We start from the raw sequence: 68,797 nt of genomic DNA, 5'->3' as shown, positions 1-68,797 counted from the left end.
TGGAAAAATCAAGCAGAGTAAAGGAGTTGGGGATGGCTAACAATGGGGATGTAGGTGGGTATTGCTTTATATGGGGTGGTTAGGGAAGGCCTCCCTGGTGAGGTACAATTTGAACAGAGACCTGGAGAAAGTAAAGGATTGAGCTATATGGATATCAGGGGAAAGAGTGCCCCAGTCCAGAGGAATAACAAGTACAAAGATCCTGAGAAAAGTGGGTCTGGTATATTCAAGGAACGGCCACAAAGGAGCGTAGAATAAAGAAAGAAAGAGGGACTGTGGCAGGCGACGGGATTGAAAGAATAGCGAGGGGCCAGGTCATGTAGGGCTCTACGGGCCAATTTAAAGCCTTGGCTTTGGCAGGAGCCTGCAGAACCCAGTCATCTGCCATGCTGCTCTTCTGCCCCGGCTGCTGCGGGAATGGGCTTATCATGGAGAAAGGACAGTGCTACCACCCTTTCACCTGCAACACTGCCTTTACCTGGGCAACATCACCCTCAGGTTGACGAATCCGGAGTATCCAAAGCCAAAAGAAGTGGACGATGTGCTTAGAGCAGCTGCCTGGAAAAACGTTGCCTCTACTGCAGAGCCACGTCCCAAACGTGAACCTCCTCAGGCCTATTTCACGCAGCGTCAGACCCACTGCGCCAATGACCACCTTCCACAAGCGCTGCAGTGCTCAATGTAAGCGCCACGAGAGGGACTAGAGCCAGGCTGGCCCAGCTGAGTTCTTCCTCAGCGTGGATTCCCTGCTGGGAGCAAGCCCTACATGTCCCAAGGGGCTTTTTAGTTGGGGCGGAAAGCTAGCCTTTTTAATTAAGGTTGTGGGCCAGTGTGTTGGGAAATGCACACAGAGCCCACCTGCCAATCAGTGGATGCACTCATTGATGTCCAGGGAGATTTTGTGTGTGGGATTATTCACAACTCTGATGCGAGCAAAGAGACCAATCGGGAGGCTGTTACCATGCAGGCGAGTGATGGGAGTGGCTTGGACGAGGGTGGTAGCAGTGGAGTTGGAGAGAGTTCATCAAGCTCTGAGTATATTTTGAAGGTAGAGCCAGTAGGATTGGTGATGTGGGGTTTGCAAGAAAAATATCAAGGAGAAGTGCAAGATTTTTAGCCTGGTCTGCTGGAAGAAGGGAGTTGCCATAACCTGAAATCAGGAAGGCTATAGGACTAATAGTTCATTTGTTTTTGTATCATTCTGTTTCTGTGATGGTGGGTAGGGGTAAAATGGAAATTTTAAGTTTGATCGGAGACAAATGGAGATGTTGAGTAGGCAGTTGGAAATGCAGAATTCAAGGACAGTCCAAGGTGGAGATTTGAATTGGAGAGTTGTCAGCACACAGTATTTAAAGAGCTGAGAGGGTCAAGGGAGTGGGTGTAGATCCAGAGGAAAAGATTTCTGAGTACGAAGGCTTAGGGCTCCCCAACATGAAGAGCCTAGAGAGGAGAGAAGGACCCAGTTTAAGAGACTAGAAGGAGCAATCAGTGAATAAGGTGAGAAGAAAAGCAAGACAGGGAAGTTCTAGGAGCAGAGAGTTTCAAGAAAGAGATTGAATAAATCAGGGGAGAGAGTGGAAAGATGTATGATGTAGGAGCGAGGCAGAATGGCTGGAGCGATACCTTTGAGTAGGTAAGTGTGCTCAAGAGGATGGCCAGCCTCAACAGGAATACAGCACCAGGGCCAGGCAGAGTATGTGGGCCCAGACGCTCCATCTCCCCTCCCAGCTCCCTCTTCTCAGGAGTGGCTTTCCCATTCAGCCTCCACCATCTGTCTCCTTTCCTAGTTTCCAACTTGGAGACTGGCATTGAGGAGCATCATTGTAGACCTAGGATGGAGTGAGGATGGAAGCCCTCTTCCGTTGCATTTCCATTTATCACCAGGAGGGGGCAAAGGGTAGCAAGTGCCGTTGTCAAACCGGGCAGGGAAAACTTGAAAAGGAGTAGGGGACAAATGTCCGTTCAGGTCTTCTGCCCATTTTTTAATTGAATTATTTGCGGGTTTTTTTAGATTAAGTTGCATGAGTTTCTGATATATTTTGAATATTAACCCCTTATTGGATGTATCACTGGGGAATATCTTCTCCCATTCAGTAGGTTGTTAATGGTTTTCTTAGCTGTGTAGAACCTTTTTGAGCTTGATGTATTCCCATTTGTTTACTTTTTTCTTTTGTTTCCCTTGCCTGAGAGAGACACATCCAAAAAGATATTGCTAAGAGCAATGTCATAGAGTTTACTGCCTATGTTTCCTTCAAGGAGTTTTATGGTTTCAGGTCTTACATTTAAGTCTTTAAACTATTTTGAGTTTACTGTTGTATATGGTATAAGAAATTGGCCCAGTTTCATTCTTTCGCATGTATCTGTCCAGTTTTCCCAACACCATTTGTTGAAGAGACTGTCTTTAGCCCACGGTGTATTCTTGCCTCCTTTGTCATAGATTAACTGAGCATGGTTACTCAGCCATAAAAAAAGAATGAAATCTTACCATTTGCGACTTACATGGATGGACCTAGAGAGGATTATGCTAAGCGAAGTAAGTCAGACAGAGACAAATACCAATGATGTAGCTTACATGCAGAATCTAGAGAACAAAACAAATGAGCAAACAACACAGACACAATCTCATAGACACAGAGAACACGTTGCTGGTTGCCAGATGGGAGGAGTGTTGGGGAGATGGTTGAAAAAAGTGAAGGGATTAAGAAGTACAAATTGCCAGTTATAAAAATGGTTACAGGGCCCTGACTGGTATAGCTCAATAGACTGAGCGTGGGCTGTGAACCAAAAGGTCGCCGGTTCGATTCTCAGTCAGGGCACATGCCTGGATTGTGGGCCAGGTCCGCAGTCGGAGCCAAGTGAGAGGCAACCACACATGGATGTTTCTCTCCCTCTCTTTCTCCCTCCCTTTCCCTCTCTAAAAATAAATAAATAAAATCTTTTAAATATTTTAAAAACTGGTTACAGGATGGAAAGTAGCACACAGGGAATATAGTCAATAACATCATAACTATGCACAGTGTCAGATGTGTGCTAGGCTTATTGGGATGGTTACTTTGTAAGTAAGATAAGTGTCTAATCACTATGCTGTGCACTAGAAATTAATATATTATTGTCTGTCAACCATAATTTTTAAATAATTTTAATTAAAAAAAAAAGAACAGGAAATTTGGAAGCCACCTGTTAGTCCCTTCCTGGCTTTGCGGCTTTCCTGTCCATGATGTAGCCTACTTCGTTAGGCCTACCTGCACAGCGGGGGAGGGGGAAATCCTCAGAGCGTTCTCAGTGAGAAAGAGCTGTTGGCTCAGCAGGTTACAGAGGAGATTGAGGACGATGCTTGGAGGAAGAGGAGGCGGAGGCGCAGAACAGCTGACCTACTTATCCTAGCCACATGGCCACTACTTGGCAGGCTGGGACGTCCTGGTTTCTAGCCTACTGTACTGTCTGTATCCCACTTCCACCAGCCAGGGTTAAGGCATTCACTCCAGAGTTCAAGTGTTCCAGTTCAAGTTTTCTCAACACAGGGGGTGGGGTAGGGGGCGGGGGTGGGTGGGGGAGTGAGCATGGGTAGCCTGGAGGACAATGAGCCAGGTTTCCCCCCTGAAGGGCTCTCAAGGTACCTGGGGAGACATGCTGTGAGACAAGCGGAGCATGCTGGGCAGCACATGTCGGAACAGACAGGACTGAAACTGGCACCTGTGTCAGAAGACTTGGGGAAGCAAGTGGACTTGTCCCGTCTCCGAGGAGCACGTCTGATAGATTCCTTTTCCCTGAAGCGAGAGGAACCGGACTGTGTGAATATTTACAGAGAGGCAGAGGGTGGTGGAGAGGGATCACATTTGGACGGCAGTGTTATCCCTGACAGGATGAAGGGCTGATTGGGGAATTTCTAGGGTGAGGGGAGAAACTCGGTGGCTGGGGTCATTCCTCAGAGGTGGACACATACTTCCCTGAGTGGATGAAGCCACTGCTGCTGCTGAAGTGTCCGTCTGGAAACCCAAGGGTTTCCTTGCAGAGTCAGGCTGTACGGATTCCTTTAGAAGTTATGTTTGTGATGATCTCATCATGGGAAATGAGGAAAGAAGAGGTGCCAAATATGTCACTGTGCTGAAAGACCAGCTTTAAGAAAACAAATGCAAGATTGTATTCATTAGCAACTGCTAGCCCTCAAAGTGGAAAAAGCCAATAAGAAATAACAGCCCACAGCTCAGTAGCAACATTGGGTGAAGTGGGTCGGTACGTAGAGAGCCCCACTTCTGGTGGCAGAAACAGGGCAGAGGGACATGGATAGAGAGCTGAGCCTTGTTCACTGCCTGAGGATGCCACAGCTCCTATGGCCCGCTGATCCCCGCCCGGGCTTTTCTCCAGGAGCGCGGACCCGAGTGGAGACCTAGCAGCAGCCAAGACCTGGTCCAAGAGGAGCTACTTCCACTGCATACCATATTTGTCCAGAAGAGAGGGACAGTGGGCTGAGAGAAGCCAGGGAAGGAAAGGGGGCTAGCGATGGCCATTGGTGGTCCTGCCTCAGAAATGAGGGATTGACACGAAGAACAGCAGGCTGAGAACTCCCCACTGGGAACAACAATAAACTGTTCTCACCATTGGGCAGCTAAGCCTTCCCTGTGTCCCATAGTCCCTATATTCAGATGGGACTATGTTCAGATGTCCTGAAGGTAGCCGGGCACATTGTCTCAAGCCCAACTAAAATCACATGATGATAATAGACCCTGCGACTGGAAACAGCAATATTAGTACTAAAGGTTTAGCACCTAGATGGAGATGAGGATTTCTGGGTTTAAGTGGTTTATCCACCTTCTTCCTTACCAGGCTCTCCACTGCCAACTTCTGATGCTGGACCCCTTGTTCTCCCAGCCCAGGGCACTCAACCTCACTCTTCAAGCTGGAGCTGTTACGTCTATTCTGTACTCTCTTCTCTGAGCCTGTCTTAGGCCAAACCTAAGAGCAGGGCCAGGGTGAGGGTGACGGTGACATAAAGGAAGCACCCATGGCACAACATCCAAGGAGGCCTCACTCTCAGTTATTAGCAAGTTATTTGCATGTGATTAGAAGTCACTAGACAAAAAACTCCCCACGGGGTGGAAGATTTCCCTGGGCCCTGTGGTGCTGTTTTTATTTTGTTTTGTTTTTAACTCTGTCCCAACCCGTCTCTTTGGAGGACCGCCCTGGCACTCTAGCAGCAGGACACAGACTCGGAGATGGACTCCTGGTGTCTGGAGCCCCGTGAGCCTGGTCTACGGCCAAGGAAGAGGAAAGGGAGGTGGGGCTGAATGGTTCCATCAGGGACATGGGAGGAGCAGGGCAGACAGTGAAAAGGGTGGGTCAGCTGAAGGCAGCCAGTCATACAAGCCCTGCTGGGAGATATGTGTTGGGGATGGGGTGAGGTGCTCCCCAGTGAGCCTCCTTGGAGGCACCTCCCCTTTTTTAGGCTGCTCCTGTTATGTTGCTGGCCAGGACATTCCAGGTGGGTATACTTGGAGCTAGACACCTGAAGTCTACTCCAACACTTAAGCGCTGGGAATAAGGAACTAGAAAGCAGGAACCTGCAGTGTCGCTACGTACCATATGCAACCCTACACTGGCTTTGGTCATTTGGAGGAAACATGGTTGCCTTAGACAGTATGGGTGGAATGGATGGCTCCAGATGGCAGCCTGGTGAGCCTGAAATGAGCGAGCAGGGTGGGGGTGGCCTTTGCTGAAGTAGCAAGGAATTGAGGCCTGAAAATGCAAACACCTCACCAAGTAATATGCAGCCACCAGCCTGAGCAGAGTGAGGCCAATGCCGAAATATTGGTGTCACAGAAATCCTTGAAAAGATGCCCAAATGGGGCCTTAAACCCCAGCACTGACAAAAGTCCATTTTTTTTTCTTATGGAAATGAATAGATTTTGAGTATCATTCTGCTTTCTAAGAGATGGGCTCCTTAGCTGCTCCAGACAGCTGCTCTGGGCTCTGGAGCTCTTCAAGTGTGTTCAGTCGATGAGGGGGCTCCTTGTCCTTCGATATGTCGGAGGAGGCAAAAGGAAGCTGAATCTCACCATGAACTATTTCTTTCCTGGGGAGAGTAATAAGAGGTTCAGACCCCCACCCCAAATACACGCCCTGTTCCTTTGCCAGAATAATGGTCTGATATTCCTTATAGATAGCCCGGGAAAGGACAAGACTATCAAAGGTAAGCATCTTTTCCTCATTAGTCCTGAGTGAGCAACGGTACCCTGGGGGCCAGGCCAAGGGCTGGCAGCAATCCAGAGCTGGGGTGGCAGCTCCACAATGCCTCGAGGTACCAGGCTCCTTCTGACTTTCTCCTGGCCACCCTTAGTTTCTGTCCCTTAATTACATGATGGCTGCTTTACGTTTGTTTTGCGTCTGCACTCTGGGCACCGAGAAAAAGGAGAGAGAAAAGCAAAAGGCAAAGACACATGCCACTAAACCCATTCCTTTAAAAAAAAAATTGTGTTGAAATATACATAAAAATTTACCATCTTAACCATTTTTTCCAAGTTTTTATTTATTTATTTTTAGAGAGAGGGGAAGGGAAGGAGTGAGAGAGGGAGAAGCATTGATGTGAGAGAGAAACATCAAACGCTTGCCCCTCATTCACACCACGACCGCGACACTACCAGAGACCAAACCTGCAACCCAGGGATGTGCCCTCACCGGGAATTGAGCTGGCAACCTTTCATTTTGTGGGATGAAGCCCAACCAACTGAGCCACACCAGGCAGGTCCCACCTTCACCATTTTTAAGTGCATAGTTCAGTAGTATTAAGTGCATTCACATTGTTTTGCAACCAATTTCCAGAAGTCTTTTCATCTTGCAAAACCAACCCGCTATACCCATTTAAATGACGACTCTGCGTTCCCTCCTCCCCACAAACCCCTGGCAGCCGCCACTCCACCTCCCGTCTCAACAAAGCGACTACTCTGGATGGCTCACTATCTAGAGTCACAAAGTGTTTTGTTTTTTTGTGACTGGCTTAGTTCACTGCGCATACTGTCCTCAGGGCTCGTCCAGGTTGTGGCACGTGTCAGAAAGCCCGTCCTTTTTAAGGGTGAGTCATGTTCTGTTGCACGAATACACCGCATTTTGTCTATCCACTCATCCACTGGACACTCGGGTCGCTTCCTCCTTCCGGCAGGTGTGAATGACGCTGATGCGGACATGAGTGTACAATATTTCTGTGAGACCCTGCTTTCAATTCTTTTGAGTCCATACCCAGAAGTGGGAATTTTGGGTCGTATGGGAATTTTATTTTTAATTTTTTGAAGAAGTACCCTGCTGTTTTCCATAGTGTAAATCTTCTTCTTTAGCAAGCTTTCCCCAAAACTCCAACCAGTGAGCTTCGCTCCTGTCTCATGGGCCACAGTGGGCCACATGACCTCCTCTGCGGCAAGGCAGTCTGAGAAAGGCTGCATTTTCAACCAGGCATATTACGAACATTATCCAAATTGAAGAGATTCCCCCGTGCTGAGACGGTCACTCTAGCTGTTTGTGTTGGGGCCAGGTATCTGAGTCTCAGCAGAGCCTGTCCGGCGGACATGCTGTGTATCCCCTGCCCCAGCTGTTCACACTTTCTGCGGGATCAGTGCCCTCTCCAGCCTCTGCTTCCAGGAATGAGAGCCAATACTCATTTCCTTCCCTCCTGACCTGTCCTCTTGAAAAATTGTATCATACTGTCTTTTGACTTTTATCACAAGGCTCCACCCCAGCCCCCACCATCACTGCCCTGTGCTGTTCCCTCACTGTTGTCCATCACCGCTGAGTCATGCCTTCCCTGCTGGCCTATAGTCCTCTGGGACGCGACCCTGGGTCACCGCAGCAGGGCGCAGAGCACAGGACTGACTTGTGGACAAAGGAAGGAAAGTAAATTCCTCTAGATTTGTTCAAGGGTTCCACTGCAGGACCCCTGGCTGTCAGCCCAGGGACACCTTTCTCCCTGGACACTTTGCCCCGGGTTTGTGCGGGGCCCGGTGGGACTACTCATCCTGAGACCTGTGAGGCCAGGCCCAGGCAGCACAGGGCCTGACAAGGCAGGGGGAGCAGTGTGGACTGGTGGGGAAGCTGATGACTTCCAGGGACCCTGGACGAGATGGCCTGGCCTTGATGCCCCACACCCTGCTCCCATCCCGAGGAGCAGCCAGCCAGCCACAGCCACCGTCAAACTTGTATTCAGGGCTGCCTGTGCACAGAGACTCAAACATGGAGTTTCTCACGTGTTCACAAAGACACACACACACACACAGGTAAGTATGAATTCAGCACTAAGTTCAATGGGGAAAACCCTGGTTCTTCCACTTCATAGTTGGTTATTGCGAAGCAAGTTACTTAGTCTTTGTGTCTTGATTTCCTTGCTTGTAAAGATGAGGGTAGTCATAGCATCTGCCTCACCCACTTGTGAAGGTGAAATGAGGCACAACGGTGAAGAGCTTTAAGTGGCTGACAGGCAGACGCTGGTGCTCCTGCATGTTCCTCCAGCCCTCCCCCATGGTCACGGCCACTTGGCTGCAGGATTGGCAAAAGCAAAACAGGGACAATATTATCTGCTTGATGGGCTGTTGTGAGGATGCGCAGAGGCCCAGCGTGGCAGGAGCCTGTCCCACAGAAGCCGGTGTCCCTGGAGCTCCTGCTGTCTGTAGCTGAAGCACAGGCCGCACAACTGGCGCAGGGAAGGATGGGACAAGGCCGAGTCTGGCCCCCAAGTCCTCCCAGGCTGGAGGTGGGTCTTACAAGGACAGAGCCTGCACCAAGGTGGCCAGAGTTGCAACCTCCTTGGGAGCCAAGCTGATCTGGCCAGCGCCCGGCGTGTGGCTAGGGTTGGGGCTGGCCGCCGGAGGTGGGGGGGTAGGGGGGTGGAGGTGGGGTTGCCGTGGGCGGAAGGAAAAGAGGAAAACCAGCTGGGTGGAAATTACCCTGCGGTTGGCTCAGGCGCCCATTACGCCGTATTTATAGAGCAGCTCTTAATTCCTCGCAGTGGAATTAACCCTTTCCAGCCTGCGGCACCAGCCTGGCGTCCAGGGAAGGGGGCCTGAGGTCGGAGGGCTCAATGGGAGCACCGCGCTGCCGCCAGCAGCCTGTTGAGGAGCAGGTGGGAAGTCAGTGACCGGCCCACTGTCCCCCTCGCGAAAAACAAACTTTGGATCCTGGGAGCGTGGGGACGAGGGGGAGGAGGGGCAGCGAGTAGGCCAGCACCTCCTTCCCCGGCCCCCGATTCTCCCTGCGCGGCCAGGACTGGGTTCAGGGGCGGGGTCCAGGCCCCGCGTCCTGCCCAGCGGGCGGGCTCAGGCCTCGGCCCCAAAACGCCGCCGCCGGGCCAATCCGGTCTCTGGGCGCTCCCGCCGCCTTTCCTGGCCCACGGCTTCCTCCAGCCCGCCCCGCCCCTCTGACTCCCCGGCGCCCCCCCGACCCTCACTGGGGTCCGGCCTCACGGCGGCGGCGACTCCGCGGGTCCGCCGAGTCCCGGCTCCCGGGAGTGGGCGCGGCGCGGTGAGTGCTTGCGTGGCGCGGGCTCGGGCAGCCTTTGTCTGGGCCAGTCCCTGCTGCAAGGCCGCTGGAGCGGGCAGTGCAGCGTCCCCTCCCTCGTAGGGCGCAGCCACCCGGCCTTCTCCCGGTCCGGAGCTGGCCCTTGCGGCGGGAGCAGGGAGAACCCGGGCGGCATCGCTGGCTCCCGGGCCCAGAGGCAGCAGGGGGCGGCTGGAATCCAACCCCGCCTCCAACCTGGCCACCCCCTCCCTCCAGCCCAGGGGGCTGGGGCACGCGGCGACCGGCCCTCCCCGCACGCTGCTTGAGGAGGCGGGGTGGGTGGTCGTGATTGCTGAGGCCCCGGGGCTGGGGGGGGTGCAGGGGGCCTGTGGGCAGATCTGTCACCATGTTGGTGATTCTAAAAAGCTTAACCAGCTGGCTGGAGCCGGGAGGGAAGCAGTCTCCCGCGCCGTGCGGAGGAAAACAGCTTGACCACGAGTTCTGAGGAGGGGGAGCTGCCGGGGAGGGGGAGGCGAGTGCTCAGGGTCCACTCTGCTTGGGCGTAAAGGATGAAGGAGTGGATGACCGGAGGAATTCTGCAGGCGGCGGTGGGCGTGAGGGGGGCATATTCTGAGACCAGGTAGGGACAGCTGGCCCGGGTGAAAGGGTGAATAGGTGTTGGGGGAGGGGAGGAGACAGTAGGACGCCGAAGAACGGGAAAGCACAGGGGTGAGGTGGTTTGGGCTTGGGAAGTCCCGGGGAGACAGCGGGTGAGGTGGGATGGAGACAGAAGGGAACCGGTGGAGGGAAGGTAGGGACCAGAGTCGGGGAGCACGAGAGGGGAGGAGCCTGAATCCCAGGTCTCAAGGGCCTCACTTACTGCTCAGCCATCATTGACAGCTTCGGGGGCCTAAGGCAGTGAACTGCCAGAAAAGGGGATTTATTTCCAAAGGGCGACCTGCCCTAATGAGAAATGTGTGATGAATGACTCAGATATGGGATATGTCATTGAGAGAAAATGCCAGCAAGTAGTTTTTTTTTTTTTTTTAAGAGGGGTGGGGAGGGTTTGTTTGACTTGAGAAAAAGTAGCTTCAAATGGGATGTGGGTAATTGTAAATGAGTCTGATTTCATCATTCAATTAGGGCTCCGGGTCCTTTTCTTACCTGCATCTTTAGCAGCCAGCTTCTGTTTTAGCAAGAAACGGAGCGGTCCGTCTTTAAGAGAGTTCTTTATTTAGTTCCGCCTCCTGGCTAATTCCCTCTGGCCTCCCAGAAATTCCTAGGAAATCCGATGCTGTGCAGCCCTCCTTGTAGTTTGGGGGCCTGCACCATAGGTGGGGCCCTTTTGGAGGCTGAGGGAAATTGAAGTCTAAACTAGAAACTGAAGTTTAAACTTGTGGGATGGGCAGGCGGGTCTCAGTGGCTGGGAAGGGCTGCGGGGTTGCGGGGCTCCGGGGTCTGGGTGTTGGCTCACCTTCCGCTCATTTGGGAATGGGCTGTTGTGGGTGAGCACATTTCCCTGACATCTGAAGTTTCCCAGCTTAAGCACCAGCACTTCTGTTAGCTGTTGAGCACGGAAGTCTCTCTCCTGTATTATGTGCAGCACCGTCTGACATCAGGACACTCATTTTTCTTCATGACGTCAGGTCAGCCTTGTGAGCATCAGGTTTTGCACCGAGGGGCCATATGGCAAGGGGATTGTTGGCATGAGCTTTGCACGTAGTGGCTTCAGCGATGCTTTTATTGGTCCCATGACTGGTCTTCGGAGTTCTTTTCTCTCTTCAAAGGTAGTTTCTGCGGCCCGCCTGCTCTGAGCTTCCCAGCCAGACCATGCAGCTTGTGAGCGGTGAGCAGCCCGTGCTGGTGGGCACCTGAGGATGAGAAGGGTGCCCGACCTGAAGACCGCTTTCCTTCCGGACCCTGGTCCTCTCCGGCTCTGCCAGGCACCTGACGGGAGCAGGCTGGCTGGATGTCCCGCATCGGGGTGCTTGAATGTTTGTGGAAAGGACAGCAAGAGAAGTGTTGTCCCTTCTGAGGAGGCTGTGTCCTTATTCTGGTGAGGTTGACATCCGAGTCTTCCTTGTGGCAATTCCCCCATCCTAAACTGCAGCCTTCTCCAGAGTCATGTACCTTCATTCTTTGGAGCAGAATTGGGGGTTCACACTGACATGGACAATACCGTTTGGGGTCAGAGACCCAGAGGGGTTATAGAGCCATCTGAGTTGGGACTCCACGGCACCCAGAGAGACTCCTAGAAAGTGATGTAGGACAGGCATCTGGCCTTTTGCTGCTTCTCAGGGTTTGGTCTGGGAGAAGAAAATGACCCAAATCCAAGCAGCCTCTGAGATTAGGACTCCATAGGGCATGAGCCTCTGGCCCTGAGTCATGGGGTCAGGAGAGGGAGAAGAATGGCAGGCAGGATGATGTCACTGTCCATGACCTTGTCCTCTGAGTGGGTGGCAACTTCTCATTGCCATCCCTTTCCCACACCCCCCCAGGACAGGAATGACACGTTCGTCCTCTAGCAAAAGAGAGGGAGCGTAACCCGGACCTAGGGGAGAGGGAAGAGGGTGGACATTAGTGACCCTTGAGTAATTTCCTTTAGTCTCATTGGCTCAGGATGGAGCAAACATCTGGAAGAGGGCCACGTGTGCAGTTACGCAACCCTCCCTCCCTTGCCATCCCTAGTTATGCCTCGCCTGCAGTATGAGTTTCCAGATAAGAGTGTTGCGTTTTCAAGATTGGGGGCTAGAGTTGCCCTGGATGCTCAATAAGATATCATCTAATTTCATCATCATGGCAGTCCAGTGAGGTAGGGTATCGCTAGCTCTGTTGTGTAGGTGGGGATACTGAGGCTCAGAAACAGGAAGTCCCGCCAAAAGACAAAGCTGGCCGATGCTGGAGCTGGGATGTCTGTCTCCAGGACTGGCTCTTCCTGGCCCTCTGGAGGCAGGCACAGGCTTCTTGTTGAATAGCCTGGCAGGATGTGCTGAGGGTCCCCACAGTGAGGCAGCAAGGACTCATCTGGGGGGTGGATGGGGAAAGGGCAGGCCTGATTTGGGTGTCTCCAAGCCCAACCAGTCACCTTGGCCTCCCAGCCAGGGCCATTGCTGAGTGCTTGCTCTTCTGGAAGCTGGTCCTCAGCATACCTGAGCCTCCAGGGGCCACTCCCACGCCCTCTGGTTCTGACGGTGCTCCACCTCCTCCACAACCCTCATATCTTCAGACATTTGGCCTTCTTGAGGCCTGGGGAAAGAATGTTGCAGGGAAACCTGCTGGCAGTGCAGGTGAGAAGCGGTTTTTGTTGGGAGCCTTGGAGCCTTGGAGCAGGGACGGTACCACCTCTGGAACGCAGGGCTCCCAGGTCACCTTAAAGTCAGCATAGGCTCTGAGGAACTGGGACTTCACAGGGGAGACACTGAACTGTGTCCTTGGGGGAGAGGCCCCGTATTGGGGGATGTGGCAGCAGCAGGAGTGGTACGGGCTGGTGCCCATGATGTGTAGAGCCGTGACCTGGCTTCTGGAAGGAGGAAGGGGGAGAGGACTAATAGGGGTGAGCCGGACACAGACTGTATCAACTAGAAAATGGAAGGAGGCTTCTACCCCCATTCCCACACCCCAGGGTTGTGTTCCTTATCGGGTTTCCAGACCCTTCTCCCATGTACAAACATCCATCCGTCCATCTCTCTATCCACCCAAACGTGTGTGTGCTCGTCCATTCATTCATGCATTCACTGAACACGTGCTGAGCACTTTGCTAGAACTAAGGATACGAGAGTAAACAAAGCCAACACGTTTCCTGCCTGGGGAAGTTCCAGTGCGACAGAGAGAAAGCAAAGCGGGCAATGCGTAACAGGGGCTGCCCTAGAGTGGTGGACCTCCGACCCAGCTTTTCTGCCAAGGGGACCCTCAGGAAAGAGTGGTGTTACCCAGCCATCCAAGAAGAAGGAACTGTGTTTGCAAGGGAGCTAGAAGGCCCACTGTTGGGGGTGGCAAGTCCAGGGAGGTGGGTGGGGCCAGACCAGGTAGGGCCATGGAGAAGCTAGGGTCTTATCCCAAGAGGCCAATCCCGAGATAAAATATTGAAATAGTAAAAGTGATGACATGATGCAATTAGTGTTTTCATGGCGGCCATTCCAGCTGCTGTGTAGAGTGTAGGTTGTAGGCTGGCGTGTAGAACTGGTTGGAGAGAGGGTTGGGAGACTGGTGGACAGGCTTGTGTGGTTACCAAGCAAGAGATCGTGGTGACGTGGAAGACCAGAGAGAGAGGCAGAGGTGGAGAGAGAGAGAGTAAAGATATTTCAGGGGTCAGCAAACTTTTTCTGCAAAGGGCCAGAAAGTGAATCTTTGAGGCATCGCCTCCACTTGCTCTGCTGTCATGGCGCATAAGCAGCCCCAGACAACACCCAAAGGAGTGAAGTGTGGCTGTGCGCCAATGCAACTTCATTTGTGGACACTGACGTTTGCATGTCATGTAATTTCATTGTGTCACAAATAATCTTCTTTTGATTTTCCCCAACCATTAAAAAGGTAAAGAACGCCTTTCTTAACTAGTGAGCTGAACAAACACAGGTGGCAGGGTGGGTGGATGTGGTCCTCAGGCTGCTGTAGTTTGCAGACCCCTGAGATACATTTTCGGGGTGGCTGTTCTTGGGGATGGGCTGTAGAGATGAGAGACGCTCAGGTTCCTGGCTGGAGCAGAGGGTGAAGAGGGGTGCCTTTACCATGCAGAAAGCACTGGGAGGAACAGGCTTGGGGGAGAAGTCAGGAGTGAAGAGGAAGATGCCTGGGAGCTACTGGAGAGACTTAGGAAATGGTTGGGTTTAAGGTTGGAGCTCAGATGAAAGGTGCAGACTGGAGAAATAAATTCAGGAGTTGCCAGAATATAAGTGATATTTAAAGCCATGGGAGTGGATAAAATCATCTAGGGAAAAAAAAGTAACAGAGATGGAGAGCCTGGAGGACCAAGGAAGTGCTGGGGAAGGAAGGGCTTGCGGGAAATACAGGTGATAGGCAGACGGAGAGAGACATGGGGGACTCATCTCAGGCCATAGTGCATTTTGTTACCACAGAAATGAGGTCGTACAAATATATCGTTCACCCAACATGTGAACGTGTCGCACACTTGTCTCCATATTAGTGTGCCTTCTTTTGAAAAGCTGTATGCTACCCTCTGTCTAGATTGGCCATAGGTAATGTACCAGTTCCCCATCGTTGCCCGCTTTTGCTGCCACCTGGGAATCTTTGAGCAGTGATGCTAGTGTTTCCCTATTTGCTGCTTGTTTTTAAAAAGCCCACAAGCTAAGAATGGTCTTTACATTTCTAATGGTTGGAAAAAATCACGGGATTCATGAAAATGATACGCAGTTCAAATCTGAGTGTTGGAGCAGAGCTCTCTCTCTGCCACACGCTCTCTGCAAGTGCTCTCCCGCCACGTCGGGTCACTGTGGCAGATGCTGGATGGCCCACAGAGCCTGCAGTATTTTCTCCCTTGACCTTTGCTGACTCCGGCTTGACTCAGTCCTACATCCGTGACCAGCAGTAGGTCCACACGCAGGGGGAATGAGTTGTTTGGAGCAGCTCCAGGAGGGTACGGTCTCGAAAAATTCTCTAATGCCTCAAATTTCCACCATCAGCTCTTTCTTATTTTGAGTACACCATTGCTCTTCTACGTATCTTCCTTTAAAATTTAAACCTCCTCAGCTAAGTTAACGTTATATTATTGACCAGTCAATCAATCAAGGTTCGGCCTACCTATAACAATAGGTACTCCTCATTCTTCCTCATCACCTTCCAACAAAGTCCACACAGAACTCCCTGCTCTAGTCCCTGCCTCCCTTTCAGCACCTTCCCCTCTGGTGACCAGCACCTTGCAATTGTCTCAGCCACACTGAATTGCTTGCAATTCCTCCCGCTTGCCACGCTGCTTCTTAGCTCTGTGCCCTCTGCCTGGAATGGCCTTTCCCAGCCTGACCGTCTGGTAGCTTTGGGTCAGTTTTCAGGGTTTAGCTTTGGGATTACCAAGTGGTCCTCGCTGCATCTTAAATAGCACAGTGTGCGGGGCTGCAGTGATGTGTGTGCAGGCTGCTCGAGGACAGACCCGGAGTTTAGGCATTTCTCTGTTCCCCACGTCTGCCTACCGGGTACTCGGGGAATGAATACTTCAATTACCGAATGCGTGAATGAATGTATATTCAAGGACTCCTCCAGTGGCAGTTCCGTCTCAAACCGGCTTAAGAAAACAAAAAGATCGGCTCAAGGACCTGGGCAGTCAGCAGGAGCAGCCTGCCTGAGGCATGGGAGCTTAAATGATGTTTTCAGGGCACTGTCTCTGTATTCCTCCAGCTTTCATCTTTGCCCGTTTACTTGTTTGGGTCAGTTCTTTACATCATTGGTAGCTGATAGATTCTTGGCTAGTGGCTCCAGAGCACATCCTCCTCCTTAGTAACCTCGGCAAGAGTCTTTTCTAATAAGTCCCACAGGGACACTCTGGGATGTCTCTGACTGGGGGTGTGGCTTGGCTCCCAGTCACCACGTGGGGGTGGGACAGGTGTTCTCCTTGACCAGGTGTGGTCACAGGCTGAATCCTGAGGCTTTGGAAGTCCAGTGGACTGGGTTCCCTGCAGGAAAGTGGCTTTGTTATCAGAAGGAGCCAGTCTAGAGAGAGAGAGAGGCGCTCCAGAATAAAGGGTGTACAGCAGAATGAGAGCATCAAGACTAGAGACTGAAGATAGATTTGTTCCTCATGTTTTGCTTCTTCCTCAAGGAGCGAAGGAGCGAGCAGAAGCTGTGAGGAAGGAACTCCCAGGTGGGGAGGTGATAATCTCGTTTAAATGGGTTTCTCTTCTGGCCACAGGGACAGTCTGTCGAGGTGCTGAGTGACCTTGAAAATAAGTTCTCTGAGAAGCTGTCAGGGATATTTCAGGACAGCCTGGGGTAGACAGCGGAGGGAGAGAAGTGTAGCTGGAGGTTTTAGCCTTTCACAGGTTCCTGCAGTTTGCAGGATCAACTCAGGGTCCTTAACCCATCCCTAACTACCTCCCTGGCCTCGTCTCCCAGGAGTGTCTGTCTTGCTGTGGTTTCTCCCTCCTCCACTGCCTCGCTGGTGCGGCCTCCTCTGCTGGGTAGCTGGGGTGTCTCCTCCTCTATGAGGCCCTCCCTGAGCCTCCCCGCTCCTCCTGCAAATCAACCCTCTACCCCCACAATCCCTGATATCCACCTGCCTCAAAGAGCTCGTCATGTTCTATTTTAATCATATATTTTCTCCCAAACCCTTATCCTGTTTTTATTATAAAAGTGACATTTCCGCCCTGGAAGGTAGCATGTTGGTTAGAGTGTCATCCCAACATGCCAGTGTTGGAGGTTCAATCCCCGGTCAGGGCACGTACAAGAATCAGTCAATGACTGCATCAATAAGTGGAACAGCAAATCAATGTCTGTCTGTCTGTCTGTCTCTCCTTTCCTCTCTAAAGTCAATAAGTAAAATATAAAAATAAGTAAAAGCGATATTTCCGATATGCCGCTTAGTAGCTTGGTAACGTCGGGCAAGTTAATGACTCTGCCTGAATTTCCTCATCTGTGAAGTGGGATAAAAACAGTGGCTCGACTTGCTGGGCAGCTGAGAAGAGTTAACGTGTGCAAAGGCACTTGGAACAGAACCTGGTGGGCAGCAGGCATTTGACACTGTTGGCTTTTATTATTATTATTTGCTGCAAACAAATAATGTAGTGCGATGGGCACTTAGGAAACTTAATGGTGAACCCAGTCCAACTGCAGAGCAAGAACACTGACGTCTGTCTGTAGCGCCCGGCACCGTGCCCCCAGGATGTGGGTGTTGCCTGAGTGGACACATGAAGCCCGGGAGACTGGAGGTGGGCAAATAACCAGTTTTACAGGGAAGAAGGTCGCTTGTGGGAACAACAGGTTGGTGAACTTGTCCTTAATCCCTGACAAAGCCCTGGAGCCAATTTTCAGGCCATTTTCCTCACATGGACCTTTTCTCTGGTTCTTCTCCACGTGATGGGCTCTTTACTGGAAGTCGTGATGCATCCCGTGACAGCCTAGGGGTGGAGAGGAGCGGGTGGGTAGCTGGGTGGCAGCTTAAGGAGGAAGACGCACAACAAGCCCTAAACACTGGAGGGACACTGATCCCAGGGCTGTGGGGTTGTCCCATTCCTGCCTTCTCCCCGAGGACCTGGGCGACGCAAGAGAGAGCAGGGAGAGGAGAACATCCGTTTTGGAAGGCATTCATCCACTCTTTGTTCTTCGTCCACTGAAAAAGTATCGAGCACATTCTGTGCACCAGGAACTCTCCAAACAGCACTTCAGAAGATTGTGGTTACACCACACTTACATGGTTAAAATGGTAAGCTGCATGGTAGGCATGTTTTGGTACAATTTAAAAAAAAAAGATCACGGTAGTTGGAGTGATGAACTCAGCTTAACCAGATGAAATGCAACAGTAAAACTGAAATCTCCTGTTAAGCTCCAGCTCTTCCCCCAAATCCTTCAGAAGAGGGTGGAAGAGGCGTGTTCTGACATAAGAAACGTCCACGCCTGAGGAGAATTTTTAGGAGTTTATTTGAACCAAACTGATGACAATTGCCAGGAAGCAAAATCTCAATGGATTGAGAAACTGCTCCAGAGAAACTGTGTTCCAGCCGTTTTGCAGCTTATTTTCATACCTTAGGATTAAAGAGGAGATGTAAGGAGGGTTACGTGGAATCCACTGGAGATAGATTGGGGAGGCTAAAGGAAGCAAGGCAGGGAGATTGATTAGAGAGTAAAGCAAAGACACGTTCTTTTGCATCAGCCGGTACAGGATAGTCACCGTTTACAGCACACAGAGACTGTATGTGGGCAACAAAATAGCAACGCAGGGTTCTGGGGTCTGGTGCTCTTGTTTGGCCAGGTTGTGCCCGGAGGGGCCCAGAAAGCAGAGTATTGTGATGTTTCAAAGGTCTGTTATCTTAGATGCAAGAAGACAGTGGACAGGCTCACTTACTGTAAACATTGACTTCAGTCAAGGAAGCTACAGGCCTAGGATGAGATTACCGTGTGACTCACTTGTAGTTAGGCATTGTTACCTTCAGACCGTCCTACGGGGTTACTTTGGTCTCTGAGTTTGTAGGGCCCGCCGTGCAGGCCCCCTCTGAGCTTGTCAGGTTTAGTGTGCGGCCCCTTTCCGTCCACACTTGGATCAGCAGCAATACATGAAAACAACGGATGGTCGTTGGCCATACCTTCGACCGTCCATCATGTTGGGTCATTTGGTGGACGGTATGACAGGGGTACCCATGGGTGACCTCAAGAGAGAGGAAGATTGAATATTGCAAGGAGGGGCACACTTGTTCTGCACGGTCCAAGGGGTCGAATGAGGACTGACGGGGGCTGTATGAGAGAGAGATTTTTGGCTCGATATAAGGTAGAGCTTTCCACCAATGGGAGCTGCCCAAAAGCCAGGACACTGACTTGGGAGGCAGTGGGTGTCTCTCAGGGGGAGGGGCAAACAGAGGGTGTGCCGATGGCCAGAGACAGGTTCCCTGTTCTGATGCCTGCCTATTAATTTCCATAGTTTCTCCAGAATTTGTGGGGGGCCTCTTCTCACTTCATAGTTGCCCTCAGCGATCTCGACTTTGGCTTTCGCTACCACCGGTGCGCAGATGGCTCCCTTGTCCCTCTCTGTTCCAAGTCCGGCTCTGTGTGTCCAAGGGGTCCACCACCAGGCATTTTGGGGGGGATGATCCATAGCTCAAGCCCAGGAGGACCCATACATCCCCCTAAACGTGCATCATTTCCGGGGTCCCCTTCTCACTGTGTGTGCCCACTTGCACCCGTTCTCTCAGCCCCTCCCCCCCACGCAGTCCCCAAGCCCGGCACGTCTACCTTTGAAATAAATCTAGGCCAGGCCTAGAAATCTAGTCGCTGAGTGACTCTGATGAGAGAGTGTCCAGTTTTTCTTCCGAAATACTCATTTTAGGTGTGGGGTGTTTTTTTCTCCTCTGAGCAGTGGCAATTTTCCTGGGGCGAGCAGAGTGGGGGGAGAAGGCAGGAAAGTAAGGGAGGGGGGGCTCCCTGAGTTAGTCACACTAGGGGCTGTAAGAAAGACGGCTAGAATAGATGCGCATTTCTTACCCACCTGACCTTCCGGGTAGGTTCAGGGCTGATACTGCAACTCCTCAGGGCCTTCTGTCTTGCTGCTCTGCAGTCCTCAGGGTGTGGCCTTTGGCAGCATGGCCGCATCCGTGTTCCAGCCGGTGCCAACAGGGAAGAGAAAAGGGAGGGTACATGCCCTCTCTTTAAAGGCATGACCCAGAAGTTGGGCATATCAGTTGGTCTCATCGTGTTCGCTGCTAGAAAGTGGTCATGTGACCACACCCAGCTGCAAGGCAGGCTGGGATCTGTAGTCTTTAGCTGAGTGACCAGGTACCTAACTGAAAATGCCTCAGTAGAAGAGGAGATGTTAGGCGAAAGAGGAGAACTAGTTATTTCTGTAACAGTGGTTTTGCACACTTCAGGAAGACCTGCGTGGCAGCTAATTGGCTAGACCTGAGGGATATAGTACCTGAAGGCTTAACACACTAATGAAGTTGTAACAACTGCCAGCAAAGCTCTTTTTTTTTTATGGAAGGAAGCATTGAGCTCAGAGAGGGGAGGTCACCTATTAAGACTGCACAGCAAAGGGTCAGAGTGAGGACGAGAACCCCAAATTTGGGCTCACTTTCTACCTCTTCAATGAGATCTGCCTGAGAGGCACATAGGTAGTATCAGGAGGGCTGGGACTAGCTAGGGAGGGGCCACCTTCCCCAGTCCGTCTGCCTGGGAAGGGCTAGTCAGGGCTGTCGGGTCTCCGAGGGGCCTCCCTGTATCTTAGGCCACACACTGCACTGAACTGCAATGATTCATGTGCATGCACACCTTCCCCGTTGGAATGTAGAGTCATCTCTCTACCCCCAGTACCTGCCTAATCATGAAATGCATTTCTGAGTACCTGAATAGATGTATTTCCAAGGACTTCTTCAATGGCCAGCTATAGAAACTCAGCTCAAACTGGCTTCAGGCGGGAGTCGGGGGGCAGGGAAAAGACTGGCTGAAGTGCCTGGGCAGTCTAGATGTGCATCTTGCCTCAGGCGTAGCTGTATCCAGGGGCTTAACCACTGTTTCTAGAAGTGGTGCTTCTGTGCTGTGCAGGTTAGCATGGATTGACACTGTTTATATGCCTAGACACTTGCCTTCTTTGTGGGAAGCGTTGCCCAAGCAGCCCCTGCAGGGATTGGGAGAAGGCAGGAGAATATGGGCTGCTGCTGGTAGCCATGGTGAGGGCACGGAGTCCCTTTAGGACACCCCCAATTCCCGGGCACCTTGGTATAGAGCCCAGTCTTAGCCCTTGGGGTCACATCTTGCATTGTTTCTCAGGAGCTCCCCTGTGGCTCCACCTCTGTTGGAGTTGCACTGTGCCTGCTGCGCTCTCAGGCTAACGGTGGCCTGGGCCCCTCACTCCTGCTTCTTTTGGAGATCCCTCCTTGCAGAGCTCCTTGGAGTTCCCACATTCAGCCAGGACTGGGATAGGAGATGGGGGAGGAAAAGGAGGAGAAGGAACGGCTGGCTGGTGACTCACTGGGAGGGGGAGGCATGGGCTGCCTGCAGGGCTGGTCCGCCTAGGGGGTAGAATTCCCCTTTGCACAGAGAGACGGGAAGGGCGGTGCCAGCGCTTGTAGTCCCGGGTCCAGGTGCGGTGCACTGGGCGGGGAGCTCATCGGTCGCCAGGGGCAGTGATTGGTTTTCTGTTCCCAGGCAGGCTGCTTCTACTCACTGGGCAGCACCTCATGTCCCAGGTGTGTTTTTCCTTTCTGCCCTCTGCTCTTGGGTGCCCAGCTGTTGTGCTGGAGCCACTGGGTGCTGTGGAATTCTCAGGTCTCCTCAGTGCTGGGCTGTCAGAGGAAGCCACAAAGGAGGGACCTTTCCTGGGTCCAGCGTCTAGGAAGGGAGAAAAGGGAGCAAGCCCAACACCCACCCCTGGGGCCTCCCTCATTCTTTCACTAGAGGGAAGGCGAGCTTAGCCCTTGGGGAGCCCGGATAGGTCTGATCAGGAGAGAGTGCTCCCTGACCCCCCACATTCACAGAGGTGGCAGGCATTCCCAAGAGACCTCAGTCAGTAAAACTCCAGAGGCAGAAATTACCTTGATGTTTGGAGGCGACAGCCATTAAGGAAGGTCTTGAGTCCTGGTCAGGGGGCTGTGTACTTGAGCAGTAAATGGGGAGCCGTGGGAGACTCTTGAGCAGGGGCTAGGATGTGAGCAGGTTCATGCCTTAGGTCCTAAGAGGAAGCACCGCAGAGATGGGGTCATCTGTGGGGACAGAGTGGTGGGTGTCAGGAGAGTCGGGATGGGAGATGGAAGACGAAGACATGAGAAGCCAGGAGAATATACAGGCCCAGGAACAACAGACAGGCCTTGGCTTTTCTGGGGATGAAAGTGAGAAAGGGAGGCTTGGAATCTGGGAGCTTCTTAATCCTTAGTCCTGGGTGCTTCCCTGGGGGACAGGCAGGCATGGCAGGACACTAGCTTTTCCTGTGGGCCACGGTGGCCCTATGGCAGGATGTGGTGCTTGCCAAGGATGCTTTATGAATGGAGCGGGAGGCTGCTGACTCAGCAGCTGGTGAGGCACTAGGTCACCAGGTTTGGACCGGAAGCATCTGGGAAGGAAGTGGCTGCTCAGGGCTTCCCCACTTCAGACAGCTAGGACGGGGCTGGCAGGATGCACTGGGTGAGGTTGAGGGACTCCCTCAGCCCAGCTTCTGGGTGTGTGGGGGCTGGCATATGCTTAGTTGGGATTAGAAGGGCTGAGACCCTCTGCCTGTGACTGGAACTGATGTTAATGGCTGTAGAGTTTTGCCCCGTGGAAGGGCAGAAGGATGTGGCTGGGAACTCAAGTACTTCTCAGCTGTGCTAACTGGCAAATCACAGCACATTAGGTTGCCACTTCGCTTATATGGGCTTTAAGTTGGTTTTTTTCACTTACAAAATGGGAGTGAGTAGTTCAGCCTGTCTTCCCCGGGGTTATGAGAATGTGAAATTATTTCTAGGCTTGTTGATCGGCGTGGTCTGTGTGGCTGGGCGCTCACAGTCAGGCGGCAGCTGTGGGACCCAGGCAAAGGCTGCAGCAGCCCGCCCAAGTCAGACACCACGGGAACCAGGCCTTAGACGGTGGCGGCAGAACGAAGCTCGGTTAAAAAACCTTGATAATTGAGTTCTGACTAAGAAAGAATTCAGAGACAAGACTGAAACTATAAAAGTTTGTTTAGAAAGTCACAGAGGTAGAAGAAGTGAGCTGTAGAAGGAATGGGCTCAGGAAGCAAATTACACAAGCAACAAGAGAAGGACCCTGGGAACTTAGGAGAGAGAAACATTATGGTAACACACCTGGCGGGGAGAAGAGGGGCAAGGGAAAGGCACAGGTGTGCCTGCACTGGGTCCTCTGTCCTAAGGGATTTTAAGGATGGAGATTTTAGGGAAGGTCCCAGGGGAGGATCTCAACAGAATACTCATCAGCTTCCCAGATGTGTCCTTTCAGGGTCCTGGTCTCCACTGATTGGTTGGCGCCAGGGCAGAGGGGGGTCATTAGTCATCACAGCTGGTCCTGAGGCAGCCATGGCATCACTTGTCTTGTTTTGCTGCTTTTCTGGGCCTGGAGCTAAAACATTGGAGGCCAAGCTGTCATCTCTAGGGGTCAATGCTTAAGGAAGTGGTCGTGCAAGGGCACAAGTGGGAGTTGCATGAGACTACCATTCGGTCCCTTGTGTCCTCCTCCAAGGCGGTCGGTCTACTGCGCGACTAGTGACAAGCCAGGGGAGGGAAGGTCAGGGGAGGGTCTGAGCCACATGGCTGGTGATATGCCAGGGAGGAAAGGTCACCCAGGGGGCTAGGTCCTTGGTTCCCCAGTTTTGCCAGTTGCTAGACACCTGGGGCTTTCTGCTGCGGTGACCTGCACCTGGCCCTTCTCCTTGCTCTGCTCCCGTCAGTCTGGCCCCTTTTCAGAGATCCAGGGAGGTCGGGGCCTCCTGCTGAGGTCTGACCTGAGGCCACAGACCTCTCTCAGTCAGTCCTCACTGCAGCCTTGGGGGTCATCCCCAGCCCTGGCCCCTTCCATTTCTGATCCATCTTGTTAACTCAATCTAGTGTATTAAGCCAGCAAATGTTCCCCCTCTTTGGGCCCCACACTCGTGCACCCGGCTGCCTCCTAGAACTCGCCCCTGGAAGTCACAGCACAAACTGCGCTGACTTCCCATGCCCTGTGCGGAACCCTTCTGTGTTCTCCGTCTCAGTGAGCGCCCCACCTGGTCACTGGGCACAAAACTGTGGGCTCCTGACCGCTCCCTTTCTGTCCCCATATTCTCCAGTCCTGGCCCTTTCACCCAGACCTGCTTCCTCCCTTCTGCCCAGCTTGTCTCACTTCCCCTGCAGGTGTTTGCAGAGTACAGCTCAGACCATATCCTTCCCCCAATTCCAGAGTCTTTGGCAGCCCCCAGCTGCCTTCAGGGTAAAGACCAGACCTGTTGGTTTATGTTTAAGTCTGGCTCCAGCCTCAGTTCCTCCTCTCCCTGAACCTAAATGAGCACATCGTTGCCCTGAGCTGGCCCATCTCGCCTCTACTTGCCTCCTTCTCCTTATGTTTGCATCCTGGTTCTGAAAGGGTGGGTCGCAGCTACCTGCCCCGGTTTAGCCTCCCCAGCGATTCAGTTCCCTCCCAAAATCTCTCAAAACTTGCGTCAGTAGGGAGGAGCCTTGTGAGTGTGTGGGAGGAAGGACATGCCAGCTGCCAGTTGCAACCTGGCCCCGGGCTGGTCCCTGGGAGGTGAGTGGGCTGTGCTTGGAGAGGACCTTTTGAGACAAAGGCTCCCTTCCTCTTCCTCACAGGCAGGGGCAGCCTTCCGCCACCGAGAGCCCAGCTGTCAGCTGCCTCAGAGGAAGATGGGCAGTCCTGGCACAGGTGTGCACGTGGTCACTGCCCTCGGAGTGCTGTGCTTCTGCCTCGCAGGTGAGGGGCGCGGTGCCAGGTGGGGCTGGAGGTGGGGGAGGGGGTCGCACTCCCGCCTCGGGTCCTGTGGAGCCTCTGTCTAGCGGGGATCAGGAGGGTTTGGCAGTCTCCGCCCAGTCTCTCCTGCACCCTGTCCACGCTCGTTCCCACCTCCAGAGTCCAACAGGCAACTCATTCTACATTTCTTAGCCTCCGTTTCTTCTTCTGTAAAATGGCGTTGTGAGCACTACCATGTCCAGGGTCACCTCCTCAGCCAGGCTTTCCTGGCTACCTTGTATAAAATAACACATCCCTCCCCATCCCCGACCTTTACTTCACGCTGCTTCTGGCTCTTGTGTCCACGTGTGACATATTGTGTTTCTTTTCTTGTTGCTGTCTCCGCTCAGAGAACAGGATCAGTGCCAGCCCCATAATAGGTGTCACCACGTTGCATAAATAATGGAAATCTTCCTGCACAGTGCTTGGTACAGAGTTGGCATGCGACAGTGGCAACTACACTTTCGTCACAATATTCTCACCTTCTGTTTCAAAGCCTAATCTGTACCACCTTCCTCCACGGGGAAAGAGAAAGCTGAGTGTCTGGTGCCATCTAGTGGTCAAAAGAAGGAAGCCTCTCTCTCTCTCTCTCTCTCTCCACTGCTGCTCCTATTTCTCTAGGGGTCCAACCTTCCCGCATCTGTGGGCCACACTGGAAGAAGAGTTCTCTTGGGCCGCACGTTAAATACACAAACACTAACGAAAACTGATGAGCAAAGAAAAGGTTTTAAGTAAATTTACGATTTTGTGTTGGGCCGCATTCATAGCCATTCTGGGCTGCGTGTAGCCCGTGGGCCAGGGATTGGACACCCCTGCTAGAGAAAGGGATTTGTTTGGGTGATTCCTCAGGTTTCATTCCCCAAATGCCCCTAAAAGGGGCACCTGGGGTTGCAGGGAGGGATTCAGGGCTAGTTTAAGACCTTCAGAGAGCTCAGTGCACTGCAAAGGTTAGGAAACCCCTGCCCCTTGTGCAAGTCACGATAAACGTACTACCCTAAAATGTCATTTTTCTCAATTCAAGAAATCTTTATGAGTTCTGGACTCAGTAGATTTTGTGTTAAGACTGATTTTCACACTTTTTGAGTGTGCCTGCTTTGCTGGTTATCCAAAGCACACACTTAATCTAGTACCCAAGGATGGCAATGCCAGGGGAGGGGGCACACCTCCTCAAAAGAAGGACCATTGGGGACCCCTCCCTAACTTTCTAGAGCTCTAAAAGAAAAGCTGGATTGGAGGCAGAAGTGATGGAGTGGGGGGGCTACAGGGTAAATCCACAGGATGGAGGGCGGGGGGAGTGGGGGTTTGTCTCTGGCTGCTTGCTCCCTGGCCCTGCCCCTTGGGGACACACTTGACCCAGGCTGCTGGGATCCGTGCTCCTGTGCTCCCCTCTCCTCGAATCCGTTAGCACGCCCTGTTCATTCTGCCTCCTAAATAAAGCTCCCATCTGTCTCATTCTCTCCATCGCCACTGCCGCCCTCTGGAGCTGAACCATCATCACTTCTTACAGGGACCACTGAAGTGCCTTCTAATCCGCCCTCTACAGAGGAGCCGGAGTGAGTTCTAAGCACTCAGATTACGCCTGAATAAACCCCCAAGTGACTTCCCATTACACGTAGAAAACCCTAAATTCCTCACCGGTCTCACGAAGCTCTCCCACCCAGATGATTTGGCCACACACTGCCAGCTTCCCGACCTTGTCACACAGCAAGGTGGGTCTCGCCTTGGGGCCTTTCCACCTGCTGGTGCCTCCACCAGCAACTCTTACCCTGGCTCTTTGTGTGTCCAATTACAATTGGCTGCATTTTCTCCCCACCCCCTTGCCCTACCCCAGCCGAGCCCACCTCCCTCCCTTGCTTCCACCCTCCGCCTTGGTTTTGTCTATGTGTCCTTAAAATTTTCTTTTTTTAAATATTTTTTATTTTTCAACTGCAGCTGACATATTATATTAGTTTCAGGTGTACAACATAGTGATTAGACATAAAACTTACGAAGTGACCCCCCCCAATGGTATTTCTGGTGTTAGTGCCTTTCTAGCACCATAAAATTATCACAATATTATTGGCTCTGTTCCCTACGCTGTACTTTACATCCCCATGACTGTTCTGTAACTGCCAGTTTGTACTTCTTAATCCCCTCACCTTTTACTCCCAGCCCCCCCCTCCAAAGCACCCTACCATCTGGGAACCATCAAAATGTTCTCCGTATGTGTCTGTTTGTATTTTGTTTTATTCATTTATTTTGCTTTTCAGATCCCACATATAAGTGAAATCACGCTTTCCCTTAGCATAATACCCTCTAGGTCCTCCCATGCTGTTGCGAATGGTAAAATTTCATTCTTTTTTATGGCAATCATATTCCACTGTATGTATGCACCACTTCTTTATCCACTCATCTGTTGATGGACACTTAGATTGCTTCCATATCTGGGCTTCCATAAATGGTGCTGCAGTGAACATAAGGGTGCGTATATCTTTTCAAATTAGTGTTTTGGATTTCTTTGGAGAAATACCCCAAAGTGGAATTGCTGGGTTTGTCTCTTATGACGGCCTTTGTTTTAAAGTCTATTTTGCCTGGGATAAGTATCGCTACCCCAGCTTTTTAATTTCATTTCCATTTTTGTGAAACATTGTTTCCATCCCTTTACTGTCAGGCTGTGGGTGTCTTCGATCTGAAGTGGGTCTCTTGTAGGCTGCATTTGCAAGGGTCTTGTTTTGTTGTGCATTTAGCCACCGTGCTTTTTCATCGGAGTGTTTAATCCATTTACATTTAACGTCATTGTTGATAGACATGTAGTTATTGCCATGTCATTATTCATATTTTTTATCTTCTCCTTTTTCTTAAAGAAGACCCTTTAACACTTTGTGTAATGTTGGTTTGGTGTGACGAACTCCTTTAGTTGGACCTTGTCTGGGAAGCCCTTTGTCTGCTCTTCCGTTTTGAACGATAGCTCTGCTGGGTAGAGCAATCTTGGCTGTAGGTCCCCGCTCTTCATCACGTTGATATCTTGTGCCAGCCCGTCTGGCCTGCAAAGTCTCTGTTGAAAAACCAGCTGACAGTCTTATGGGAGCGCCCTTGTAGTCACCTAAATGCTTTTTTCTTGCTGCTTTTAAGATTCTCTTTGTCTTTAACCTTTGACATTTTAATTATGATGTGTCTTGGTGTGGGCCTCTCTGGGGCTCCCTGTGCTTCCTGGGCTTGTGTGTCTATTTCCTTCACCAGGTCAGGGAAGTTTCCGTTATTATTCTTCAAATAGGCTTTCAATTCCTGTTCTCTCTCTCTTCTCCTTTCTAACCCATATGCTATAGACATCGAGACGCTTGATGTTGTTCCAGAGGCCCCTTAAAGTACCCCCCTTTATTTGGATTCTTTTTTCTTTTTGCTGTTCTCATTGGGTGTTTTCTGCTGCCTTATCTTCCAGATCGTTGACTGGACCCTCTGCTTCGTCCGTCCGCTGTCTTGTTGATTCCCTTTCATGGATTCTTCATCTCTGACTGGTTCTGTTTTATGTGTTCTGTTTCCACCTTTATCTTTTCCACCTCTTTGTTGACGTTCTCACTGAGATCTTTGAGCATCCTTAGAGCCAGTGTTTTGAACTTTGCATCTGCTTGGGTCCATTTTGTTTAGCTCTTTTTCTGGACCGTTTTTCTGTTATTTGGGCCGTTCCCTTGTCCCCTCGTTTTGGTTGCTGGCCTATGTGTGTTTCTGTGTATTAGGGCTGCTCTGACTCCTGTCTTGGTAGCGTGGCCTTATAGCAGGTGTCCTATGGGGCCCAGTGGCACACTCATCTGAGCCGACCACTCCAGGTGTGGTTGTGCGGCCCTCCTGTTGAGGTGGAGCCCTGATGGCTGTTGGCCTGTCAGTGGCAGGGTTGGCCCTCAGGCTGTGACTCTAGTGGGGGCAGGGGAGGGAGCTGTCCTGCTGGGGCCACCCTGTGGGACCGGATTGCTTTCACGGGCTCTGGCATGTCAGGCTCCTTTTCATTCCCTTTAAATATCAGCCGAATAGCTCTAAGAATGTGCCTCACAGCCGTATTAAAGGTATGGGTGTGCTTTCTTCCTGGTATGACAACTAATCGTGTTTATATAAGAAAAGAAAAAGCACCGTGATCCTTTCTCATTCACTGAAGCACACTATTAACATTTCAGTACATACTTTTTTTAAACGTCACTTTCCGATTTATAAAGATAATATATACGTAGGGGAAAAGGAAGCCAGCAGAGACAGTTGTTAAATACCTGCCAGGTGTTTGAAAACCTACCGCCTTACTTTCTAATCCACTCAGGAATGTTTTCTTCCTTTCTGTCCTGAATCACGTGCTAATAATAAGAATGTGTGTGCTTGTGTGTCCCTCTCCTCCATTAAAATGTCAGCTCCGTAGAGGTGCGACGTTGGTCCTCTTGTCTTGCATTCCTAACTCTTACACTTGGCAAATAGTAGGTGCTTACTGATGTAGTGAGGACTGAAGCCAGTAAACGTACTTTAGGTCTCAGGCCTCAAAGGGCAGGTGTATGGGGCTTGGAGTTAAACCAGGGGGAGGAGACTGGGGAGGCCCAGAGTGCCCCTGCCACTTCTGACTGCCCCACCCCATCGACTCTGCCCCCAGGCACCGCCTTGGACGTCCAGGTCCCTGAAAACCCCGTGGTGGCCCTGGTGGGCACAGACACCACCCTGCGCTGCTCCTTCTCGCCTGAGCCCGGCTTCAGCCTGGCGCAGCTCAACCTCATCTGGCAGCTGACAGACACCAAACAGCTGGTGCACAGCTTCACGCAGGGCCAGGACCAGGGCAGCGCTTATGCCAACCGCACCGCTCTCTTCCCCGACCTGCTGGCACAGGGCAACGCCTCCCTGAGGCTTCGGCGCGTGCGTGTGGCAGACGAGGGCAGCTTCACCTGCTTCGTGAGCGTCCGGGACTTCGGCAGCGCTGCGGTCAGCCTGCAGGTGGCAGGTGAGCGCCGGAAGGGGGCGCCCCAACCCCCAGCACACCCCTCTCACTCCCTGGCCCCTTGTCCACTGCCCGGTGCTGACCCCTGTGCTCACAGCGCCAGGCGCCCTGTTCCTTCACTGCGCCCCTTCCGCCCTTGCCTTACCTTGTCCTTTACCTTTTGTCCCCTCCAGCTCCCTACTCCAAGCCCAGCATGACCCTGGAGCCCAACAAGGACCTCCGGCCTGGGGACACGGTGACCATCACGTGCTCCAGCTCCCGGGGCTACCCGGAGGCGGAGGTTTTCTGGCAGGATGGGCAGGGGGTGCCGCTGGCAGGCAACGTGACCACTTCACAGATGGCCAACGAGCAGGGTTTATTTGACGTGCGCAGCATCCTGAGGGTGGTGCTGGGTGCTAACGGCACCTACAGCTGCCTGGTGCGCAACCCCGTGCTGCGGCAGGACGCTCACGGCTCTGTCGCCGTCACAGGTAGGGGACAGGTGAACAGCGGGGGAGGAGGGGGGGAGCCACCCCCTTTTTTTGAACCCTGGGCTGGAATGTAGGTAGGTTTGGGTGCTCAGAAGACTTGAAAAATCATTTTCACGTATTTGAGGTGTCTCAAACTCTCCCCCAAGGAGTCCTTAAGGGACTTGCGTCAATGAGCTGATAAGAGGCATTCGTAGTATTTGCTGTCCTAGGAGCACCTGAGCTAGCGCTTGTGCTTCCTGTACTGAGTACCTGCCTGGAGTCTGAGACTGGGCGGGAATTCTGGGGCAGCCGGGAGGCGTGGCCCCAGGACCTGGTGTCGGAGGGTTTTCCTGTGGGAACTTCTCTGGGTGATGGGAAGCCTTTGCTGCATCGTGGGCACCATCTGGTTCCGAGGCCCTGAGAGGGAGCTGGGCCTCTGCAAGTGGGCAGTCCCCGGCAGCCCATCACTCTCAGCTGCAGTGGCCGGGGCTCTCTCTGCCGCTCCCATGTGCTCAAGTACTAGACGATACCACAGTCCCTGGTTTGGGGATCCTAGGCCAGACACCGTTTCCCTTCCCGAGTGCCCGCCTCAGTGGGCTTCCCTTGCGTCTGGAGATGAGCGGGCTCAGGCCAAGGCTCGGGCCCAGGGAGGCCATCTCCTTCTGTGTTTGGATCTTATTCTGGCTCCTCAGTCCCTTCCCATGGGCTACCTGGCCTTTCCCAGGGGCCTCCCCGTGTTCCCTGGGGTCAGGACAGCAGGTTCAATCCTGTTTCCCCTTCCCATGACTTCCGTCCAACCCCCAGCCCACCCACGTCCCGGTCTGCACCTCGCCACAGGTTTCTGCACAAGCCTCAGGGTTCATTGACTTATTCCTGATTTTCTTCCCCTCCCAAGTGTACCTACACCTTCCGAGGCCTTCACTTACCTTCTAGGTGTTAAGACTCACTCCTTCTTCTCTTTTAGGTATTTCCTTCTGGCAAGGCTGTGTTCCCTCTGCCCAGCCCATTCCCAAGATTGACCCCACCCTACTCCTGGAGACCCCCCTGGGTCACTGCTCTCTGTGGGGAAGTCACTGCCCCAGCCTCTTAGGTGTTCTAAGGGGCCTCCCTGACATTTTAAAGAACAGCCTGGTGTCCAGTGTGTGTTCAGGAGAGAATGAGCTGTCAGGTAGTGAGATTGGCTTAGAGTGGTCAAGAGCATTCTGCAGGGACAGGTGGGAGTCGTTGGGACCTTGAAGGGTCCTGGTAATTTGCACACCGGGCTGAACTGGATCTTTGCCACACTGTACAGAAAGGGCTTCTCAGTATAAATGTAATTGCAGGGAGAATGTTTACCCCACCAAAGACAAAAATCTTTACTTTAACCTTTAGTAACTAACACTTAAAGTGCCTTCATTTCACAGGTGAAGAAACCGAAGCCCTGAGAGAAGAGAGGACTTGCCCCAGCCACAGACTGGCACGGTGGCTTTGGCTCTGCTGGGGGCCAGGCAGCTCTTTGAAAATTAGATAAATGATAAGTGCAGTGGTTTGCATTTCAATTTTGAGGGTGCATGGCCCCTCTAAACTCTTATCATGCGTGGGGTCTGTGGACCTGGGTTCCGGTACCCTGCAGTGAGCAGATGACCCAGGACCAGAACTGAACTCAGCCTCTCAGTCTAATTTTCCTCCTCCCCACCACCCAGCCTCCTGTTTCCGTTAGAGCAGGTCTGGCCTACTTGGGAACCCTTGGCCTGTATTTTGCTTTGGGCAGCTTGGTGCCATGCCCAACGTTCTCAGAGCCAGACCTCCAGTCCTGCAGCCTCGTCTCTCCCCACCACGCCTGCTGGAGGTTGGTGAGGTGGCTGTGCTGAGGCGGCCGTGTGGAGCAGGCACTGGGCGTGGAGCCTAAGGACACAGCTCTGCGCCCTGCTCTGGCCTTGACTGGTTGAATGAGGGCAAGTCTGACCTGTGTTCCAGACACCGGCCAGGGGCGAACCCAGAGAGAGAGTCTGTCTCCCTGTGGGTGTTCCCGGGGCTCTGCTCTGTCACTGCGCAGGAGCTGCACCCTGGGGTCTCCAGGAGTTTCTCCCACGTGCTTCACGGACTGGCCCCCCGACCCCTCGTATCAGCTGCTGTCCTCCTCTCCTCCTTATTGGGGTGATGGGCCCCTTTGCTCCCAATGTCCACAGCGGCAGCTTTGCCAGTCATGCCAGCTGAAGGTGCCAGCTGCTACAAATGCCCGTGTGGGTGCCGGGGCCTCCACTGCCGAAGGGCTCGGGGCACTGCCCTCAGCACGGTTGATGCTTTCTGCTGCTGCTGCTGCCCCGGGTGCCTGTGGTCTCCAAACAGTGCAGGGAAGCAGCGCTGTCTTTGGTTAGATTTGTTGTCCCTAAGGCCCCTTCCCAGGACCCAGCAGGGGTCCAGGAACCAGGCCAGATGGCATGCTCAGAACAGCTGTGGCCCTGACCCAGGTGTGGGCACTGAGCTCCTTCCGTCTGCCATGGCACAGTTAACAGGAGGGCCCTCAGCGTTTCACGGAAACACGCCCCTGGCGCGTCTCCCCACTCTGGCGCCCTCACTGCCCACCCTCATCGACATGCGGGGTCTGCGAACACTTTCTGTGAAGGGCGGGACAGTAAACATCTTAGGCTTTGTGGGGCACATACCGTCTCTTGCTGCTGCTGCTTTTTCATCTCCTGGTGTTCCTCCTTTTCCATTCTTTTTTATCTTCACCTGAGGATGTGCTTACTGATTTTAGAGAGGGAGAAAGAGAGGGAGAGAAACATCAGTTGGTTGCCCCCTATATGCACCCTGACCGGGGACCGAACCCGCAACCGAGGCATGTGCCCTGACCAGGAATCGAACCCACAACTGAAACACCCAACCAACTGAACCACACCTACCAGGGCCCTCCTTTTCCATTTTTTGGTAACACTTTACAAATGGAAAAACCACTGTTAGCTCACGAGCTATACAACCCAGGCTGCAGGCCAGATTTAGCTGATAGGCCTCAGTTTGCCGGCTCCTTATCCGCAGGGTAGGGACTGTCACCAGGCAGGGCCGGGGTAGTCAGGGAGGGCCTCCTGAGGAGGTGGACTTAAGCTAGGTGAAGATCTCGGGGGCACTTTTTAGGTGGAGGAAACTGACAGCAACGTGTGGAGGCTGGAGGGGCCAGTCGACTTCTCAGAGAACGGGCAGGACACCAGTTTGGCTGGAGCAGAGGCTCCTGTAGTGGGGATAAGATACAGAGGCTGGGGGAGGCGAAGCAGCAGCTAGATGACTGAGGTTCTTGAATCACCCTAAAAAGGTTGAAGCGTTATTCCCGTGTCAGCAGGGAGCCGACATGGGTGGTTCTTGAGCACCATCAACTGCAGACCCTTCAACCTAGCCAGGCTGAGGCATGTCTTCTCCAGCTAAGGCCTTGTCAGGCTTAGGAGGGTGTGTGAATGAGCAGTGAAGGGCATGTGAACTCTGCATAGGGCTGGGGCTCAGAAAGGGTGGGAGCCCCCCATTCACACAGTGGAGGCAGAAGGTGCTGTTCCCACGGCCATGGGGGCCAGAGATGAAATCGTTTCTCCCCATCCTCTCCCTTGCCTTTCCCAGGACAGCCTGTGTCATTCCCCCCTGAGGCCCTGTGGGTGACCGTGGGACTCTCCGTCTGTCTTGTTGTGCTGCTGGCGGCCCTGGCCTTCGTGTGCTGGAGAAAGATCAAACAGAGCTGCGAAGAGGAGAATGCAGGTGAGGGGCTCAGTAAGTGTGCGTGCACAGGTCCCTGGGTGTGCCAGGGCATCCGGGACATCGATCTGAGTGCTGTCCGGTAACAGAGTGAGTTTGCCGATGGGGCTAGATTGTGTGTGTTACCTCCAGGCCGAATGTCTTGTGTGTGTAAACAAGTGTGAGCCTGTCTGTGAGTGTGCAGATATGCAGGATGAGTGTATATATCAGTGACTGGAAGTGAGTGGTGGATGTATAAGGCCGAAGTGTGAGGAGGTGATGAATATGTCTGTGCAAACAAGTGTGACTGATAGTGTGAGTCCCATGGGTATGTCTGTGAGTGAGAGCGCAGGTTTCAAACCAGGAAATTTAGCAAAGTGTGAGGGCTTCGTGGGTTTGGGGTCGCTGTGTGAAGGCATGACTGCCATTTGCTGGGCTGGGGTCAGTACATTGACTTTGGTGACAGGCAGGTGGTGAGCTGCTAGTGCTAGATGGGTGACTTGACCTTGGTAGGTGAGTGAGCCAACTCTGGTGAGCGGTGGGTGAGGGAGTGGACCCTGGGCAGTGGGTGAGTTGCCCGGGGCACAGAGGTTTTCTTGGATAAACAGGAAGTCGGTGGTGAGAGCTGGGAGATGACCTGGAGTCTGTCACAGTGAGGATGTGAATGGGAGGAGTCTGTCTGGTTGGTTGACAGGTGACACTTGTGCCGTGGTGCTGGCTGGGCTGGGGGAAGGATGAATGGACTGGTAGGTGGGTGGGTATCCATGTTGGAGGGTGGTGGTTGACTGGATTGGTGAGAGAGTGGATGGGTGAGGGGATGGGATGGGCGGATGGGTGGAGGCGAGGAGCTGGTCCTTGGCTGGGTGAATGGTGGACTCCAGGCTGAGAGCCCTTTCATCCGGCCCCCAGGCTCTGCTCTGTGCTGTTTGCTCTCAAGGTCCCACTCTGTGTCCAACACTTGACCACAGGCCACGCCTGCTTCCCATTTACCTGCTTCCTGCACCCCCCAGGTGGGAAAGTGCAGTGATGAAAATGGAGCTGAGGAAGGTTTGCTTGTCTTCCAGGAGCTGAGGACCAGGATGGAGACGGCGAAGGCTCTAAGACGGGTAAGTCTAAGCTTGGAGCTGGCCTTCCTTATTGGCTGAGAGGACACAGGGACAGGGGAGAGGAGTCCAGGACCCGGGGGAGCCCCAGCTGCTTGAGGTTGAATGGAGTATGTCCGGTGGACTGAGGCCTCCCTGCCCGGGTGAGTTTGGTCTCTACCCAGCATCAGGCCTGGAGGTGGGGCTCCCCTGATTCCTCCCCGGGGGCTGCTTCACTTCTGCCCACCTTTGCCGGTCTGCCAGCCGGCTCCGCCCCTAGGGACCCTGCACTGTGGAGTCTGGTGGCTTCCTAGGGGAGCGGGGAGGGCTCAGGAGATAGGGCAGCCTGGGTTTCAGTTCCAGATCCTGCTCTTGTAAGCTGGGCGGCCTGGAGCTGGTCCCTTTGCTCCTCTGCTTCCTTATCTCTGCGTCCCAGTTTCCTTATAATTGCCTGTCTTCATTGGCTGAGTGGGTTTCGTCCGATGAGGTAATGGTTATAACGGCCTAGAGTCATACCTGGTGCCTAGTAAATACCTTGGAGTCCTGTCACCAGGCAGACAGTTTACAATAGTCCCATTCTGCATAGAGCTTGGGTACCTGTGGTCAAAGTGCTTTGCTCTTCCAGGCTTCCGTTCTCCATCCGGAAAATGTCACCCTGCCCCTGCACCAGTGGCACCGGGGGCTTGTTTTCAAGCCCTCTAGAGTGACTGGACTGGAAAGGGTGTTTGCAAAGGTCACAGGTCATGATGCTATGGGGGGCAAACCAGGAGCCCAGAGGGGGGTGGGTGCCCAGGCACTGGTGTCCTGTGGCTGCAGTGGCCTCACCGTCTTCCCTTCTGGCTTCTGGGCTGGGAAAGGTAGGTTCCTACAGAACCATTCGGGATGATGCCAGCTGACACCTGTTCCCACCCCACAGGGTCCCCTCCCACAGGTTCCCGTCCCACAGCTGCAGGAGGGAGGGCCGGGGACTGACCCCGGGGACTGCTGTGAATTAAGCCAGTGAATTCTCTGCCTTTGGTGTGCGGCGTGCAGGCAGCTGTGGGATCAGGTCTCCTGTTCTCACGCTCAGAGGCAGGTGTAGTTGACAGAAGGGAGGGAGTGGGGAGGAGCAGGTGGCTTAGAGATTTGGTCAGTGTCCGTTCCCCACGATCCCCGGCCATCTGGGGACACTGGCAGCCCCTTTAGCTTCTTACTTCCCCGTGTTTGTGGGACACCGCCACATCACTAGCTTGCTGGAGGGTAGGGTGGTGGTTCTCATGTAGATGCAGAAAACCGAGGCCCAGAGAGGGGAGCAGCAAGCCACAGCGCGGAGCTGGGCCTGGGGACAGCAGCCTAGGGCACCTTCCCTGGTGCTATGACATTGCCCGCACTCACCTGCCTCCTCCTCCTGCTCCAGTCCTTCTCGCCCTCCCTTCCTCAGCTCCTCTCTCTCTGCCCTACCACTTGCCACAGTTCCTCCTCACCATGTGCTCCTTTTTTTACAGTCCTGCGGCCTCTGAAACACTCTGAAAACAAAGAAGGTAATGACCCGTGGTAATGTTCGTGCACCTGTGTGTAGGAGGCAGGGAGGGTTGTAGGGAAGTAATTATCACCCTCCACCGGTAACCTGCCCCCCCACCACGAGCAGCCTGCACTCCCCCCTGGGGAGGTGGCCAAGGGCAGAGTAACCAAGGTCCTGGCTGCTCTGCTAGGACACGGGCGTGACAGGCTTACCCAGGACAAGAGCTCATTTCTCTCTCCTGTAGAAGTCTAAGCGCAGGTGATAAGGCCACTGATGTCCCGGTGCCAACTTCCATCCTCCCGGTTTCTGCCCCTTCAGTGTGAAGCTTCTGTCCCCGAGTCCAACATGGCTGCTCCGGGTCCTGCACCCCCCACACCTAAAGCGGGGGGTGGGGGGGAAGGAAGTAAGGGAGGTGCAGTTTTTTCTAGGGCTTGACTAGAAATAGCGCAGGGCACTTCCATTTACATCCCATTGGCCAGAACCTATCACGTGACCCCTAACTCAAGTGTGACCAGTAAATGTCTCACAAGGGCAGCCACCTGGTACTTAGGTAGTTAGTAAATGTTAACAATGATTAGTGTTCATATTATTACACCAAGCAGCTACATTGAGAAATGGTTGGAGGTTAGTCTGAGATTCTTTCGAAAGTAACCAACAGCCACCTTGTATATATGTTTGTGGGTAAATATGTGTATTTCTGTATGTATTTTGAACAAAATATTCCTTGATGCAGAATATTGCCACTAGATCGGATGGGCTTCTACTTAGAAAATCAAGGTTGGTCGCCAAAGGTTATGGAACCTTAAGTATTTTTCCAGTCGCCTCCATGTCCCTGTTAGGGATTCCTCAATGCTCTTCCCTGTGTTTGGCTTTCCTCTGGGCCCCAGGCTCTGAACCTGCTGGACAAGCACAGGGGCAGCCCCCAGGAGGGAGAGCTGCTTTCCCGACAGGCAGACAGACCCCCAAACAGTGGCAGAGGGAAGGGCGAGGCCATGCATGCCCCGGTCCTCCTTCTAAACTCTCCTTCCAGGCCAGGGAGGGGGTATGAGGCCAGGGCTATGAATCCATGGCGTATGTACCCTTACATGGACACAAAAGCCAGGGGAAGGAGGCGCCCTACAGCATGACTGTGGGGAGAATCAGTGTGGGAAAGGGAAGTTGGAGAGGGTTCCCTGCTAGAGCAGGGAAGTGGCCTGGCAGAGGGGCAGGTGGGAGGGAAGTGTTTTGGGTGAGTAGAGCCATGGGGAGTGAGCCGGGCTGGCGAGCACTGGGCAGTCTCCCACAGGTGCCCTTGTGGTCTGGCTGACTCCCGGGTCCTGTGTTTATGTCGTTTGGGTCTCAGGACTCAGTGCTGGAGACTGCTGGTCGGACTTCTGTGCCCACTCTCACACTCCGCACCCTGGGGTTCCGACGTACTCCTAAGAGTAGAGCTCCTGCACTTAATGCTTCTCCCTCCTATCTTTCTTCCCATCACGAAATGCAGGTGATGGACAAGAGATAGCCTGACTACGAGGACCAGGGAGCTGCTGCCCCGTCCCTGAGCTCCCACCTCCGGCTGCACTGGGACCTCAGTGTGAGCCCCGGGCTGGGGCTTCCCTGTGCCCAACAGGTGGCCCCCACCCTGGTGGCTGTGCTCATTCTGCGAAGGATGTGATACACAGACCACCCACAGCCTCGTTTCCCCAATGGATGTGGCTCTTGAGTCATTCTGCTGCCTTATTTCTCATGGACACGAGACACAGTGGATACGCCACATGCTCACACCATGTGGGCCACCTGGCTGCCTTTTTTCTCCAGAGGACACAGTATGCAGACTGACCCTCTGCCTTACTTCTCCAAAGACGTGCCACCCAGTCACCCTGCCTTGTTCCTCCCGGGGCCCTGATGGCACTCGTTACCACCTCCGCCTTCCCCGAGCTGCCCGTGACCCCGTGTCCTCCGAGGGGGCGCTGCAGCCTCAGCATCTCCTGAAGTCCTCCCTTCCCCTCTGAGTGCAGACAGGCACCCTCCCAGCCACGCAGAGACTCAGGGGCCTGAGAAGCTGTTCCCACGGGAAGCATGTGCTGGTCACTCTGGGTCACTGAGGGTCAGCTTCTGCCCCTCTGCTTTTTCCACCTTTTGGTTTTCTGCCCCAACAGTCTTCACTGACCGCCTGTGGGGTGTCGGCACTGTGTTCGGTGTGGGGAACCCTCTTTGAAAAGACAAGCTGTCCCTCAAGGATCTTGCCCTTCAGCCAGAAACTTGTGAGGATATAGCGGTTCTTGAGAGAGGCTCCTGCCTTGTTCCCTACTGTACCCTTCTTCTGTGCCCCTAGCTACCTGGGTACCTCACTCCCATCCCATCCCTAGTTCTTACCTGGAGAGAAGCTGATGGTCCCCAAAGAGTCTTTCCAGGGTGAGCAGGTGGGCAGGCAGCCCAACAGACTCCAAGAGCACGGCATAGGGGAAGCCTGGGACCTCTGGGGGTAGGGAGAGAGCCCCCCCTCCACCATGGTGCTGTTCTGGGACTGGGCAGACAGCTCTGGCTTCTCTGGCCGGCCCCACCTCCAGTCGAGTAAACTTCTGGAGTTCTGATGTCCTCCCACCAACTTATCTCCCTTTGCCAGCAATGGAAGATGTGGGTATTTCTAATTTAAATGTGGGACTCTGAGGAATTCTGTTAACTGGGCGGGTGGGTGGGGCGTTTGGGGAAAAATAAATGCCTTTGTAGAAAGCTTTTTCTCTGCGAGGTGTGTGGAAACAGGGCGGGTCTCAGGACTCAGCAGGAAGGATTCCCTCCTGGGCATCAAGGCCGAATCTCCTCTCTCTTACCGTCCTCACAGCACTGGGTCTTTGGGGGCTTGTGGCCCTGTCCCTGGCCTCAGTTTCCCTCTTGGTAAAGTGAAGTTGGCTGTGCAGAGAGCCAGGCCACTGTGGGGTTCCACCCACTCCTTACAACATCTTCTAATTCCATCCGGGGAGACTCCAGCCCTAGGTTTGCTTAGGGCCTGGCTCATGCTCCATTTCACAGACAGGGAAGCTGAGACCCCGTGAGAAGCTGACAGCAGGTGTGAGTCAGAGGTCCAGGACCTCGTTCTGCCCCGTGCCCCCCGAGCAGGGCCTGTAGCTTCCCGGGGCCTTGCTTACATGTAGAGTGGGCCTGAGGTTTTCACCACTGTCCACCCCCAAAGACTGAGAGGAAGGGTTGAGCAGTGCAGGCAAACAGGCGCTGGGAGAACCGGGTTCGGGGATGTGGGAGCCTGCAGAGTGCACTGTGCTTCTGCCCCTGGGAGACTGCGTCTCGGCACTAGCCAGTTGGCCCCAGAGCCCACAGGCCCTGGGGTGGCAGGAGGAGCCTAGGGCTGGGGGTCAGGGCACTTGACTTTTGTTCCCGGCTCCACGACTAACTTGCGACCAAGTCCTTCACACCTCTGAACCTTAATTTTCTGATCCATGAAGTAGGGGTGACTTTTGAGTCCTCTTCTGAGAACTATGTGACATTCTTTACCAACTGGAGCACTTGTTATAAAGTAGATGGCCCCGGGAGCGAGACGGGCACCTTGCTTGACGGGCCACCACTGGTTTTAGAATCAAAAGGTCTGTGAGAGTCTACCTTTGCTTTCCACGCCCACGGGGGTTCGCCCACCTCACTGGGCATCAACTCCGCCTGTAAGGTGGGCGATAGTTTGTTTCATGGGGTGTTGTGAGGGCTGGGCAAGCAGCGATGAGAAGACACGGTGGACTGCAGACTGCAGGGACACAGGACGGCTGCTCTTGTCCCTGCCGTTGGGGCTGCACTTGCTCCCCGGTGATTTGTAGCTGGCGCGCCCTGGCCCAGAACGAGCTGTCCAAACCAGTGTGCCCACCTGTGAAACGCGTCTGATGACCAGTGCTTTTCCTTTCTGATGGGGCCAGGGTAAGGCTTAGATGTGATACTGTGTCACCTGCTTGGGCCAGCGACCCAGCAGACGAGGGACTTGCCCAGGGGGCTGAGAGAGGAGGAAGGGGGCCACTAAGTCCCTGGTGACAAGTGCTTCAGAGAGCAGTATTTCTGGGCAAAGTTTCAACTCCTGCATTTTAGTGGAGAAATCCTCACCTTGCGGCAAGCTGTAGCCTGCAGGGGTCAGGGATTGTTTGCCCGGCTCAGGGTGCGACTGGAACTCACCTCCAGGACCATCTGTTTGTCACCGAGGCTGTGAGGACCATTAGTGTATCTGTCCACTTAGGGAGCAGCCGGGTGGGAGCACAAACAGCATGACCAGGGTCCCGAGCCACCTTGCCTTTCCCTACCTGCTTGTTTCCTCCTTCAGAGCGCCCTGCGGCACACAGGGGTGAGTGATGCCTCCCATGGGGTCTGTTCAGGGGGAGACGCCTGATCTTGCTCATCCCAGGAGGCAGTTCTAAAAAGCAGAGACCCCGGCTGATCAGAGCTGGACGAGGCCCCCGTATCCCGCTGGACAGCCCAGGTCTTACACTGCAATGTGGAGCCAAAGTTTCCCCCAAGGAGCCAAACCCCGGGCCTCCAAGGGCAGGAAACCCACAGAGAAGCTGAGGCTGACGAGAAGTGGGGAGCCAGAATGGATGGGGGTGGGGGACAGCAGATTCAAATGCTACAAATGCAAACAGCAGAGAAGTGTGTGAAGCGCTCGTCCTCACCTCCAGGCCCCTACTCAGAGGGAAGCACTACTAAGGGTCGGCTGTCCCTCCACACCTTCCCCCCACACCGTTACTCATTTACAAAAATGAAGTCATACGTATCATTCTGCAACTTCTTTTGCTTTGCCATTTTCCCAGGTCAGTTCTTCTGTTTCTTTATTTGTTTAATTGAGGTGTAACATACACCTAGTGTTTGAGAGACATCTGCCCTCGGTGCATGAATTCTCACACAAGTACCTCTGCCCAGGTAACCATTATCCAGGTCAAGGTATGAGTCACTTTCCAAACCCAGAAAGTTCCCCTGTGACCCTACGCAATCAATAGCACTGCCCTCCCCACCCTCGGATACTATCCTGGCTGCTGCCACCGTGGACTGGTTTTGCTTGTAAGTGGAATCCTATAGCATACACTATTTTGTGTCTAGCTCCGTTCAAAGACCTCCCTCATTCTACTTAAGTGGCTACATAGTCTCTCATAGTATTATACTACTGTTCTAGAACATGTTTCGCCAGCTCCTATGCGTAGTTTGCCTATAAATCATGCAGACTTGTGCCAGGGTTTCTACAGGATGGAGCCCAAGAAGTGGGGTCTTGGGATGACAGGCCTGCACGTTTTAAGTGTTGGTAGAGTGGACAATTGTTTGGGCTGCCTTCAGCCAGCCTCTGTCAGCAAGAATGCAAGCAAAGAACACTCAGGGCCATGAGCAAACCCGGCTCTAGACAGGACAGGAAGGGCCCTGGGAACTGCCACCCCAGCTGGTCAGGGACCCGGGCAGGGGGGCCTGATTCAGAGTATGGGTCTGTGGTCATCTCTCCCTCTCTCACCCACTCCGGACCACTGTTCCCTCCAGCAGCTGCCTCCGTTCCCGGGGAGCTCTCTTAACGTTTCCGTGACCCCAGTCCTGGGGGTGAGTGTGTCTGCCTCCTGCTGGATGGGGTGGCCTGAGTGTGTGCTGGGGCTGGGCTAAGCCCTGCATCCTGTACCTGGGACACCTGACGGGCATGGATGGGGGCAGTTCATCCGCACCTTGCTGGGTGCAGGTGCCTCAGGGCAAATTAAATCTTCTGCACTTGTGTCTGAGGATGTTCCTAACCTGCTATCTGGCTCCCTTAGCTCCAGGTAATTATGGCAACATTATCTCACCGTGAATAAGGTGGTGCTTGTTAGAAGCACCAGAAACCTGGGCCTCACAGGGCAAAAGAGTGCCCATAGCCTTTGTCCCCAGGCTTTCCCCAGCATCCGAGCTGCAAAAATGCCCCGGTCCCCTCAACCTGACTCAGGTGGTATGGTTTCTCCACCACTGCTGCCCTTCTCTAGACAGGTTTCATCGTTGCCTTTTTAGGTAAGGCCTTGGCACAGATTGTAATATTTCAGCTCCTAATAAATCAGCCTCTCACCTCCCTGATCCAGAGCACCATGCTCCTCGTGATACAGCTCCAGATCCCATTAATCCAGTGGTTTGTAACCCAGCTGCACATTAGAATCACTTAGGAGATTTTTAAATAGAAGTACCTGGTATCCATCCCTGGAAGTTCTGGTGCAGATGGCTGAGATAATCGCTAAATATTTCATGCGCACACCCAGGGGCTCTAGCCAGCCTAACAAATGAATGCAAAATGGGGTTCAGGGGACAACGCTGAGCAGAGATCTCTGAGACCATGCACCTGAGATGAGCCAGTTGTTAGCAACCGTCACTGAGTCAGACCAAGAGGTGTTTGTTTTCACATTAAAGGATGCGCAGAAAATACAGATGCAAGGAATATCAAGGGGCACACAATCACGGTTAAGTGTGGAAAATAGAGGGGCCCGCTCCCTGTGTTGTGGGGCCCAGCAGCCCCGAGCCCCTGCCCTTAGCCAGACCAGGCGCTCAGGCTCTGGAGGAGTGGGGAAGGATGGGGTGTCATGGACAATGGCTCTGTCCCTTTCAGTTCAGTCTAGGAAATGAGAGGCCCTCCCCCCTTTCTCCCTGTGTCTCCCTTTACACCTCCCAGGCCTCCAGGTGTGCATAGTCACGCGGTAAGTATGGCTCCCTCTCTCCAGCTCCATGTTCTTCAAGAGGCCAGGACCTTCTGTCCTGCTCTGGCAGCCCGTCACTCTGTGAGTGTGTGCCAGGCTCAGGAAAGCAGCCTGCACACGCTTCCTGCTTTCTTCCCCAGCCCCTGCCCACTCTCAAATTGGCTTCTGCCCCAGGGTATCCTGGGGCCTCTACTGTTCTGAATGAAGCCCTGCTGTATCCTGAGTGGCCAGAGCAGAGGCTCCCTACTCCACCACTGCCCCCAGCGCCCTCCCGCAGGGTCTCTGGCCTCTAGTCCTTCCTCAGGCTCAAATTGTGTGCAGCCAGGGTTTACCCACCTAGTCCCATAATTCACAAGCCTTCAGCCTCCCTTCCTGCCTTCTGTGTTTCACTATTCTCCCCTAAACCGTTTCTGCAGAATGTGACTCCCAGTCTTGGGGTGCTGGGAACAAGGACCAACCTGTGTCTCTGCCAGGCACTAAACGGACACTGACTTTTGTCTTATTTGCTAAGATAATTTTGTGTAATTTGCTGCTAATAAATGAACACACTGCTCCTTGTTCCTCTAGTTTTCATTAACGGCTTTGAAGTCTATATGTTCATCATGGTGACTAGTGGCGACTTGAGCATACATTTTATTCATTTATTTTTTAGGGAGAGGGAGAGAAACATCAGTGTGTGGTTGCTTTTTGTGCGCCCCCTACTGGGGCCCTGGACCACAACCCAGGAATGTGTCCTAACTAGGAATCGAACCAGCAACACTTTGGTTGGCAGGCCGGCACTCAATCCACTGAGCCACAGCAGCCAGGGCAGCTTGTGCATACATTATGAGCACCTGAAGCTGGCCAAGTTGCAGAGGGGGCTCAGGCTCTTGGTATGGCCACGCCAAGGGCCTTGGTGACCCGGGAAGCCTGGCCAGGGTGCTGATCACCTTGGTGTCTCTCTCCATGCTGTCCTTCTGAGTGCCCCCCCCACTGCTGCCAGAGGGGTCTGGGGCAACTCCAAAAGAGAATGTGCTGGCAGCAAGGGAATCTGCACCCTCGATGTTTGGGGAATAGGGTCTGCAGTACCGGGAGAGGGGTGCATTCTATTCTGTTGGGAGGATGGGTGATGAGGGAGTTGGTGGAGGTGACCTATGGAGGAGAGAAGTTTCACGGACCATATTCAGTCTTGGTCATAAGGCTTTGCTCAAGCTCTTCCCCTCAAGGACCTGCCCTCCGTCTCCTCTGCCCATGCAAATCCTGCACATGCCCTCCTGTGTATCACTTGGTCTCCGACGACACCTGCTGTGTCACAGCCAGACAAGGAACTGGCTCCTTCACTGTTCTCTGGGAGTTCACCTCCCCAGAGCAGGTGCCCCCTGCCGGCCCAGTGCAAGAACATACGTGCCATTCATCCAGTCTCTGAATGAAAAGGACCAGGCTGAAGTTTGCTTCTGCACTGCCCCTCAAAAACTTGATTCCCCAGCAAGTGAATAATGGAAATGAGGCTGCCAAGGTGCTTGACCTATTGTTGTGCAAAGAGTCGAGGTCCAAAAAGACTTCAGCATATTGCTTGCTTGCCAAAGAAATAACCCGGAGGACTGGCTGTGAAAGACGTGAGTTTATCTGGACTTCTGCAGGCACCGGGGGGCAGCCTGCTGGTGAGGTCTTCACAACACAGACTTTCCCAGGACAGGGTTATATAGAGTGCAGGTTGATGGGCCCGCATGCAGGCTGTGTGAGATCAAAGTGCCATCTATTTACAATCCGGGCTCGCAGGGAGAACAGTTCCTCCTGGCTCCCAGTGTCCCCCAGCACACTTACTGATGGGCTTCCTCGTGCTCCCACAGGGCGGGAGGGGGATCGGAGCTTGGAAAGGCGCCCATGTTCTCACATACCACACACTTATTTAAAGCAAGCATCTATTTTTAAAACCTCTTAGAAACCCTTATTTGCCCATAAACAATTGATATAGTAATGGTAAGTCATTCTCTATGTATACAATATGTACCAGAAAAGGTTCCCTAAACTCTGTGGAGCATATACTACCTGCTAACACTTGGGGAACTGAATGCTCTGAGACCTTACAAGCGGCAACTGCAAAATCAGGTCAAGAGTAGTGCCCGCTTTCCCGGCTGACTGAGACGGAACAAGATCACCCAGAGGACAGAGGCTCACGGTGCCGTCCACCTGCACTCACGACACTGTGTAAATAGATAGTCCTGAGCGTTTGGCATCTGGCTCAGTCCAGACAAAGTGAAGAGATTTGCCCTGAGACCGACAGAGAGGGGACAGGCAGTGAGATGGGGCGTTTGGAGTGGGACGATGGCAATAGAGGAGCCCCAGGCACGCAAGAACGCAGCCACGGCCCCTGGGTACCAGCAGAGTACATCAGTGTCGTCCCTTAGCCTGCAGATTGATTCTGTTTTCTCCAGGTCTCATTGGCTTGTTGGCTTTGGCTTGAGGAAGAGAAAGAGGCTCTTTCCCAAGGAGAGAAGCTGTGTCCAAGGCAACCATGGTGCCTCCCTCCCGGCCCCACCCTATCAGACAGAAGATGGAGTAGCAGACAGCTGCCATTCTTTCTTTTTTCTTTTTTAAATCCTCACCTGGAGATATATTTTACTTTATTTTAGAGTGAGGGGGGGGACAGAGAGAGAGAGAGAGAGAGAGAGAGAGAGAGAGAGAGAGAGACATCAACGTGAGAGAGAAACACTGACCAGCCACCTCCCTTATGCGCTCTGATCGGGGATAGGACATGCAACCTAGGTCTGTGCCCTGACTGGGAATCGAACCCACAACCTTTTGGTGTATGGGAGGATGCCCCAACAAACTGAGCCACCCAGCCAGGGCCAGATGCCATTCTTAGCCCTCCCCAGTCCCCGAGCACTGCTCTCCCTGCCGGCTGGACTGGGGGGAGGCAGGCCAGGATGCCCCTGGAAGTGTCTGCCTGGCTCTGCTGCTCCTGGTCTGACGAGGCCCTGGATGGTTGTGAGCCCAGGAGGGAGAGTGGAAGAGGGAGTGGGAGAGGAGAGCACAGGGCAGAATCCACAAATCTAGAAACGTCACCCAGGAAGGGACCCCGAGCCTCTTCTCCACTGTACCATGAGCTCAGAGAACAGCAGGAACTGCCCAACAACTGGGAGCAAAGGTCAGAGGAGGACCCAGACAGCCCCTGCCCTGGCTCAGTGCCATGTCCACAGGACTGTTATAGAGCCCCACGTGGTTCAGTCCAAGGACAGGAGCAGGTGCCTCTCTCAGCCTCTTCCTGAAAGGGGTGGTGCAGCCCCCACGACGTCAGCCCCTCTGAAGGAGTAAAGGTTTCATCGGTGGCAGTGGTGGCAGCAGCAGAGACCTTACAGGACACCTCTCCTCCCGCCTCAGCAGCCTCCTCTCCGCTCCTGTGGTTTTCCTAATAAACACCTTTAAAATATTTATGAAGGCAACTTCAATGAGGTAGCACAACATTGCTTTAAAGTGATTTTCTTCTAATAGTGAACTTTGGCGTGAGCTCTGATTCCCAAGCAGTGCAGGCCTACAGGGTGGGCACTCAGAGCTCTCCCTTTATGAGCTAAGCGTTGAGGATCCCTTCCCTCCTGGGGCGGGGGCGGGGGCAGGCCTGGTGGCTGGTGAGGAGGTGTGACAGCTGTCAGGGCTCAAAGACTGGATGCTCAAAGAGTGGGCGGGACTGGGGGAGGGGCCAGTGCTCTCGAAGCACCGACGAGGGAGGGGCCTGAAAACTCAAGCTTCTCTAGAACCATGGACAGCACTTCCAATCTATGCCCCTGGGCATCTGAGAAGCCCAGGAGCTGGGAGCTAAGACTCCTGGGTCAGTGCCCATCTTGTTGGTAGGAATGGGGAAGGGCTGTCCTCTAGGAGGGAGTGGTGGACGCCATGGGTTGGTGGGGAGGGGCTGGGGAGTGTTGACCACTGAACAGTTGGCGGCCAAGCTCAGCTCCTGCCCAGCAGCCCTCGGAGGAAAGGCAGTGAGAGCAACACTTTGCATGCACATGTTGGGGGTGGGATTTGAGGTCTGCAGCTGGGCCCCGGATTTGTCTGTCTGCTCTTTGAGACTCCACGGAGCCCTGCCGGGCCTTCTTGCACAAATCCCTGCGCTGCCCGCTCATGTCAGCCAGGACGGCACCTTGAACGACCTCCTCCTGTGCAGGGAGGAAGTGGATGCTGCTGCGTACCCCACGCCCCTTCCAAGGCTGGAAGGAGGGCCCCTGCCCTCGCTGTCTGGAGTGTCGATGGAGGGGAGGGCCTGATGGAGAAATGTGCGGAGGGAGTTCTATTCTCATCCCACTGGTCCTCAGAAAATTCCTTTCTAACAAGAACTGTTTTCATCACTGTTGCCTGAAGCCTAGAGCTGCTCTAATTATGGGTCAGGCTGGAACCTGACAGGAAGCATTTTAATTATTAATTTGAAGTGTGCTGAGTGTTGAGATGGAGGAGGGCCAGTCCCTTATGCTCACTCATGCCCACCCCTGTCTGTTGAAACCTCATCGGTGACAGCTCAGGCCTCCCAGGCCTCTCTCCCCAGCCAGAGCCCCTTCCCTGCCACGGCCTAGGGTCTGCCTCTCTCCCGCCTCTGCCCTTTCTGACCCCTAGCCTCGCACAGCTCTCTCTTGCTTTCCATCTGTCCGCGAGCTCTTTAGTACACGGCCTACTGTTCCGACTACACAGCTGCAGGAGAGGGAGGCCTGGGTGGGTGTGGGGTCTGCCCCGTGTCCCGGCAACAGCCACAGGCAGGGCAGAACCTTCAGGTTCTCCAGTTCAGGGCTCCTCCGTTCTTGCCCGAGGGCAGAGGCGGCCGTGTCCGCAGTGTTGTCTTTTCCCTGTTGTGCCCCCTCTTCACAGCCATGTTATCTGAAGCGGCTCACAAAGTTTTCTTTCATTCGTTGCAGGCATCTGACACTTTCAAGGGACAGTTTCCTCACCCCTTTCACACCCAGACATGGACATGGCCTTCTGGGTTCCGAGGCTGAGAACCTCACTTCACCAGGTGAGGTGAGTCAGGGCCTGCCGCGGGTAGGGACCCCGTTTGGCTTGTTGCCTCTTCTGCTTCCAGTCAAGAGATACTCACCCTCTGCTCGTTGGTTATTTTCTAGATTTGGCCCTCCACGCTCCCCTGTGGATGGGGGCCTGTCTGTCCCCTCGGTCACAAGTTACTGTTTCTGCATTTTGGATTCAGGGCCAGAAAGCCCCAGATTGGGCAGCAGCCCTGGAGCTGAAGAACATATTGTACGACTTTGTATTTTGCTTTTCCTCCGAGCCCGGGTGGTTTGTGCGGTTGAGATGACTTCCTATGCCACGCTTCTCTGGGTAGACAAACTCCTTCTGTTTGGTAACAAGGGTTTGAACCCAGCTTTTCTCGACTTGAGCTCTCCAGCTTCTAAACACTACACGACGCTGCGGAGAAGCAGGGTTAGTCCCGTGGGGGAAATGGCCTCGAAGAACAAAGGGCATGAGGAGCCAGGCGCTTCAGAGACTGCGAGCAGCTCTTCGGCCCAGTGGGGAGCTGGAGGGGTGGGACTGCAAAGGCAGAGAGCAGCGCAGACCAGCCTCTGTCCTGTTTTGTGACCGTGAAGGCCATGGAGAACCACCGAAGTTAGTTAGTTTGTTTTGTTTCATAGAAGGTTTTATGGCAGGAAAGCGACAAGTTGTTTTTGCATTTTGTATGTGAAGAATGGTTTAAACCAGAGATCAGGGAGCCAAGTCGGGGAGAGCAGACTGAGCTCTGAGCCAGCTCACAGGCTGAGTCCTGCCTACCCTTGGCCCCTCCCTGAGCCCTAACTCTGATGGAGACTAGGCCTCCGTGTCATCCAGCCATCCCAGGAATGCCCCGCATCGCTGGGCGACCAGTGAGAGGGCCACTTACTCAATGTCCACGGCCCAGAGCGCACATCTTAAAAAAGCAGAGAGGTGTCAGCTTCCTGGGGAAGGGTGACTGGACAATGCTAGCTTTACAGCTGATGAATTGAGGAGGAACAGTAGGAAGAGGAGGCGGGGGAGGAGGGGAGAGTAAGTTCCTAGAATATGAAGCACAGCGTTTATATCTCCTCTGCAATCTTGACCAGAAGTCTCTTTAAAATAAGACAAATCTAGGTGTGGGAGGCAAAACAGGTATGCAGGACACCAACTTGCAACCCCTGGTTGAAAAGAGAAATGCTCAGGGAATTGGCGGGTGAGTAGGGTCAGTGGGGGGCGGCATCTCTGGTCAAGAGAAGTTCCGAGTGCCCGCTGGGCTTCTCCGACTCGTCCCTCCACACCTCTACACCTGGGTCACCAGTGAACTTCTTCCCTTCCCCATCTCACCAAAGGGGATGTAGCCATCACTACATTTTTGGGGGCCCTTCCCACAAACGGTCTACTTCTTGGTCCTGGGAAAAATTCTCTGTCCTTACGGAGGTCTCCTGGGAAGGCCCTACCACTGGCCACAGGGGAACCCCACAAAAGTCAGGGCCTCCAGGCCTCCCGTAGCTTCTGCACAGGCTGTCCCCTCTAGTGACCTCCGCCCTGTACTTCCTTCTTGGGGGTGGAGCGTGGGGAAGTACAGTGGCTTGACAGGTGAGCTGGCACCTGGAGACTGGTTTTCTGTGGTGCTTTTAAGAGGGCTGTGGGGGGAGACACCCTGCTGGGCAACAATGTGTGATACACACCCAACAGGGGCAGGAGGGGGAGAGGCCTAAACAGGGAACCGAGAGCTTCAGGCAGGTGTGTGAGCTCGAGCTTTTCTGGCAGGGAGTCAGACCTGGTCAAGCACAGTGGACAGCATGGGCCTGGGGTCACCCACCTCGGTTTCCTGGGCTAGTATGGCTGGGGACAGGTACAGTGGGAGAGTTGGATGATGATGGTGGCTGGGTCTGTAGTCGGGATTCAGGGCAGGCCGGCGGTCACAGCCAGGGCTCATCGGCACCTCAGTCAGCTTACCTGGAGCAAGAGCAGGCCAGCGCGACCCCAGGCTCCTCCGCCGCTCTGGGGAAAGGGAAGTCCAGTAAGCATGCACGCAGGAGGAATGTCGGACGTACGTGGAAGGTGCAATGAGTTTCCAGGGCTTTAGCACATGTTTTACTCACCGGTGTGTGATTTTGTGCTGTCCTTATCTACTCATTACAGTGGGTCCCCATTTACTGAGTTATCTTCAATCTGTTCTCTCAGCCTCAGGAGGAAAACCGCCGTTCCTTCCCCCACAGTCAAGAGGGTGGAGTGGCTCTGGGGGGTGCTATGGGACTCTCAGCCTGTTATGCAGCACTCACACCTTTCCCGTTTAGCAAGGCCCCTCTCTAGTCCTTGTGTGGCCACACCAGCCAGTTTCGGCTCAAATGCCCTTAGTTCTCACTTCCATGCGCCCAAGTTTCTACTCCATCGCAAATAAATTCCATTTCTGTTCCCTCCTCCTCCCAGAAGCCTTTCCCAGATACCCCAGCCCCAAACCAAAGCCAGTTTAGGCCAGACCAGAAATAGGCTGAGAGCAGCCTAATCTTCCAGGTTCTGCCACAGATTGAGACGGGGCAATGACACTGGCCTTCGAGCTGTTTAGGCCGGCTGCCTAGTCAGTGCCCAGACCCACAGGGAACAGGGGGTGGGTTCTAGGAGCCTGGGCTAATGCTCCCGGGGAAGAATTAGTGCTGAGTTGAGGGGAGTGGAGCCTGACCCCTGGTGAGCACGGCTCGGAGGTGCCAATGGCAAATCTGGGCTCTGGCAACGTATCTGCTTGCAGGGATTCTAGGCCCCCTGGAGCGAGGAGTGTGGTAAGCAGCGGGGAGTCTGGATTTGGATCCTGCTTCCACACAGGTGCTGGTTATTTTGGGTAGGACACTACACCTTGCCGAGTCTCCATTTTCTCATGTGCAGAGGAGTAATCATCTCAGTTATTTGGAGAGCTGTTGTAAAATAGGTGAGATAATTTATGTAAAGTACCTAATGCATCAAATTGGAGGTGTTCCAGAAATAGCAGCTTTTGTGCAGTATAAATAATAACAGCAAACGCAAATGTCCAGCTCTCCTTATTTCTGACTGTGCAACTTTGAACAAATTCCTTGTTGGTTCATCAGCGTCCTCACCTATAAAATGAAGATTGTGGCCATCCCTTTATTTAATAATCACTGAACAACCTCTTATGTACTGGGCACAGCCAAATCTGTCATTTAGTGTTAGTTAAAGGACACGGCACAGTGCCGGGCATAATAGGTGGTCAATAAATTCCAGTTTTCTTACACAAGTTCCAGCTGGAGGATGGGAGGTAGATGGGGTGGGGGATGGGTGAGGGACAGAGAAAGGGAACTTGGGAGGGGTGGTGGTGGAGGTCTGGGCCTGCCTTAAATTCCTAGCTCTCCCCTGGTCCTTTTCCCTTCCGCTCATAGGGCCCCACTTTGTCTGTAAGTGTGGGGATAGTGCTGGCGTCTCAGAATAGTCTGTCCCCCCTTTCCGCTCCTTGGTCACATCCGACTCCTGTGGATGAGACAGCCTGCCCCTCCCCTGTGAAGTGGAGACAGTGAGGTCTCTGCATTCTCAGACTCTGCACCATGCCTGTGCCACTAAACTGGGATCAGACAGAGGACCCCTCCTCACTCCCCTGACATCCCAGAGTGGTCTCCCTGCCGAGCCGGCAGCCTGGCTCACGCTCCTGGCTTCCTTCCCGGGGACCACAGGCTGGACCCACCACCACCCGTCGCTTCTCACTGAAACCCCACACCCCTTCATTTTGACTTTGCTCCGCTCCTGAGCGCCACTAGACCGGACCTTCCCAGGGGAGTTGTGTGTGTGTGTGCGCACAAGTAACAGGAGACCTGGCATGCAGGAGGTCTACAATAAAAGCTGATTGAATGAATGCTCCCTCTGCAAATGGGGCTCATTCATTCATTCAACAAACATTTATTGAATACATAATCCATTTGGTGCTGGGCTCTGTGTCCAGGGCCATTCATAATAGTAGCCAAGCCCTCCAAAGACTGAATGGCATTCCCAGGTTTTCTGCTCCCAGGACCCACACCCCACCAGAGGCACACCTGGCTCTCAGACCCCAGCCCCTCCCTCACTCCCAGAGACCAGGGCATGGGTTCACCATGATTATGAACACAGCACATGTTTGATTACCAAGTCACTGAGTCTGGGGTCAAATCCGGGTGCCATGCCTATCCTGTGCCCTTAGGCACGTTATTAACTTCTCAGAGCCTCGGTTTCCTCATCTGGAAAACAGGTATAAATATAATTGCTTATCTCATTCGCATTTGCTGTGAGGAATAAGTGCAGTGAGACGTATACGTAGGACGTATACCCAGTGCACAGTGCACGCCCAGCGAACGTGAGTATTGTGATGACGACTCCTCTCCGACACAGCACCCCCGCCCTCCGCCACGGCACTGGCTGTCACAAGCCTGAGCTCACAGTAGGTGGTCAGGAAAATAAGACTTCCGGGAAACAGGGAGATATGACGGGACATTCTGGGTGAGGAAACCCAGAAACTGGCAGGGGTTTGGAGGTGGTGAAGAGCAGGGAGAGACTGCACCTGGGGGAGTGGGCAGGTCCGGAGGAAGCCCGGGGGCTGGCTGCGTCTGCCTCAAGGACAGGGAGCTCACTACTCTGGAGCAGTGTGTTTCACGCTTGACAGCTCTGACAGTCACGGTTTTTGCATAGGCGGCCACCCTCTGCCTTTCAGGTCATCAGAAAGCCACAGGGAACTGCGCGGGTCAGTGAGGCCCAGACTGGGTGTGGCATAAATGCAAGGGCAGCCGAGTACTTTTGGGGCCTCGGAGAACCTAAGCCCTTTGCAATACCCACTTCCCCGTCGTGCAGGGCACTCTCTCACCACTGCCCCCTGGGGCCAGTAGCCAGGTGGTGTGTGTTAGCCATGGCCACGTGCAATCTCAGAGCCGAATGGGGGTCTCCCAGGAGAGGACAATGCCCTCCCACGGGCTCCCTCAGTTTCTTCCTGGTGAAGTGGGAGCTCCCTGAAGATGTCTTCCCCTTGACTGTTATATAAAGCGGAGAGACTAAGTCTACAGACAGTCTTGCCTTTGGAGAACAAAAATGAATCCCAAAGCCAGGTGCGCCCAGACCTGGGCAGGGCCTGCCCTGGCCTGCACCTCCCCTCCTCATGGTGAGGCAGGGCAGGACCCAGCTGGCCATCCCTTGGGGGACCCCTGGGCATTCATCCTCTGAGCCAGGGTCCTATCACTAATTTACACCACTGCCCGAGTGTCCTGGGGCTGATGGAGGAGCTCAGACCTCTTACTCCCAGTCCTGGGCAGAAATAGCTAGCCGCAACCCCTACCCTGGACTTCCACCCTGGAGGCTGCACATGGCTGGCTCTTCAGGGCCAAAGGGAGACCCCAACACTGAAGAGCAGGCCTCCTAGACCTGGCCTGTCTCATCCTGACAGCACCCCCAGCATGTGCTCTGGACTGGCCAGCACAGTCTCCACCGCCCCGCCCCAGGGGCCACAGAGCCTCTCTTTTGCCAGGCTCTCCTGGGCGCCCACGTGCGGAGCAGACACCCCTCCTGGCGGTCCCTGGCAAGCTGCGCCTTCGCTGAGTGTGCAGCGGGGAGGTCCCGAGCAGTGGCATCCTTGCACTGCCACCATTGACCCCTCCCTGCTCGGAGCAAGTGGGGGGCCACCGTGCTGCGGCCTGGAAGCAGCTCCCACTTGGTGGCAGTAGCTTCTTTCCCGCCCCACTCAGGGCTCCCAGCCCTGGAAAACACTGGCATCTGCGCGGGGGTCCCATTGACCACAATACACACTCAGTCCTTGGCATTTACCAAGTGCTTTCGCCGTCTGCGTCTTGTCTAAGCCCCACAGTAGCGGTGAGGTAGGTGAGCACTATCAGACCCACGTCAGAGATGAGGTAGATAGGCTCAGAGAGGCGAATGGACTTGCCCGAGGTCACACAGCTACTGGGCCAGGTATGGCCTGGAGACTGCACGCTCACGGGAGGCAGGGTAGCACAGGCTCTGTGACCTTGGGCCAGTTACTTAACCTCTGTGAACCCGAGTCTTCTCGTGTGAAAAATGAGGACAGCTACAGTTCCTGTCTTGTCGGGTCTTTGTGACGATTAAATGAGATTATGCTATGAGACGTATTTGGCACGGCAGCAGCATAGAGATCTGCTTAATAAATGTGAGCAACAGTTTGGATTATTATCCCTAGAATATTCAGATGCTGTATCTGCACGGACCATGCCCCAGGTGGCTCCTACCTTGTCTCTGTTGGTGTCATTCACGACCTGCCAAGGTGGACTCAGGGTCCCAGTGTGTAGAGGCAAGGCCATTGGATTCCTCTGGGGTCAGCGGCCTGTCTGTGGCCCATGGTGGCTGCTGCCTCCTTTCTCACATGGATCTCAGCTGCACTCAAGGCTGAGCCAGGGGACGGCTGAGGCTCTGCTGTGAGTCTCTAATCCCAGGCGGACGAGGCTGAGCATGGAATGGAAAGGGTTGGGAGTGGTGCAGGTTCTCTAACCCCGGCCCAGACCAGCCTGATCCTGCAAGGTCTGTGCAAGCCCAGCTTCCCAGCATGCAGGCCCACCTGTGGGAGCAGCTTGCTCCCTCTCTGTGTCCTGGGCAACCCTGAGATGAGGGCTGGGGGGAGGGTTGTATGTATCCTTTGGGAAGGATAGGCAAGGTCTGCCTTGGAGTAGAAGGCAAGCGATCCTTGGCCCAGTTGGAGGGCTGCTACCCCAGGCCCTCAGTCCTACCGCCGGCTCCACAGCACTGTGCGTCTGGCCTTGGACACTGCTGCGTCAGAGCCTGCCTCCTGTGGGCGAATCCCGCCAGGATGCGGCCCAGGCCAGCAGCCAGACTCCAGAGGAGCCCCAGGTTAGACCTAGATCACCCAATTTACCTAAGTTTGGACCCCCCTTCAGGAGCCCTGCAATGAGAAGGGCGGGAAGGAAGTTCTAGACACACCTCCTGGGATCTGAGAGGCAAGTAAGCACCTCTGTGCCTGAGATGAGCTCCCAGAAAGCTTTGGGGCCTGTGGGGCTGGATCCTCAGCATTTTAAAATTTTATTATGACTGCGTTTGTTTAAATATATATATATATATTTATAACTCTATGTGCCCACCAGCCCCCTGTCCCCTCCCTGGCCCTCAGTTTTTCCCCTTGGCTTTCTGCCTGGTGGCCGTGTAGGGAAGCACTGTCTGTGTGCTCTTGTCTGACACCGTTTGGGTGCTGCTGTTCCTTGTGACCCTTCGGGTCTGCTCAGGGGCCAAGGGAGGGCCTGAGCATCGGCCGGTAAGTAGAGAGCGCCTCGGCTTGTTGAGGGCCAGGGAGGTCTTGAGAGGGCCCCCGTGGGCCTCTGTGCGGGGAGGCTCTGGGGACAGGCCCACCTCCTCCTCTGCTGCCACCTCCTCGTCGTCCCCCTCCTCATCATCACAGCACAAAGCATGGTAGAGCACTTTGTCACTGAACCGCACTCTCTCCCGTGTGCCTGGGGTCCGCTGCGGCAGCTGGCCCTTGACAGGGCCGGTGCTGAAGGCCTCCTCACTGGAAGAGTCCGGGGTCTCCACCCGCGGCCCGTTAGGGACAGGTGTGCCACCATTCATGAGTCGGTAGTCGGGGCCAGTCCCTGGCCGGGTCGGCTCGGGGCCGTCCACGGAGTCTGAGGGGGTAGAGACGTCCAGGAAGGAGCAGAACTCCCAGCTGTCCGAGAGGATGTCAGCTGTCATGAAGTCCAGGTGACCCAGGTCAAAGGGGCCGCCCACACCGGCCTTGTCGCTGCTGGAGGTGCTGCTCACAGTGGCCGTGGTCCAGTCATCCGGCTCCAGTTCAAAGTCGAAGTCTGAGGTCAGCTTGTCTATCTGGCTCACCACCTGGCCGGGGAAGGGCAGAGACATGAGAAGGGCCAGGCAGCACGTGGCATCACTTAGGTGTGAGCATGTCCCCCTGCCCACATCCCCCAGCTGACGACCCCACAGGGTAGTGACTAGACTTGAAGTCACAGGCTTGTGTGCCCGTGGAGAGCCCAGAATAGGCCAGGGCTTGTCCCTGCCATTTTCCAGTTTTCCACTCCCTAGTCTGTTGGGAGCAGGAGGACTGCCTTCCAGTCCTGCCCCCATCCATTCACACACCCTGTGCCCCCAAAGCCAGCTGCCTCTCTGGGGGCAGCCCTGGCACTCAGGGACGGATCTTCCTTTGACCAATAAGGGGCCATTTAAAGAGGGGTGAGAGATGCTGGCAAGTCCACTCGGTGGGGAGCTGACAGGTCTACCCACCCTCAGAGAGAAAAATGGTATGAGGTGAACATGAGGAAATGCCCTGGGTCAGCCTGTGCAGCTGGTCAGCAAATGTCCCCCTGAGGTCCCTACCGCCCCACCCCCATGCACTGCAGAACCTTCTCCCTCCTTCCTTTGCCTGGCCTCTGGGGACTGGAGATCAATCCCGGCTGGTCGGGGAAGGAATAAAACCATCATTATTTGGTAAGCAATGTAAAAACCCATCCGTCCTGGGCTGAGAGCTGCCTGTTAAATGCCTTCAGGGTTGGGCGTGCAGTTCAGCTGTGAGGTCACTGCAACCCACCCACCCCAGAAAGACTGAAGCTGACCCCACGCAGGCAGCCCTGCCTCAGGACATCCCCTGGCCCAGACAATATCAGCACGTGAATCAGGGATGGAGATGGTGAAGGGAAAAGGGAGACCCAATCAGAGACACAGGGAGAGGACCGTGGAGAGGAGGAGAGAGGCTTCAGGCCAAAAACAAAACAGCGAAACATCAAAAACAAAACGGAGGAACCAAGAGACCCGGGACAAAGCCATGTGAAGGGAGTTACCAAGCCCAGGGCAGCTCTCAGTGCCTCTCCAGTATTCCTACCCAGAGGCCGGCCAGTCAGTTAAGGGCCTAACGCAGTCCCTAGCCAACAAATCTTTACTGAGGACCACTGCTGTCTAGGGATGTGCTAGAGGTTTGGCGAGGGGTGCTCCAAAGTGAAGGAGGAAAGCAAAGGCAAAACTGAGGGGTCAGGGCATTGCTGGATCGGAGGGTCCCATGCAGGTGACCCAGTCAATTTCCCATTAGCTCTCAGTTTTTCAATCTGTAAATGGGAGTTGGCTGAAGTGGTTGATCTCCAAGGTTGCTGCAATCTCTAAGATTCCAGGAGTGACTGGAGAAGCTGATCTGGGGTGTCGATGCCTAGGGATGCCCGTTCCCCACAGCGCCAGGTCAAGAGCGGCCGGGAACACTTGTCTGAGGCCTGCAGGAGAGCTGGGGGAGTCAAGAACCTGGGTCCCAAGCTCAGACACTGCTTTGTGTGTCTTGGGTAAGTCACGTAACTTTGCTGGACCTCCACGTCCTTTCCGCCAAGTAGGCCTGACCACCTCACCACAGCTTCATGGGGAACAAGGATAGGGGCAGAGAAAGGGGCCCGTGGGGCACTGGTGATAAAAGAGACATCATCTCCCATCTCTGAGCACCTACTGGGTGTCATACTTTCCACCCATGAGATCATCATTTCCTGAGGTCACAGATCACGGGACCGTGGCTCCAGTCTCCGGGGAAGCGGAGATTCCTGCTTTTGCCCTGCCCCGCAAGACTGAACACTGCTGTGAGCGTTGCTGTGAGCTCTGGGTTTGGGCAGGCAATGGGCCTAGGGCCCCAGCCTCCAGTCTGGCCATCCCTCCTTATGTCTCCCACTCCGATGACTCCCCTACCACAGAGAAGACTGCATGACCCAGAAGCCCTTGCTCAACCCAAGCCCCACCTAAGGGCTGGTGGGGACCCTGGCCTAGCATAGGGTCAGATTGGAGTGTGCATCAGCCCACTCCCCAGTTTCTGACTCAGTAAGTTCTGGCTAAGGCTCAAGAAGGTACAGGTCTAACAGGCTTCCCTGCTGCTGCCATTAGTCTGGGTACCAACTGAGAACCACTGACCTGAGGGCCTGGGGTTAACGTGATGAAGAAATAGCACCTCGGGGCACTGCCACCCTCAGGAGTGGGCTTGCACCTCTGGGAAGCCACGCCCTCCAATTAGACTCCCCTAACCAAGCTAGCTGCTGAGTCTGCTGCTGCGACAAGGAGGTAACACTAGTAGGAACCTGGAGTGAGATTACTCGGCTGTGTTGGATGGCGCAGAGTTGGAAGAGGCCCGGCCAGGCCTTGAAGCTGGCCTCCCAACACCCTGTGAGGAGGATCCAAGGCACACAGGGCAAAATCCCGGACGCTGCCAGGCCTGAACTCACTTCCCTCACCACAGAGGCCCTTGCCAGCCATCTTCTTGGAGACCTTCACTTTCAGGCCATTTCCCTTCTCCCCTAGAACACCCTCTCTGGCTCTGCTCTGGAGGTGTGGAGGGAGGACAAAGAGGGAGGCCGGGATTCAGGTCCCAAGTCTGGCTTTCCCCTCACCAGTCTCGTGTTCCTCCCTTGTAAAGTGGGATGATGCTCTTCTCCTTGCCCAGGTCATGGGGACTTAATAGCTACATGAATGTGTATGAAAGTGCGGTCAGCACACACAAGCACCTGAGAACCTGGGCTCTGGAGCCACACCTGGGGCTCGACCCCAGCCCACAGCTTACGGGCTTAGGCAAGGTACTCATTGTCTCTGTGTGTAACTTTCTTCAGCAAAGGAGAATCCTAATTCTCCTTTGTTAGGCTGTGGTGAGGATCTAAGGCCTTGATGCAGGGAAAGCATGCAGAACAGTATCCACCACACCATTGGGCACCAACACGGGAGTAGGCCCAGGAGCTGACGGGAGTCAGTTCTTTACCGAAGGAATAACACGGACGGGTCGTATCCAGCGCCTGTGGCAGAATAATGGGACATGTTGGGCCTTTCAAACCCCAGCACACGGGTAGCACCTGTGTTCCCTAGAGTAGGGCTGTTTTCAGACGGAACAGACGCAGAACAGTTTCTAAAAGCTGGATGGTGGAGGCCCACGGGCCAACCCGGCCCCGTTCACTAGGCGGGACAGGTCGAACTCACGTGATAAATGACAAAGTGAGGATGGGAAAGGGAAGTGAGGTGCCGGGGGCACCCGGATTGCATGCAGAGCCTGGTCAGCCCACAACCCTGCTGCCCGTCCCTGGTGCTGCATTTCCTGTGGCCAGTGGCGGGGGGGGGGGGGGGGGGGGGGGGGAAGCTGGGAGGCCCCATGCTACCTGCCTCTCTGCTTTAGATATCTTGAAATTTGCGATTTCTCTCTGAGATTTAATAATCATTTTGCCTACATGTAACTTGAGATTGTCTTGGAGTGCAGGGAAAATAATTATATACACAGAAAAAATAAAAGAGAAAGAGGGGAAGAGGAGGAATGGGGAGAGAAACAAAACCATAAGTACCACAGAATCCTAAAACCCCAGAGCCAGAAGGGACCAGAGTCGCTGTTGAGTCCACCCCTCTTCCTGTGCTTGCTGGTAGAGAAACTGAGGCCCAGAGACTGGAAGGAGCTGAGCTGTTCTGACTCCTGGGCCTGGCCCCGAAAGAACATGAATTGCCTGCTCTAGAGGGGGCCCAGGCCCTGACCCAAGGGTACCCCTGCCTCTGTCCCAGCCACAGCCTCAGCTGCCCTCACCTGAGCAACTGCGTCCAAACTCATCTCGTCTCCCTGCGGGCAGGCGGCAGCTTCCTGTCCAGCTCCAGCTGCCCGCCATCCAGGGAACTTCCTCATCAGCCCACAGGACCTCAGCATCCTCTGCTTCCAGTACTTCCTTGCTCCCCAAACTCTTGCGCCTCCAAACACCACCCTTGACCAAATCTGGGAGGGTGGCCTTGCTCTGCACCCTCCCAGGCATGCCTCCTCGCCACCCTTAAAACCGTCGGAGCGTACTGCTGCCTCTGCACCTCGCCCAAATGTCTCGCTCCTTTCCTGCTCACTCCATCTCAGTTCCACAAGGAAGTCTTCCTTGATCCCCAGGTGACGACAGGTTTCCTGTGAAAGCCTCTCAAAGCACCCTGTAACTTTCCTTAACATATTATCCAGGATTTATCACTGCTACAACATTATGAGCGCATAAGTTTTAAAACGCTTGATGGCTTCTCCCTACAAGGAGTGGCCCAGAAAATGCCCCGCCCAGCAGTGGGTCCCCAGTTTGACACAGGGATTGGTACACTCTTTACAAATACAGCCATTGAGTGAGTGGATGAGTTCGGACAGCTTAATAAAAACTGCTGGGGGGGGGTTCTTTCCTGAGAAAATGTTCCACGGTCCTAGACAACCCAATATTGCCTGTCCCAGCCCTCCCTCCAGCCCTGGCTGAGCTGCCTCTCCAAGAAAAGCATGGCTGTGTTCCATAAAACCCTGGAGCGAGGGCAGAGGCCTGGAGAGTCCCACAGCCTCTATCTCCTCCTGTCTTCCCTCGCTCACCTCTGGCCCCCTCACTTCTCTTGACAAGTTGCTACCTCCTTTCCTCCCTCCTGGCTCTCCAGGCAGATGGTTACATAACTGAGATTCTGCATTATTTATGACCACTGATTATTTTTTAATTCTGTGATTATGTTATTTATTGTCTTCTTGGGGACTGTGGCATTGGGGAGGGGGGAGTGAGTTGACCGTGATTCATAACTCTCATCCTGTAATTTGGCCTAATTGGCCACGGAGCTTCGGGACTCTGTCCGGAGAAGGAGAACACGAAGGGAAAAGGGAGGCAAGGAAAAAAAAAATCGCACAATTCTTGCTGAGCTGCGGGTGATGGAGCTGACCCACTTTGGCACAGCTCCGTGGTCCCCAGCCTCTCCTGCTCCAGCTGCTTTCTGGCTGGGCCACATTTGCCTCATGCTGTCGGGCCTGTGGCTTTCCTGGCCACCTCATACACGGCACCTTGCCAATGGGATGGCACCACTGCCATGTGCCTAGTCCCCAAGAAAATCAGGTGGGGAGCGTCACTCTTCCCTCAGTCCACAAAAGGATTTTGTCCACCCCTCCATTCTCCTGAGGTGTTCATGCCAAGGTGGGCGATTGTGCCCTTGAGTTACATCCTACCAAACAGCCAGTGATGATGCACCACACAGGAATGTTTTGAGGCAACACTTCGGGGATGGGAGAACCAAGGAGGAGGAGGCCAAGCATCTACTCAAGGTAAACTCAACATCTGGGGGGCTGAGGACAAGAGCTTTTATCCTTGTCCTCAGGGGCTCCCAATTGGTAGGGAACAGGGAAAGCAGTGGAGAGGCAGGTTCCCACCCAGAAACCAACAAGGAGATTCCTGGAGAGCGTGTGGGATTCTAGGACAAAATCTAAATTCTGCGTCCAGTACACTCGTGTGCCCTTGCCTCCTGCTCTCTGCCTCCTGGTCCACCCTCTCTGACGGCACCAGCTTCCCTGCGGATCCCCGCCACGCTGAGCACACTTCCTCCTCAGGGCCTTTGCCCTGGCTGTTGCCACCACTTGGAGACTCATCCCCACATATCCATTTGACTGGTACCCTCACTTCCTTTGGGTCTCTGTTCGAACGCCATCTTATTGGAGCCCTGCTTCCCACCCCCGTCACTATGTCCTGTCCCAACCAGAAGAGGGTGAAACTGCCTGCTACAGGGCCCTGGCTCTGACCTCCCTGACCATGGCTAAGAAGCCAAGCAGACTCCAAAAGAACAAGGCCTGAGATGGGGCTGAGGAGCAGGCCAGTGTTAGAGTATTTCATCAATAATATCTAATACACATGGAGCCGGTTCTGTGCCCATCACTGCTGAGTACATCATATAGAATATTGCATTTAATTCTCACAACCACCCTGGGGCTGGTGGCAGAAGGAGGCATAAAATTGCATATCCTCATTTTAGGGATACAAAACAGAAGCACACAGAGGTAAAGTAACTAAGTCCACACAGCTAGGAAGGGGGTGGAGCTTGGGTTTGAACCAGAGACATCGGGCTGTGGAGCCCATGCTCTTAGACCCCAGGCCCTGTGCTGCTTCTCTTAAGACCCACAGAATTCTGGGCTTAGAGAGCCAGCTGGGACTGGCCTGGCACCCTGGAGCACTACTGATGAACCCAGGGGACTGATTAATGATTGACCATCGCATCCCTCTGCGGCACAATTTCTGCTTTCAAAACACTTCCACATTCTTCACCTCCCTGAGTCCATAAAACTATTTTCCTCACCCATGGGACAGAACTTGCCCCTCTCTCCCTGGGGAAGCGGAGGCAGAGCTGCAGCAGGGGGTTTGGAGGTCAGGGAGACACCAGAGAAGGAACTCCAAACCTTTTAGAGGTGTGAGTAGGCATTGGCCCCCACTTACTGCATGCCACACCCCCGACAAAGCCTTGTAAGGTCACTCTGAGGTGTGAATTAGTATCATCCACATTGCAGAGATGAGCAGACTGAGGCTGGGGGGCAGGGGGCAGTGCTTCAGCGCTCCTCATCTTTCTTTCAGGCTGTGTGCTCAAGAGGATGAGGAGGCTCTGCCATGTCTAGTATCTGGGGAAGGGCACAGCAGATGGCAGAGGAGGATTGCAGAGGGGATACAGCTAAGCCCTTCCTCTCTGCTGGCCCTCCTCCTTCATCAAGCACCCTGTTCTGCTCCCAGGCAGTCTTGTGTGTAAATTGTGGATTCAGATCTAAGTGCTTTGCCCTCCTGAAACCAGAATCCAGATGGTGAACTCTGAGCTGGTGCTGCCTGGAGAGTGGAGTGTGATAAGGGAACCCTCTCAACCTCGGGTCTACCCTAGCTCCCCATTGAAAAATGTCACCCAAAGCAACTGAGAAGAGCCAGGCACATCCAGCTCTGCTGGAGGACCCCTTGGAGGACCAAGAGCCAAGATCACAGATTCCAAGTGTGTGGGAGAGTAGGGGCCGCAACCTTTATCACAAACGAGGACCTGGCACTCCCTAAGTGGTAACCCCATTCCTGCCAAATCCCATCCCCCCGAAATGGCATCTCCTCTTCTGCCTGGGCCTCCTGGAACATCACCTGTCTTCCCCGACACTCCTCTCTGTCCATCACCTCTGTCCAGACCCTGCTGGGGGATGGGGGAGCTCTGAGGCCTGCCCCGCACCCCAGTTGGACGCCATTGGCAGTGGGCAGGTGGTGGCATTCGGGGTAGATTCTGGTTGTCGTAGTAACCCACCAAAGTCTTGGGTAGAGGCACAAGGCCTAGCGGGGGTGAGGGGAGGGGACTCATCTTTCTGTTCTAGATCAGGCATCTGGGCTGCACAGCCCATGAACTTGGAGCTCTGTTGTTCGGGACATGGGAGTGGGTGAGTGAGTGTGCTGAGCAGGGAGGGAGGGGACATCTCAAAGATCTGCAAATAAATCCCAGTGCTTCTGATCTTCCTGCCCCACCCCCTAAAGGGCACCCTCTCACAGCATGAGCTGAAGGTATCATCTATAGAAGGTCCCTAACAAAATGGAAAGAGGTTGCCCATTAGCTCACCTTCTGAAGCCCCAGAGTAGGTGTCAGAACCTGAGTTCTACTGAGTGCCACTGGTAGGCTCTGCGACCTTCGACAAGTCCCTATCCCTCTCTGGGCCTCAGTTTTTTCAACAGTGAGTAGACAGGGCTGGTCTGGAGGACCTGTGAGATGCCTTCAAACTCTGGATGGCTCTGCCCCGGGGCGGGAGTGGGAAGAGAGCAAATTCCTGCAAGATGCTCAGTTGGTCAGTTGGGAACAAGCTCTGCGCTATATCACAGCTGACTCTCAGGCTTTGAGTCAATCCTGGTTCTTTCTGGGTGGGCCTGCTGGAGCATAAGCCCCATGCACCTGCTCAAGACTCAGACTTCCCATGAGTTCCCATGACTCTGATGGAACCACGGAACATCTGAAATAGATGGGGGTTGGGGAGGGTTGAGGAGGGGATGTAGTCCTTTGGACCAATGAGGTTGGAGGAGGAGGGGTGGTTCAGGGGCACTGACCACCAAACTGTATTCCCCAGCGATGTTCAGCCCAGACCCTGGCTAGCCTAGTCCATTGGCATAAGCACCACTACCTCTCTCTCCCTGCAGCACCGAGTAGGGACTCCCTGGCAGGCTCCCTGACGCTGATGCTGGCTCGAGGGGCTGTCCCGCGCAACCCACGTTCCCGTCCCACCATCTCTACTCTGGAAAAAACTCCCTTCAAACAACCCCTGCTTCTTGGCTCATGGGCCAGGCTAGAGGCCACTCTGCCAGCCTGGAGTTGGTACCCATCATCACCCCCTCTCCTCAATCTTCCTAGCCCCCATCCTCCCAGCACAGCTGGCTGGGAGAGCCCAAGCTCATAACTCCAGTTCAATCACTCTCCCTGCCATCTCTGCAGGGGCCCTAGTTACCAGGAGTTGAAATTTGCCTAAAGCCCACCTGGCTGGTGCAATGGCACCCAGCGGGCAAATTCAGGCCAGTGGCTCAGAACGCTGGTCATGCATTTTGGGCTCGAACACAGCCCAGCAGGCAGGACCAAGGACATGTGTACCTCGTTACCCCAGCAATGTGGGAAGTGGTAATTAAACCCGGCTTCACTTCGAGAGACAGAGAGGGACACACGTCGTAAGGTCTCTAGGTGACTTTTCAGCCTTGGCAAAAGGCAGTCAGAACTGTGGGATGGGGATACATCCCCTTAGAGGAGATGCCTGCCCCTGCCAGTGCGCACAGAAACTGTGATAACCCCCTAGCAGCCCCCTAGACTCATTCCCACCCGAGGGCAGGGAGGGCCTAGCTTGGCTGTAATTCTTCCAGGATCATGGGTTTCGAGCATCTGTGTAATGTCGTGGGAATGCTCTGGGCTGGGCCCCAAGCAGTGGGGATGGCCTCGTTAGAGCCATCCACACTCTCCCCAGGGCCCCTTGTGACCAGGTCAGAGCCTGAGAGGCAGATACTGGGGCCAAAGATCAGCTTGGGCTCCAGAAGAGTGTATCCCACGAAGAGGTTATGGTGGGACTCGGTCCTTATTGGCCACCTGGGCAGCCCTGAGTGCTAACCACAGAACCTTGGGCGCATGATGTGCTGCCCAAGCAGTTGCTGCAACACGGAGACTCCTCCAGCCCCGGGCTATTGTGAGATTTTTAGCAGAGCAGATCTGGGGAAAGGAGAGCGAGGAGAAGGAAGTACCCAGCAGAGTGGCACATGTGCACACAGCATTGCGTGCACACACACACAGAAACATACATGTGAGAGTATGTTTTTGTGCCAGGCCCAGGAAAACTGGTCCAGGGTCCGTCTGGCCCCTCACTCACCTCCCTGAGCTCCTTGGCCACCTCCTTGAGCTCCCGCAGAATGCCCTCGAGCTGCCCGATGACCATCTTCATGCGCTGTCGGATCCGCTCCCGCTCGCCACCGGTGCTGGGGTCTTCACTGGGCTGCCCGAGGTCCAGGGTGCCCCGAATGTTCATCCTTCACCACGTGGCAGCGGGCCTGCCCATGCTTCCCCCAGCCAGGCACACACTGCGTCTGCCTCCACAGAGCCCCCCTCAGCCAGGCAGAGCTCCACATCTTAACGGCCCCCCAGCCCACCCTGGCCCTGGGTGGTTCTCACCCAGCCCCTGACCCCTGCCACCCCACCTCCCCTGACTGTGGATGGGGAATGGGACACCCAGAGAGAGACAGATCTGACACAGCGGGTCAAGGTGAGGACATAGGAGGGCAGGGGGAGGGGCTTTGGATCTCAGGTGTGGCCTCCAGGGCTAGATGTGCCTATAGGTGTGCTGGGCTGCTGTCCGCGGCTGAGCCTGGACAGAGGCAGGGGTGACTCTGCAGGGACTGAGATGCCCTTGGGATAGGGGAAGGTAGAGGCAATCCCCTCACAACTCTTGGGCAGTTGCAAAGGCAGAGATCTCTGGATGCAATTGACACCTGCAGAAGGATGGTGGCTGGGGTCTTCCAGATGTGGAGGGGGTTCCAGATGTGGGCAGCTCAGGGAAGGGAGCTGGACTGGAGGAGGGCAGCCCCCTGCGGAGAGAGCAAGCCTGGCATCAGCCCTCCCAGGCCGCAGCGCCAGCCGGCAATGCTGCTGCCTCCCTCCTCTCCCCAGCCTGCACCCTTCCTCGCTGGGGATGTATTCATTTTTTCTTTGTAGGGAGCGGTGGTGGAGGCAGATGGTCTACAGCACAGCTCCTCTTTGAGAAGGAAAAGAGGGAGCCCCTGCTTTAGACGCACAAGTCCTCGGCCTGCGATGGGGCACTGTGCCCCAGGTCCCCCTGAACAGCCCCCCGAGCCAGGCCAGGCCCCGTAGGTTCACCAGAGGGTCTCTCCAGTCTTCAGTCCCCACCCCTCGGGCCCCTGAGGTGTCCTCTTACCAGCAGACCTTCCCTTTCCCAGCCCCGCCTTCCCTCCGAACCCCGCTCCGCTCCGGACTCACCGAGGGTGGGGGTACCGGCCTGCCTTCCGATCAGCGTCGGGGGCCAAGCCCCAAGATGAGGTTGGGGGGCCCCCCAGGCTCCCTAGGGTGGGCTTCTCTCTCTGGACCCTTCGGCCCCTGGCCTCGGGGAGGTCCTCAGAGCCACCCCGGGAGACATCGGGGCGGTGGGAGGGGGCGGGGCCTCCGCGCCCCCGGGAAGGGGGCAGGAAGAATCTCCCCCGACCCCCGCCGGACTGCGGGCCGGGGGCTCTCAGGCCACAAGCGACCCGGTCGCAGGGCGTCGGAGGCGACGCCGAGGCGGTCCCGGTGCGCGAGCCGAAGTCGGAGGGATCCGCTCAGCCTGCGCCCGGCATCCCCGGGCCCGGCGCCGTCCGGGCTTCGCTCAGTCCAGTCCAGAACAGCCGGGGCCCGCGGGGCGCGCCTGGCCGGGACGGAGTCGGCACCGCCGCGTGCTCGGGGCGCCCGCAGCCCGGACGCAGGAGGTCCTCGCTCCCTCACCGAGGCGGCCCGAGCGGCCGCGAGGGCGTGCGCAGCCGGCCCGGGGCTCAGCGGGCCGCGAGGGCGCTGCCGCCTCGGTGCGCGGTCGGAACGGTCCCGAAGCCGCCGGGCCCCGCGGGAGGGGAGGCGTTGGCCGAGGGGCTGGTGCCCGCCCGGCCCGGCCGAGCGCGGGGCGGAAAGGGAGGGCGCGCGGTGGCCCGGCCCAGCGGCCGCCTCCTCCCGCCCGCTCCGCGCGGCTCGCCGCCTCCCCAGCCGGCCGGGCGCACGGGCGGCAGCTCGGGCTGGGCCTCCCTCCGCGGCCTCGCCCTGACCTGCCCGGCCGGGCTCCGCAGGCCTGGGCCCGCTCCGCGAGTGTCACGCCGCCCGCGCCCAGGCGCCCCGGGCCTCCTCGCGGTCCCCGCCGGACTGGCCGCCCGGGCGGGCGCTGCTCTCTCCGAGGCCGCCCGGCTCCGCGGCTCCGTGCGCCCGGCGCCGGCAGCGAAGGGCCGGCCCCGCGCGCCGGGAGGGAGCGTTTAAAGCGACACACACGCCTCCCAGCGCCGAGCGCGCCCGCCGAGCGGGGTTCTCGCCACCGCGGCGGCGGGGAGACGTCCTGCGCCGGTGGGGCCGGAGGGGCCGGAGGCGGTCTAGCACCGCCGGACTCCGCTGACCCCGGGGCACGGAGGGACAGCAGGCTACGTACGGACTTAGTTCCTTCCAACCTCTAAGACACCCCACCACCCCTTCCCCTGCTGTGGTGCACCCCACGCTTCCCTTTCAGCTCAGTTTCCCGCATCCAGACCCTTTCCTTTTCCCTACCACACCTCAGACTACCCCCAGACAGTGCCTTAAATAAGGTTAATTCAGAAAACAAAACATGCGCAACCTTGACGGAGCATCTCCAGCGTGCCAGGCTCTCGCTGGGAGCAGCTGCGAACCGGAGGCTCCGTAGATGGCAGGTAGTCACTTCGGTCGGTTATGCAGCCACTTAACATTTTTTCTCACCTCTGTGTCCCCGACCCCACGCATGCTAGACTCTGCGGTACAGGAAGGGAAAAAACGGCGTTTCAGGAAGCTCACAGCTCTTTGGGGGGGGGGGGGGGGACACTCCTGAGTAAACTGGAGGATGGTAAATACAGGACAAAGGCAAGTTCTAGAAGCAATGGTGAGAGACAGGGTGGGCCGAGCAGGGTGAGAGGGAGGGTGGGGAACAACCCTGACCCGGGCTGGCAGCCTCGCCAGATAGGCAACCCGGGGCTGGCTGAATGGCAGAGGGGAGTAGAAGTTACCCAGGGGACCGTCAGTGTGAGGGAGGTGAGGCTGAGCACTCAGGCAGTGAGGAGGGGAGATGCAGAATTGAGGGGAGGGTGAGTTTAAGCCAACTGTGGCCTTTTCGAGATACCATTTTGACAGTTCTGTTGTGTGTGGAAAGTGGATTACAGGAAGACCACCAGACCCTGAAGAGACTGGAAGGCCTTGGTTAGGAGCTTGGGTTTTGTTCTGGAGCAGAGGGGAGCCTGGTCCTGCCTGCCGTCCCAGAAGATCCTTCTGGGCCATGATGGCTGGTGGACCTGAGGACACAGGGAGACCATTAGGAGGCTGTTACCTGAATGGAGATGAGAGAGAAGGAGGCGCTGGGGTGGCAGCAAGGATGGAGTGGAGGGGATGCTTTGAGAAATGATTTGGGAGAAGATGGCAGGACTTGGTTGAAGTTTAAGGGAGTGGGAGAATCCAGGAGACCCCTGAATGACAGTGTGGGAGCCTGAGTAGATGGCTGCACCACCAGCTGAGTTAGAGGACAGAGGGGAAGAACGGGTCTCGGGGGAGGGAGAGGAGTCCAATTTGGAATAGAGATATCCTGAAGACAGGTGAGTATGTAGGTCTATGCCTGGGCCTGAGTATTTTTTAAATCCTCATCAGAGGGGATGACATTGAGCAAAAAGACTGTGTAGACTAGTAACAAAATAGCAGGTCCAGGTCAGAGCCTTAGGAAAGAGTCCCTGAGTGAGATGGACAGGAACGCTCAGGGAGAGAGGAGAAGAACCAGAAAAGTCCAGGCCCAGGGAGAGACAGTTTGTTGGAAGCACGCGGTCAACGGCGTCAGAGGCTGCGGTGAGCAGCTGTGAGGGAAGGAATGGAAAGTGTCCATGGGAAGCCACTGTGGTAGGGACAGGTTTTGGGGGAGGAGGGGAAGGCAGATGGCAGGAGCTAAGTCGTTGGACACTGAGGGCTGAGTGGTTGGTGAGGAATAGGGTTAGTGAGCATAGGAGACAATTGCTAAACGTTCC

At 54.7% G+C, this 68,797-nt stretch overlaps 2 protein-coding genes and 1 pseudogene across 5 annotated transcripts; 2 read left to right on the top strand and 1 right to left on the bottom strand.

Moving 5' to 3' along the window:
* The first annotated feature begins 386 nt into the window (after positions 1 to 386).
* Positions 387 to 704, top strand: LOC128781352 (DNA-directed RNA polymerase III subunit RPC10 pseudogene; annotated as a pseudogene).
* Positions 705 to 8,663: 7,959 nt separating this feature from the next.
* On the top strand, positions 8,664 to 38,872 carry CD276 (CD276 molecule). 4 transcript variants are annotated; one of them, XM_053928586.2, is made up of 9 exons: positions 9,429 to 9,498; positions 11,262 to 11,530; positions 24,390 to 24,510; positions 29,150 to 29,491; positions 29,662 to 29,958; positions 33,520 to 33,654; positions 34,695 to 34,736; positions 36,197 to 36,232; positions 37,697 to 38,872. In XM_053928586.2, exons 3-9 carry the CDS (start codon positions 24,444 to 24,446, stop codon positions 37,717 to 37,719), a joined length of 942 nt encoding a protein of 313 aa, XP_053784561.1. In that variant the 5' UTR covers positions 9,429 to 9,498; positions 11,262 to 11,530; positions 24,390 to 24,443; the 3' UTR covers positions 37,720 to 38,872. The 4 variants fall into 4 exon arrangements, with proteins under 4 accessions (XP_024413220.3, XP_024413221.2, XP_053784561.1 ...); XM_024557452.3 differs by lacking the exons at positions 9,429 to 9,498; positions 11,262 to 11,530 and adding an exon at positions 8,664 to 8,731; XM_024557453.4 differs by lacking the exons at positions 9,429 to 9,498; positions 11,262 to 11,530 and adding an exon at positions 8,955 to 9,100.
* Positions 38,873 to 54,828: 15,956 nt separating this feature from the next.
* Positions 54,829 to 66,993, bottom strand: INSYN1 (inhibitory synaptic factor 1). The gene is made up of 3 exons (XM_024557470.4): positions 66,033 to 66,993; positions 64,912 to 65,623; positions 54,829 to 55,649 (listed from the first exon to the last, which is right to left on the bottom strand). The coding sequence occupies exons 2-3, from the start codon at positions 65,065 to 65,067 to the stop codon at positions 54,927 to 54,929; spliced, it is 879 nt and encodes a 292-aa protein (XP_024413238.2). The 5' UTR covers positions 65,068 to 65,623; positions 66,033 to 66,993; the 3' UTR covers positions 54,829 to 54,926.
* Between the last annotated feature and the right edge of the window lie 1,804 nt (positions 66,994 to 68,797).

The sequence above is a fragment of the Desmodus rotundus genome, chromosome 7 (assembly GCF_022682495.2).
Source record: "Desmodus rotundus isolate HL8 chromosome 7, HLdesRot8A.1, whole genome shotgun sequence".
NCBI lineage: Eukaryota > Metazoa > Chordata > Mammalia > Chiroptera > Phyllostomidae > Desmodus > Desmodus rotundus.
The sequence above is the reverse complement of the archived record's forward strand: the minus strand, read 5'-3'. Positions and strand labels throughout refer to the sequence as shown.

What these genes read in the sequence shown, in the direction of transcription:
- CD276 (XM_024557452.3), top strand. Translation starts at nt 8,687, where the DNA reads ATGGGACAAGGCCGAGTCTGGCCCCCAAGTCCTCCCAGGCTGGAG. An exon ending in CGGCTCTGTCGCCGTCACAG is followed by an intron (nt 29,959 to 33,519) that starts GTAGGGGACAGG and finishes TGCCTTTCCCAG; the next exon opens with GACAGCCTGTGTCATTCCCC. An exon ending in CTGCGAAGAGGAGAATGCAG is followed by an intron (nt 33,655 to 34,694) that starts GTGAGGGGCTCA and finishes CTTGTCTTCCAG; the next exon opens with GAGCTGAGGACCAGGATGGA.
- INSYN1 (XM_024557470.4), bottom strand. Translation starts at nt 65,067, where the DNA reads ATGAACATTCGGGGCACCCTGGACCTCGGGCAGCCCAGTGAAGACCCC. An exon ending in TGGCCAAGGAGCTCAGGGAG is followed by an intron (nt 55,650 to 64,911) that starts GTGAGTGAGGGG and finishes TTCCCCGGCCAG; the next exon opens with GTGGTGAGCCAGATAGACAA.